Source organism: Ovis aries, chromosome 9 (genome assembly GCF_016772045.2).
Source record: "Ovis aries strain OAR_USU_Benz2616 breed Rambouillet chromosome 9, ARS-UI_Ramb_v3.0, whole genome shotgun sequence".
Classification (NCBI taxonomy): domain Eukaryota; kingdom Metazoa; phylum Chordata; class Mammalia; order Artiodactyla; family Bovidae; genus Ovis; species Ovis aries.
In genome coordinates this window covers 83,592,944-83,665,032 of record NC_056062.1, presented here as the reverse complement: position 1 = coordinate 83,665,032, position 72,089 = coordinate 83,592,944, and the positions used below count along the sequence as shown (strand labels likewise).

The 72,089-nt window shown below is 42.4% G+C and overlaps 1 protein-coding gene across 1 annotated transcript; it reads left to right on the top strand.

Moving 5' to 3' along the window:
• The first annotated feature begins 24,689 nt into the window (after window positions 1–24,689).
• LOC101112827 (peptidyl-prolyl cis-trans isomerase A-like) lies at window positions 24,690–25,314 on the top strand. Its single transcript, XM_042254492.2, has one exon. The coding sequence runs from the start codon at window positions 24,736–24,738 to the stop codon at window positions 25,228–25,230; it is 495 nt and encodes a 164-aa protein (XP_042110426.1). The 5' UTR covers window positions 24,690–24,735; the 3' UTR covers window positions 25,231–25,314.
• Window positions 25,315–72,089: the final 46,775 nt, after the last annotated feature.

Genomic DNA, 72,089 nt, shown 5'->3' with positions numbered 1-72,089 from the left:
TTACTATACACACACACACACACACACACACACACACACACACACACATACATACATGGACAGGGAAAATGGGTGCTTACAGGGAGGATCAGTTCAGCTCAGTACAGTCACTCAGTCATGTCTGACTTTCTGCAGCCCCATGGACTGCAGCACACCAGGCCTCCCTGTCCATCAACAGCTCCCGGAGTTTGCTCAAACTCATGTCCATCTCATCGGTGATGCCATCCAACCATCTCATCCTTTGCTGTTCCCTTCTCCTCCCACCTTCAATCTTTCCCAGCATCAGGGTCTTTTCCAGTGAGTCAGTTCTTCGCATCTGATGGCGAACGTATTGGAGCTTCAGCTTCAGCATCAGTCCTGGGAGGATAATAAAACGCTAAATGAAATAAGCTAGCAAGAATAGTTAGAAGAGAAGTTCTAGAACAAGGGGAAAGGAAGTCGTTTAGTCGTGTCCAACTCTTTGCAACCCCATGGGCTGTAGCCTACCAGGCTCCTCCATCCATGAAATTTTCCAGGCAAGAGTCTAAAACAAAGAGCTGGCAAATTAGAAAGAACAAGAAAAAGGGTAGACTGTCATAATATTATGCCTTAAAATAGTGTCAAATTCCTAACACTGGCAAGCCAAAGTACTTCTGTGCTCTGTATAAAGTATGCCACTCTATAATAATGTTGTTGTTGGTGGTGGTGGTGGTGTTCTGTCACTAAGCCATGTCCAGCTCTTTGCAACCCCATGGACCGCAGCATACCAAACTCCTCTGTCCTTCACTATCTTTCAGAGATTGCTCAAATTAATGTCCACTGAATCAGTGATGTTATCTAACTGTCTCATTCTCTGCCACCCTCTTCTCCTTTTGCCTTCAATCTTTCTTAGCATCAGGGTCTTTTTCAATGAGTTGGCTCTTGACATCAGGTGGCCAAAATACTGGAGCCTCAGTTTCAGCATCAGTCTTCCCAGTGAATATTCAGGACTGATTTGCTTTAGGATGGACTGGCTGGATCTCCTTGCAGTCCAAGGGACTCTCAAGAGTCTTCTCCAACACCACAGTTCAAAAACATCGATTCTTCGTTGTTCAGCCTTCTTTATGGTCCAACTCTCACATCCATACTTGACTATTGGAAAAAACCATAGCTTGGACATTTGTCAGCAAAGGGATATAGTTTTTAATAGGCTGGCAAGGTTCATCATAGCTTTCCTTTCAAGGAACAATCATCTTTTAATTTCATGGCTGCAGTTGCCATCCAGTGATTTGGGAGCCCAAGAAAATAAAATCTGTCACTGCTTCCTCTTTTCCCCATCTATTTGCCATGAACTGATGGGACTGGATGCCATGACCTTAATTTTTTTAATGTTGCGTTTCAAGCCAGCTTTTTAATTTTCCTCTTTTATCCTCATCAAGAGGCTCTTTAGTTCCTCTTCACTTTCTGCCGTTAGAGTGATATCATCGGCATATACATATATGGGAGTAAAACTGTGAGAAACGTAAAAAAGCAGAGACAACACTTTACCAACAAAGGTTCATGTAGTCAAAACTAGCTTCTCTAGTGGTCATATACGGATATAAGAGTTGGACTATAAAGGAGGCTGATCACTGAAGAACTGATGCTTTCAAACTGTGATGCTGGAGAAGACTCTTGAAAGTCCCTTGGACAGCAAGGAAATCAAACTAGTCAATCCTAAAAGAAATCAACACTGAATAGTCATTGGAAGAATTGATGCTGAAGCTGAAGCTCCAATCCTTTGGCTACCTGAAGAGCTGACTCATTGGAAAAGACCCTCATGTTGGGAAAGGTTAGAGGCAAAAGGAGAAAGGGGCAGCAGAGGATGAGATGGTTAGATAGCATCAGCGACTAAGTGGACATGAATCTGAGTGATCTCTGGGAGATAGTGAAGGACAGAGGACTGGTGTGCTGCCGTCTCTGGTGTCACAGAGAGTCTGACATGACTTAGTGCCTGAACAACAGCAGTCTGCACACCTGATGCTGTTGCTTTTTCTCTGGGAAATGTTGATTCCAGCTTGTGATTCGTCCAGCTGGGCATTACACATAGAGGCAGGTAAGGTGGTCTGGTATTCCCCTCTCTTTAAGAATTTTCCTCAATTTGTTGTCATCCACACAGTCAAAGGCTTTAGTGTAGTCAATGAAGCAGAAGGTGAAGGTGAAGTCACTCAGTCGTGTCCGACTCTTTGTGACCCTGTGGACTGTCCTCCATCCATGGGATTCTCCAGGCAAGAATACTGGAGTGGGTTGCCATTTCCTTCTCCAGGGGATCTTCCCGATCCAGGGATCGAACCCAGGTCTCCCACATTGGAGGCAGATGCTTTAACCTCTGAGCCACCAGGGAAGCTTAAAGTAGATGTTTTTCTGGAACTCTCTTGCCTTTTCTATATTCCAATGGATGTTGGCAATTTGATCCCCGGTTCCTCTGCCTTTTCTAAATCCAGCATGTACATCTGGAAATTCTCAGTTCACGTACTGTTGAAGCCTAGCTTGAAGGATTTGAAGAATTTGAAGAATTACCTTGCTAGCATGTGAAGTGAGCACAGTTATATAGCGGTTTGAACATTCTTTGTTATTACCCTTCTTTGGGATTATCATGCCTTTATAATCTTCTTAAATGTTAATAGTATCAGTGGCCCTATATCCAAAAGCCAAAACGTGAACATATTGTGAACATTTGTGGACAACCTCCTAAGAAAACCAGGCAATCCCTATGATGAGGTGATTAAAGGGAGAGAATAGTATTTTGACCCATAGTGGAAGTGAGGCAGGATGGGAGAGGTTTCGACTCTGCTAGGCTTCAAGTCACATGGATATACTTCATGTACTCAAGCATGAACAGGCCATGATTGGGCACAGCCAGGTGCAGGTTATCTGTTGCCATGGTAATAATATGTAACAAACCAAAAAACCTCGGTGGCATTTAACAATAAATGTTTATTGCTCACTGTCTGGAATGGTTAGCTAGATGGCTAGATGCCTTTGCTTGTCTTGGCTGGGCTCACTCATATGCCAGTGTGGGCTGGCTGAGAGCTCATATAGGATAGCCTCAGCTGGGACATGTGGAGCAATTCAGCTTTGATCACATCTCTGATCCAGGCCTTGTGTCTCCAGCAGAGAGTTGGGCATATTATAAACAAGACATCGGGCAAGAACAGACAAGCTCCAGTGTACATGCACTTTCCAAGCTTCTGAATGTATCATGTTTACTCAACTCCCATCATCTAAAACAAGTCACATGGCCTAGGCCATGTGTACCAAAATAGGTATACACTAGAAAGTTACACAGCAAGTGCATGGATATGAGGGTGCAGGGAGTAATGAATCGGAGCAAATCAGCAACCTACCACATCAGATTACCCAGCCTTATTTTAGTACCATTCTAGGCACTGTAGGAGGTCAAAAGATATAGTGCCCTGCATTTTAAATGTCTTGAAGAAACATTTCTTTCAAAATATGGGCCATGACTACTTCGTGGGTTATTAAATTGATTTAGTGGATTATGATCAGCATTTTAATAGGATGAAGTAGCATGGAATGGTAGAATAGAAAAGAAATAGAAAGTATCATAGTCTACCACCCATTAGGTAAATACTGTTTCATAAAACCTTTGACTAGAGTGTGTGCACACAAATGCTAGTTCCATTGAAAACTGTATTTCTTACTGTAAATTTCAGACAAAAATTTGAAAATCACTGTTTGAAAGCATCGTAAACCAAACTAAAATTCTAATTTTGCATGTTCTTCATCCTTCATTCTTACCACCATCAGTGTGAACCTGTCAATGATGAGTCCTCAGCCAAAGAGTGGAACCTAGATCTTCACAGACAGTGTCCAGTGAGCAAGAAGGCATTTGGCGGAGCAGGGAAAGCCTGCTTTGCTAGCGTAAGTCTCGGTCTCAGACTGCAAAGCAGCTTACCTGTTGCTACTAATAGCCTAAACTAACATGTAAGAAAATAGTCTAGAATCTCCCTAAGTTGAACCCAATACTGCGTTCTCACTCTTCTCTGCATGCTTTCCATGTGTGAAAATACATTTATGAAATGTTTTGTTTCATCGTCTTCTTTTTCAAGGTAATAGCACAATTTTGAAAGGTTAAATTGCTGTAAGAACTCAAATGAAAATACAAAACATTGGGACTTCCCTGGCAGTCCTGTGGTTAAGACTCTGTGCTTCCACTGCAGGGGGCGCAGGTTCCATCCCTGAGAAAGGAAATTCTACACACTGTGTGGTGTGGCCAAAAAAAAAAAGAGAGAGAGAAAGAGAAATACTTAGCATTGAATAGCAAATAAAATTTTCTCTGACTGTTCAATAAAATCTATAAGGAAATAAATATATTTTTTAAAGGTTAAGAGGTAAGTTTAGCCTCTTTACTTTTTTAAAGTACTACCTTAACTAGTTAATATATCATTTTCCTTACACAGGTCTTTATATCTCTGCAATATCACATTCTTTCAGATTCCTTTAAGAATATAATCATTCTCTTTAAAAAACCATCTGATACTGATTCTATCCATTTCAAATCAAATAACCTCATATTTAGAGAGAAGTGTTTCCTTTGGGTATAAGATTAATAATAACTCACATGAAGCTGGGTCCAAAATAAGGCAATCATTTTGGAAGTGCGAATGTATTTCTAAGGATTTTAGCATCCAAATGAATACTCAAGATAGGACTTCTTATCACACAGTAAGTGGTTCTGCTTCCTGATAAGACAGACCAAGCTTGCCTTAGATACATACATATATTATATCATAAACTCATTTATATGTATGAAATATATTGTCCCACTTGATATTATTTGCATTGAGCATATTTACTTTATCCTTTAAAGGACATAATATTACAAGAGACCTGAACACAAGAATGGCAAATGATTCTTCCACATGGAATGTATGGAAGACCACTATGGCCTTCCCTAGATCACTGGCTAGAAGATCACTGTGATTCTAGGGAAAGTTATGCAATTGAAAAGGCCAGCATTTAATCAAAATAATTTACAATTACAAATAATTTCGGTAGAACCTTCACTTTGGCAAACGTAACATTTACGGTTGTGAGCCCTTCAAAGTGATGCTAAAATTCCAAAACATGTCATCATTTGTAATGATGTTCGTATGTTAATTTGATCTGCACATGTTGTAAGACGGTCCTTCCTAAAGCAGAAACAGGAGAGAAGGGTGTGAGGACTTGGCAGAGAGAAGCTCTATGATGGAACATGAGGGTGGTGAGCTTGGCTTTGTTGTTCTTATCGCTGAATGTAAACAGATCATTTAATCTTGAGTTACACTTGATTACATTTCACAAGGGAACTTTCCAGAGGGGTAATAATGAGGCTATAACCCTTGAGAATGTCAACAATCTAGTCCACTGCAAAATATCAACCTGAGAATCTTCCCTTACATTTCTCATCAAGAGATTCCATCCTTGCAGAGTTTTGCCCCCAAGGAGGCACTTTAGCTGCACCTTCAACAGGTCAGTTCAACACTCGGTTACACTGACAGCTTCTAGGAGGTGCAGCATGAGATACCGCCAGTGAATTCCGTGCTACTAAGCCCACTCCCCCAGTTCTTTCACTGTACAAATGATATGGATGAGACATGACCAGATAGTGGTGCTGACTGAACTTCTGCAGGAAGGAAAGGTAAACTAAATTTAGAATACGTATTAGTTCTTATTACTGCAAAGCATTGGTGCTTCCAGAATAAAATGAGCCTGATGTAGTCAACTTGTCACCAAGTAGCTGGTTGATCTCAGCTACTTGTGGGAATAACATTCTGTCAAGGGCTCAGCCTTGAGTTGGCAACAGCAATTATTTTCCTTTGAAAGTGGGAATCTATGCTGTTAAATCCATGAGTAGCTTTAACCTCTGCCTCTGTGTCCCCTTCATTCATATACTTAGTGTGTAGTTCTGTGGTGGGAAAGACAAAAATGCTGGCTAACATCAACTGTCTGGCTTAAACTGTCTCCTAGATCATTTTAGTGCATAGAATGGTAAAGACTTTCTAGTAAGCACAAACTGATAAGTGATACAAAAGTCACACTTGCATATGCCAACTTCCATATGTCCATCCACCTACCTCTACCCTAGACTCTATCTCTGATCTTCCAGTCTCTGACCTTGACCAAACTGGCCAGGTCGTTCATCATGGCCCAGACAAATGGACCATTTCTTCTTGCTGGTGAAGTGGATGATGAGGTACACTGCTCAAAGCTCTACTGTGGGAAGATTTTTTTCTTCAGTGTTATCTTTCAAGGTCACGCTGCACGTGGCTATATTGCACCCGCCATCCATTTTTAGCTTGCACCCATGTATACTAAGTCAACCCATCCATAAATCAGCCTCAGGGTTATCCTCTCCTTTCAACTAGGTGTATGCACCTCCCTTCCCAGCTCAACCTCCTGATAGGTTTTGGCTGAAGTAGAGGTGCTGGTATAACCACTGTGGGTGATGTAGGGCGGGGGGAGGCGGAGCGGGGCATGTATTCATGGCCCTGGTGCTCAGTCTTGGGTATGCCATTTCTATGTTATGATGGGTTGCTGTGGGGTCTGCTCAACTTTATGACTTGACGTGCCCAGCAGAACCCAACTCATCAGAGGCAGCACTTGATGTAGTCGCTTGGAGCGTATGACCCAAGCAACAGAGCTGCGCCTCATGTTCCACCACAGTCTGAACCTACTGCAGAGCCTTTTTCTGTTTCAGGCTCCTCTCAAAACTGACAGCCTTTGGGGTCACATGATATGTGAGCTGGAGCAGTATTCCCACGTGTAGAACGTGTTCCTCTAGTACCTGAATAGGCCTGGTAGACACTGTGCTGACCTCTTTGCGATAAGGGATGAAGGTTGAGGCAAGTTGTCTTGTGTTTTGGAGATGTCTCAACACCCTCCTAGGACTACTGGACCCCTGAAAACTTTGCCCGAGTGGAAGGTCACAAAGTCTTTGTAGAATTTATCTTCCACCCTGTAGACCGAGGACCAAAATCTTCAGCATGCTAACTCCTCTTGCAAATCCTGTCTGATCAGCATCATATTAACAATGTGATAAATCGCTTGATATTCTACAGGATGTCCCAACAGTTTAGATGTTTTCAGAATACATTACAACAGAGATCTAAGACTTGATATGGTCTTGGGACAAAACTATAAATGTATATTTTTTCCCCTCCTTGTGAATGTGAACCTTTTCTAACCTCTTCCCTTATAGGGAAAGAAAAGAGCCCTATTACCAAATCAACAGCTGCAGATTGTGTAACAAGGCCGTGTTAATCTGCTCTCGCAAACAAAATGCTCTCTGCCAGTCTCTGCCACGGAGGCTACTACTTGAGCCTCAGTGGTCCCCAGTCATTCTCCAAGATCCATCCAGTTTTGGCAGGAGCCAGGTTGCTAATTTAAATGGTGATATGATGAGGATCTCCACCACTATATCCTTACGAACATCAGGAATGGCTCTAATCTTCACTCTCTCTCTTATATTGCTTTTTGTTTAATATCTTGGCTAGGGATGTGGGTAGGCAGTTTCAAAGATTTCCTCTTGGCCCTCTACACTATCATACCTCTTACTCTGCAGGCTAAGGATAAGCTTCCAAATTTTTCAGCTCCAGTTATATATTCAGGAACTAAGGGAAAGACCACCTGGTGAGTCCACAGACCCAGTGGATCCATGGCAAGCTGGACTTTAGCCAAGATTCTGTTTATTCTGTGCTCTTCCTATATCCCAGATCTAGCAGTGGGACCATAATGGTGCTGCAGGTCCCCAAGTATCAATGTCAGATCCTATGTCTAACAATCCCTGAAGTGTCCTAATATTTCCCTTTCCCTATTGTGCAATCACTCAAGTAAATACCCATAGGTCCCATTGCAGAGGGGCTGGAGGAACCATTACCACATTTAGTTGCCACGGTGATACAGAATCCTTTCCACTGGAACACAGCCACCTCTTCAGGCCCTGGATTCTGAGTCTGAAAACTGATTTGGGTCTGAACGCTGAGAAAGGAATTGTGACTTTCCCTTAGGGTGACCATTCTCAGTTTCCTGTTCTTTCATGACTGCTTTCTTTGATTAAATATGTGTATTGAGAATACCATCATTGACTCTTCTATTTCACCCCGAGCAATGTTATTTATCTTATGTTAACTATCTCTCTGCAGTTCTCTGTAGGTTAAGCCTCCTTGGCTGCCACTCAGTTCTGGCAGTTGTCCCAAAAATTGCAACCCCCCTGGCTTCTGGCAGTTAAGTGTAGCCACCCGGCCTCTACAACACTGAAGCTCCACAATCCTCAGAATCAATGAGCCAAGCTTGGTGACAGCCTCTCCTACCATCAGCTCTTACCTGCAGAAGTAAGCCATGTGGAAACAGATGAAGACCACCTGAATGAGAAGAAACAGCGACTGTTTATTCAGAGCTCGCTACAGCAAGGAAGTCAGCCACCATCACTCATGCTGGCAGAGACTCAAAGGCAGGCAGGGGAGTAGAAAAGCTTTACAGTGAAAAATAAAGGCAGACTTTAGGTATGTTCTGATTGCAGGTGGTTTGCACAAGGAAGCTGGAAGCAAGCTAGCCAGGAGGGCATCTTATGAGATTGGTATAAGGAGCATATTCGGCTTTTGGTGGTTGGTCCTGAGCCGGAAACAAGAAGAAATAATGAAACTGCCCATTATTGGCTAAGTCCTGACTCTGGGCCAATTGCAAGAGAGGTTGTGGATGTGACTATTTGTATATTCGGTCCCTCTGCCACCACTGAATTTCCTGGCAACGTTGGTGTCTCTCTGTCCTGGGCTTGGTGTAACTCCTGGCCTTTTCTGTGAAACATATTTTGAGAAGTTTCTGAGGATGTGTTTTCTGGCCTTGCTTAATTTATCTAGTCTAGAATACCCACCTCCCTTCATCCATTGTCTGCCAAAGTAATTCAAGCTTTTCAACCATGGGCCATTGTTCTCAGTGTGTTTTGGGGGTCTTTGCCAGGGTATTAAATCCTGCATTTTGAAAAAATTGTCCCCAAGTTCACAGACTCACTCTTATCCAGTCTTATGTTCCAAACCTTTTGATTAAGCAACCTCAAATCCTTCCCACTGGGAACTCCCAAGCTTAATGCTTAACTCTCAGTCAATGCTGGCTAATTCTTACAGCTCCATTTCCTCTCTTATCAGCATGTCCCTAATTGGGTTTTGCTGCATCTTAACCCAAATTATCAACCCAGTGGTCAGGAAAAGATGTAAGGGCAGATCCTGAGGGGGAGGTGTATTGCCTTGAAAAACAAGACATCACAGAGTCTTCCCACCAGGGGACAATGCTGTCTCTTAATGGAAGGACTGGGCCACCTCTGCAATTCTGAGGGCTCAGTGGAATATGGAGAGCCAAAATCTTTGGCAGCTTCAATTCTGATGTCATTGTTTGATGTGTTAGGGTTCCAAGTTTGCCCAACTGGAACCTTGGTTCTGGCATAACAGATCTTTTGTTTATAGCCAATCATCTTAGTAGCTTGGCAACTCCATTAAACCCTGAGTTTAGTCTTCAGCTTGATCTGCTCACACACTGTAGGAAATAAGGGACTCTGCAAACCATAGCCTTTCTGGCAATATTCTTTTGTTTCTTAACTGCACTCAACATGTCTTTATGCCTCCATAGGTCATCAGTACAACTTAGTAACAACCAGCTAATTCCACTAGTTTTAGCAGTTGGACTGCCACTTTGCACCAGAGTGTCTGTGCCCCAAGTCTCAGTGAATCCAGTCCCCAAAATACATCTCACCTCCTGCTTTGCCCACTCCTGCCAGCAACAGTGTTAAGTGGGTCTTGAAGCAGACACTCAGATGGAGGTAAGGAGGAAAGAAGCATCTGGGATAAACAGGGGAGGAAGAAAAAGTGGGCAAGAAGGACTGACTACGATGCAGACCTGACAAAGACTCAGCCAACCCAGGGAGGAGCTCCTGGGACAAGGAACATCCTGCATGGAGCAGACATGGTCGGTCACTGGCCAAGAGCGCTCTGCGAAGCTGAGGTGACTCTGAAGTTGCTAAGAGCTGGAGGACTGTCTGTAAACTGCCCCCCTTGCAGCTGCATAGCAAATTCTCTCTGGAAGGTGATCCAAGCAGATCTCCGTGATCTCCGTGCTCCCACATCATCCAAGTCCCAACATTTATGCTTCCTTTCTTTTTCTTGAAATTGTTGACTATAACTTCCATACGACTATTAGTGGCAAATGGCTTTCTCTTTTCTAATTTGATGGGAAAACCTCAAGTGTCTCCTCTACAGACATAATCTTGGCTATTGGTTTTGCAGATTCTTTATCCTATTAAGGAAGTGTCCTCTATAGCATAATTAGAGAGAGTTATTAGGAAGGAGTGCAAATATATGCTCGGCATCTGCTAAGATTGTCTCTTTTCAAGCTGTTGATATAATAATGCTAAATTTCTTAGCTATGTGGTTCTTGGTTCTTGCCTTTCAGTTTCCCTGACTTTACCCTTTTACCCTGAGCATTCTCTAAGAATCTTCTGTCTCTCTGGTCCTTTCTCTGCTCAAGTTCCTCTTCTGTAGCCCACAGCATACAGCTACCTGCTTGGCCGTACTCCTGTCGTTAAAGGAATTCAGTAATTGATGCTCTGTTTTTATTTTTAAAAGCTCTTACAGTTACTCCATGATTTAAGAGCCCTAGAACTATATCTCAAATCCCATCTCCCTATTCATTTATTCAAACAATGCCTTCATGTCAAACTCTGCAGCAGAAAATTTTCCTACCACAAATTCTATTCTACATGGTAGGTGCCAATCTATGGAAAACTGTTGACTTAATCCCTCAAGTATAATTTATATAAAATAGACTAAAAGTACAGTTTGCTATGAAGGAGAAAAAAAAAACCAGCCTTCTATCTTTTCTTACCACCAAACAATTTTTATAATAACCTTTCAAAAAAAACCAGCACCATCATGCTCTTCCACACTGTGTGTCTGGATGTCTCAATATAATACCCTATAGGAAGGGGCACAAAGGCTTAGAGAGAGTTTTTCTATCACTCACTCTTACTACACTCTAATTCTCTGTTAGAGAAAATGGTTAAAAATAATTTGAGACATGTGGCATTTATTTCTCTATTGTCGGCCTTAAATTTTATAGACAGAAACTATTTTGGGATCAGGTTACATGATCTTGATATTGATCCCTGGTTTTTAATGGTCCTTTAAAGCCTTTACTGTAATATCAAAAAGGATGGATCAAAAATTGATGGCAAATGGGTTCTTGACAGAACATACGCAGCCCTAAATGGCACAAATGTCCTAACCTACCCACTCTTTCATTTTCACCCAAACCATTTGATAGATTTTTTTTTTGATAACCCAAATACATGATCTCCTCTCATAGCCTCTTCCGTTATGCAATGACATAGTTCTGTTATTATTCTGAGAATGGTCTCAAAGAGCCACTAAGCTTTTGGGGCAATTACTACCATGAGGAACAGATCAATATCAATTAGACCAACGCTAGGACTGCTGCTTTTCATAAACACGCTTCAGCATTTTGATTCTAAATACAGAGCAACTCTATGAAAAGATTAACTCATTTCATTATTTAATGGAGAATTTTGCAATTAACTCGTCCAAACAGAGTCATTGGAATACAGCCCTACACAAAATCAAATATTCCATAAGTTACACTATGCCAGAAACAAATACCATCAAAACTGGAGTTTGGCACCAAGGCCAGACTAAGGAGGTTGCTGGTGATAGAACTATGCCAAAGATGATGTCATTGATCCACCTAGACCACCTCAGACCCCTCCTGCCATCCCTGAATGTCCCTGTACTGGGTTCCATGTGCTTTGGCTCCCAGCGACCAGCAATCATGTGTATTCTTTGGAGGAAAACCCTCATGGCGCTAGAGCAGCTTTGCCCTGAGTGGGCAGAGAGCTGTAAGGGTCTAGATGTTTACACAGCATCTCACAGCCCCACCGCAGGGAGTCATTCAATCAGTCTGAATAATGGGTGCAAGCCAAAAGCCCAACTCTTCTGCCTCGGGTAGGAAAATTCTGATGCATAGATTACAGCCCAGAGTTCTTTTGTGGCTCAGGCAATGCTATGTTAGTCAGAATTCTCCAGAGAAACAGAACTAGGGTACATAGATGAGAGATGATAGCTAGCCAGACAACGAGAACTTGGATCATTTGATTATGAAGGCTGAGAAGTACCCCAATCTACCCTCTACCCTAGGAGACCTAGGAAATCCAGCGGGACAATCCAATCTGCCGCTGAACACCTGAGAACCAGGGGGAATGGTGACGCAAATGCCACATGAGGGCAGAACAGATGAGATGAGATGCCCCTGATCGGGCAGTGATGCAGAGAGAAAGGAACAGATTCCTTCTCCTGCTGCCTGTGGCTCCGTTCAGGCCCTCAGGGGACTAGGCGATGCCCAAGCCACATGATCTTAGGGAGGGCAAGTCCTTTACTGAGTCCAGATGCTGACCTCATCCACAAACAACCCACAAGTATCAATACAATCAGAAATGAGGCTTAATCTGGGCCCACTGTGGCCAATCAAGTCACCACCTAAAATTAACCATCACACGACCTCCAAAGGACTCTAGCTGAGATCCCAGCCTTGCTTGGCTCCCCACTCTATCCTGCCCTGCCCCTCCTTCTCCCTTCTTCCAGAGACACCTCCTTAATGAAGCCCTCACTCACAGACCTGCATCTTACAGTCCGCTTCAAGAAAATCTGACTTAAGACCAGCTGTTAAGAGTTTTCCTTGTAGACCCACTTTGGCCCTGAGAAGGAACAGGCTGGGCCCACAAGTAAGGGTCTTGTAGCACCAGCTGTGGAGAGAGGGAGATGCTGGGAGCCCAGAGGAGCTTGATGTCTGATCAAAGGCCAAGAGGAGAGAGCTCGTATTGGAGAGGGACATGAACCTCACCTTCTGGATAGAAAGAATTCATACACTTAATTTTCTTATTTTCAAAGGCCCATGATCTCAAAATAAGGACTGTAAAAGGCCTTCCAGTTGACTGGCTAAACACATGCATTCACATCTCCTCTGTCACCATTTGGGTTCTCTGGGAAGCCAACTCAGATTTGGAGATTAGTGTGAACAAGGTCTATTAGGGAATACTCTTTGGGTCAACATCTGTGGAATGGAAGGGAAGGAAAAAAAAACTAGACAGAAAGAGAAGCTGGGCTGGATGGACTCTCCATGTAGGCCTCTGCTGACCCTACAGGAAGCTCTAAGGCCGGGTGGTCTTCTGAATTGTAGCAAGCTGGGTGAAAAGGTTGAGCCTCTAGTTGGTGAGTCACTGTTTGAAGGCTCTCCCAGGAATGGGGCCAGCCTTGGGCAGCTGGAGGAATAAGCCCTTCAGTCTTAAATAGGATCTTAACAGCACACCCAGCATCCTCTACATCTTTCCTCACAAAGTACTATTGAAGTAACAGGAAAAATAGAACAATTAAAATGAATTTGTAATGAATTCAAGTGAATCTGGAATATCAGGAGAGGTGTCTCTAGCGAAACTGAACAAGGAAGACTTTCTGGAAAAAGTTGGTGGAAAAGGATCGATAGAATTCCCCAGGAGAACAAAGGAACTGAAGTGATATTCAAGCTTCAGAGAAATACCCCAAACAAGTCCCAAAATATCTCAGGCGGTTCAGTCCAGTTCAGTCCCTCAGTCGTGTCCAACTCTTTGTGACCCTATGGACTGCAGCACACCACGCTTCCCTGTCCATCACCAACTCTCGGAGTTTACTCACACTCATGTCCATTGAGTCGGTGATGCCATCCAGCCATCTCATCCTCTGTCGTCCCCTTCTCCTCCTGCCCTCAATCTTCCTCAGCATCAGGGTCTTTCCAGTGAGTCGGATCTTCACATCAGGTGACCAAAGTATTGGAGTTTCAGCTTCAACATCAGTCCTTCCAGTGAATATTCAGGACTGATTTCCTTTAGGATGGACTGTTTGTATCTCCTTGCAGTCCAAGGGACTCTCAAGAGTCGGTAGATACAAAGACAGACTGCCAAATCTCAGGCAGAATGCCGAATAATCCCATACCAGAAATGAGGCCATGTGAGGAAGCGTGCCACAGGCATGCCTGACTGCAGAGTGAGACAAATGAGCCAGCCCCACACTCCCTGAGAACCCAGGACAACCAAGTGCAGAAGGTAGCTCCAAAAAGGAATGTGGGCCAGGAGGCAGCAGCAATGAGTCAACAATAAACTGAGTCAAATGCTGCTGGAGATTAAATAGGAATGGACATGAGTTTGGGCAAACTCAGGGAGACAGTGGAGGAAGGCCCAGTGTGCTGCAGTTCATTAAGTCGCAAAGAGTTGGACACGACTGAGCAACTCAACAACAATCACCACCCCATTTTACAGGTAAGGGAAATGAAACAAAAAGGAATTCAGTGACTTGGCCAAAGTTCACACAGCTTTACTGGAAAACATTTGACATTTTTTAAAATTCGTTATTTCCTGTGTATAATTAAATGATTTTTAGTAAGTTTACTGAATGGCTGCAACTATTACCATAAATTAGTTTAAGAACCCGTTTTTATCTCAGTTAGATCCCTCTCGCCCGTTTACAGTTAGTCCATTCCATCCCTAACCTCAAGCAACCGCTAACCTACTTTCTTCCTACAAAAACTTGCATTTTCTGGTTACTTCGTATAAATGGAATGATGCAATATGTGGCTGTGTTTGGCTTCCTTCACTTAACACGATGTGTTTGCTGTTCCGCCATGAAGTAGCGAGCATGTGTCAGTGGGTTTTTTCCATTTTATTGTTAAGCTGTATTCCCTGAAACGTCTACCAATTTTGTCTCTCCTCTCATCAGTCAATAGACATTTAGGCTGTTCCCAGTTTGGGCTATTATGAATAATACTGCTATGAACATTCACAAGTCATGTAGCCTCTAGCTGCATTATTGGAATACAAACCTAGACAGTGGGAAGAAAGTTCATAGCTCATCTGTATGCTGCTTGGAGTAAAACAGATTTCTCTGGTTTACGTTCACAAAGCTATCCTCCTATGTTTCAGTCTCCGGGCCATGGGGATTGCACCATGCTCAAACTCACCCCTGGCGGACCCAAACCACTAGGCTTCTATCCACAACAGGACATGAATGAACTCCAGGATAGTGCCACTTGGGTTTAAAACTAAAATCCCTGGAGGCAAGATGAGTGATATTAACTGAAGTAAAGTCCACATAAAAATACTTGGACTATGTGTGGTGATTGTTATTATGATTAGTATCCACAGAGTCATGGCTGACTTAGCTGTGTTTTATTTCTTGATATTATAGAAAATTACTTAATTTTATTCAGGTGAGAAAGATGTTTCTTACTTATGAAATTATAACCATTAATAATTAGCTCTAAGTCATAGTAAGTATGAAATCTATGCATTACCATTTTAACCTGCTATAAAAACTTCAGAATAAAATGTTGTTATAGTTATAGAGTGGTGAAAAATAAAACTGCTCAGCATCCTTCTTCTGAACCTTGTTCTCCTAAATCCTCTGTATCAACCGTTGGCATTCCCATCCACCCAACCACCAAGCTAGAAGTCTGAGATGTATCCTGTACGTTCTCCATCTTTCTCATCCACTCTGTGCAGCCAATCAGCCACCAGGTCGCCCCTCTCTTCCCTCCTTCCCACCCTACTGCACCTGCCCTGGCCATTCTCCTGGATTCCTGCAAAGAGCCAGGCTCATCAGGTGGTATTGTCTACACTGCAGTCACTGAAAGATCTGCCATGGTCTGGCCCTACCCCACTTGTCCAGGCTCATCTCCCACGGCTCCTTGCCTTGATGTTTCAGAAACACCAAAACACTTGTAATTCCTCACACACACGTTTTCACAGGTTATTCCTCTGTCTAGGATCTCCAACAGTCTCTCAATCTGCTTTTTCATATCCGCAGTTTAATGTGAAACTCTAGAACCACCATGTCCAAAATGCCTTTCTTGATCCCCAAAGCTGGATCAAATCCCTGTTGCCTGACTCCCTCAGCCCCCAGGCATGCCTCATCATTGCATTTATCATTTCAGCTGCAGCAACTTCTTCATGGGAAGATTCAGAATAAGACAATCCCAAATTCAAATCTGGCTCTGTCACTGACGAGTGCTGTCACTTACAAGCTTGTGATCTTGAGCAAGGTCCTTAGAGTCTCAGTTTTCTAATCTGAAAAATGGGTCATAAAGAAGATGAAATGCTCAGCTATTAAAAAGAATGCATTTGACTCAGTTCTCATGAGGTGGATAAAACTGGAGCCTATTATACAGAGTGAAATAAGTCAGAAAGAAAAACACCAATACAGTATATTAACACATATATATGAAATATAGAAAGATGGTAACGATGACCCTATATGCGAGACAGCAAAAGAGACACAGATGCAAAGAACAGACCTCTGGACTCTGTGGGAGAAGGCAAGGGTGGGATGATTTGAGAGACCAGCATTGAAACATGTATATTACCATATGTGAAATAGATCACCAGTCTAAGTTCAATGCATGAAACAGAGCACTCAGAGCCGGTGCACTGGGATGACTCTGAGGGATGGGATGGGGAGGGAGGTGGGAGGGCGGGTTCAGGATGGAGGACACACGTACACCCATGGCTGATTCATGTCAATGTATGGCAATAACCACCACAATATTGTAAAGTAATTAGCCTCCAATTAAAATTAATTAATTTTTTAAAAAACAATGATGCCTACAAAGTACTTTGCACGATGTTTGGCAAATTACAAACCTCAGAATCAAAGCTGGTGTTGCTGCGTCTCCCCTTGTGGATTTACTCCACTTTACTTGCAGGGTGACCATGCCTAACGCAGAGAAGGAAGGACTCATCGGTGCCTGAGGCTGCAGTGGACCCCTGGACAGAGGAGTGAGTGGGTGGGTGAATGGGAGCACCGGCCGCTCTTTCACTGATTGCAACGGAAATCCAGGGTGTCGTCTGAAGGTTTCAGGCTTAGCTCCTTGTTCCTTGGGCATATCAGACTCATCTTTCTGTGCCTCCCTGAGCTGTCACCATACCTTCCTGGTGCCCAGGTTGCAAGCATCCTTGACAGCCTCTCCAAACTCTGGGTAGGACTGGGGTGGTCTGCACTCAACTCCGTCCGTGCACGGTTTACTAAATGTAAGAAACTCCTTCAAGAAATAATCTTAGTGATTTGTGTCATCTTTTCTTTCTGAAACAGAAAACAGGAAATGCAGACAATAGAATTGGGGGAGGGAGAAACCATCTCTTTTCACACAGTTGAAAAGAACAAGTGGGGACTTCCTTAACAGTACCTGGATAAGAATCTGCCTGCCAGTGCAGGAGCCATGGGTTCGATCCCTGGTCCAGGAAGATTCCACGTGCCATGGAGCAGCTGAGCCCGTGGGCCACACCTACTGGAGCCTGCACGCCCTAGAGATGGTGCTCCACAGCAAGAGAAGTCCCTGCAGTGAGAAGTGCCTGCACCACGCAGCCACAAGTAAATAGATAAACAAAAGGGCAGTTCAGTCCCATGCAGTAGCTCAGTCGTGTCCGACTCTTTGAGACCCCATGGACTGCAGCGTGCCAGGTCTCCCTGTCCATTACCAACTCCCAGAGTTTACTCAAACTCATGTCCATTGAGTCGGTGATGCCATCCAACCATCTCATCCTCTGTCGTCCCCTTCTCCTCCTGCCTTCAATCTTTCCCAGCTTCAGGGTCTTTTCAAATGAGTCGACTCTTGGCATCAGGTGGCCAAAGTACTGGAGTTTCAGCTTCAGCATCAGTCCTTCCAATGAGCACTCAGGACTGATTTCCACAAGTGACCATAAAATGAGAACATTCGGCCCCCAGCTGAGAAATAAAGATAGTCAGAGGGCCATTGGGCCCAGAGTTGCCACCTATGTCCCCTCTCCAGCTGCTCGTGGGCAGATGGAGGCCCAGAGGGAACCGAATAGCTCTGCCCCCAGTAAGGAGGGCCCTTCTGCTGAGACATTCCACTGGCATGTCCCACTTTTCTCATTCATTTTGTCCCCTTCTGACAGTGGCCCAGCCACGAGCGAGAAGGACGCTCACACCGTACTAACACCACATATTCATTCATTCCTCCCAAGGGTTAGAAAAGAAAAGTAACAATTCTAAGAACTTTCCTTCCAATTGAAATTCTTAGCAAATACATTTTAATAAGATAATGCAAATCCTGCTAGGTACCGAATTGGTGTTTTCCTTCACCAGCCAGCCACCGGGCCCATTTCATACAAGGCACCAGAGACTCCATCTCCCAGTGTTTGGGGGACTCATGGTGAAGTCTAAGTGTATTAATAATATAAAATATTGCCACTAAAAATATATATACTGCTCTACAGAAATGGACAGATGTTTCCTAGTGAGTAATGAGTACCATTTTCCTCCAGCTTTCCTAACAGGCTGAAGCTAAAAACAAACACACATTTTTACATAAACTAGACCCATCTCAATATTAAGAATGTAACTGACAGTCCAGAAAATTTAGAGAAGGAAATGACAACCCACTCCAGTTTTCTTGCCTGGAGAATTTCATGGACAGAGGAGCCTGGTAGGCTACAGTCCATGGGATTGTGAAGAGTCGGACACAACTGAGTGACGACCACCACTGACAGTCCAAAAAATTTAGAAGTCAAAACCCAGATTTTTTTCTTTTTATTGTCACATGTATGTGTATGTATGTATATGTTTACACATACATATACATACACACACATAATGTTCTTGAGAAGAATCCATTCATTTCATTAATTAATCTGCTCAAGACAGGTAAATTGAAGGAAAGGGAGCAAGTTGGGACATTTTGATCCTGCCTGACATTCTTACTTCATGCTTGAAATGGGACCTCAAAGAAACATGGAGTGTTGGGGCCAGAAGTTCCTTCAAGATCAAAGGGCAAGCTCTTCTCACTACTGAGGAAACCGGGGCCCAGAAAAGTCTAGTGACTTCCCCAGAGCACACAGCCAGATGGCAGGAGAGCTGAAAAAACCTACATAGATTCTAATAAGACAACTCCTCGGAGAACTGTGTTATGAGATACGGGAGAGACACCAGCCAGCCTCTTGCCTGAAAGAAGTTCCTTCCTTAAAGTCTTCAAGACAGAAATTCCAAACTCAGTAGTCCTCGGACCTGATCATGACATAGCAAGGACATTCCAGAGGTAATGCAGGCAGGGGTCAATGAGCAGTGTGTGTGTGTGTGTGTGTGTGTGTTCGTGTCTGTGTGTGTGCGTGCGTACGTGTTCGTGTGTGTGCATGTGTGTGTGTGTTCGTGTGTGTGTTCATGTCTGTGTGTTCATGCCTGTGTGTGTTCATGTGTGTGTGTGCTCGTGTGTGTGTACGTGTTCATGTCTGTGTGTGTGTTCGTGTCTCTGTGTGTGCACGTGTGTGTGTTCATGTCTGTGTGTCCCTGTGTGTGTGTTTGTGTTTGTGTGTGTATTCATGCATGTGTGTGTGTTCATGTCTATGTGTATGTTCCTGTGTGTGTTCATGTTCGTGTGTGTGTGTGTCTGTGTGTGTGTCCATGTGTGTGGGTGTTCGTGTGTGTGTGTGTGTGTGTTTGTGTGTGTCTGTGTGCGCATGTTCGTGTCTTTGTGTGTGTAGGCACAGCTGGGAATGGGGAACTCGGCCCCACGAATGAGGTCTTGAAGGGCATGCCTTGCCCTGGCCTCCTCCTCTCCTCGCCCTCACCCTCCGCTGCCATTCTCCCCTCTTGCCTTCTCCTCCCAGGCACCTGAACCGCTCCTGCAGGCCTCCTGCCTGCACGTGGTCAGTCACAGTCCAGGGACTTCTGTGACTCCAACAACTAAATCATAGCAACAGTTCAGTGACATAATTGGCAGCACAATGGCCTAATGTTCGAAAGACCCCTTCAGTCTCAAAACAAGGTTGCGGAGGGCAGGGTCATTACGTCATATGATGTGATATTGTCCAGTTAATCAGCAATAATTTTTGAGAATCCGCTGTCGGAGGATGTCCTCATCAATTGTAGAGAACAGCAGTGGCGAAAGGCCACAGCAGGCACTGGGCTCCCCCGCGCTCCAAGGTCAAGTTCACACTCTGGAGCTCTCAGAGAGCAGAGAAGGGGCTGCAGGGGGAGGAAGGGAGGAGGAGAGGGCAGTCACTAAGGAGCTCCCCTGCACAGGTGACAAAGGGGGTGCTCCACGCGTGCAACCCCAACGACACTCTGAAGAAAAACCAGGAGTAAAACAACACAAATTCCTCCATCTCCTGAAAGCATTGCTTAGTACACACATGAAATGAACAAAATCATTTAAATGTACTTTTGTCCATAAATCACTGCAGATGGTGACTGCAGCCATGAAATTAAAAGACGCTTACTCCTTGGAAGAAAAGTTATCACCAACCTAGATAGCATATTCAAAAGCAGAGACATTGCTTTGCCGACTAAGGTCCGCCTAGTCAAGGCTATGGTTTTCCTGTGGTCATGTTTGGATGCGAGAGTTGGACTGTGAAGAAGGCTGAGCACCGAAGAATTGATGCTTTTGAGCTGTGGTGTTGGAGAAGACTCTTAAGAGTCCCTTGGACTGCAAGGAGATCCAACCAGTCCATTCTGAAGGAGCTCAACCCTGGGATTTCTTTGGAAGGAATGATGCTAAAGCTGAAACTCCAGTACTTTGGACACCTCATGCGAAGAGTTGACTCATTGGAAAAGACTCTGATGCTGGGAGGGATTGGGGGCAGGAGGTGAAGGGGATGACCGAGGATGAGATGGCTGGATGGCATCATGGACTCTATGGACGTGAGTCTGGGTGAACTCCGGGAGTTGATGATCGACAGGGAGACCTGGCGTGCTGAGATTCATGGGGTCACAAAGAGTCGGACATGACTGAGGGACTGAACTGATGGCTAAAGAATTTCAGTCACAAAATTTCAGGATTTTTTTCCATTCTATTACCCGACTTTTTAAAGTGGATTAAATAGGTTGCCGTTCCAAAAAAGGTTACATTCTCTCACTAGCCTACAAAAGTTTTCAGAGAAAAATGATGCCTCTGAAAACCAATCACATCTAGACTATACATTTATTTGTCAAATATGTGTGTTGTGAACATATACTCCTACATCAATATTTCCACACAATGTATTTTTCACAGAAATTGACAAAAGTTCATTAAATCCTACTTATAGCTTCCAGAAACGTTAGAGAGAGAGGGTAAGAATAGACACATAATCTTAGGTGTGCAGGAGAGACAAGGGGCAAGTTTTTATTAAATGAAAAGTGAACTAAGTGTTTTCATTTGAAAGAAAAACATATAATTAGCCAGATAGTAAAACACTTAGACTTCTGATCTAAATTATGTGTAACTATCTTGTGATAGAAGAAATTTTTGCATCCTGAGGTATGGAGATGTCATTCTGGCTTATATATGATGTGGCTTGAACATAGTGCTAACTGGAACAGCCTATCTCATGGCTTGTCTGACGTACATTATACAGCTGCTTTAATCATTAAAAAGAATGCATTTACCAGGTAGTATAGAATGCCCACTTTGAAGACAGTGATAAACGCCCCAGGGCACCAGGGCTGTCATTCCTTCAAAGACAAGGTTTCCTTCTCGGCCATCAGGGTCCTGCTGACGCGCCGTGTACATGCTCTCTGCCTCTGTGGAAACCTTGTAGGAGTTTGATGTTCGTTCTTTGTTCTGACAGATGGTTCCGGCATCCAAGATGGAGCTGAGTGGCCTTTGTAGATACAGTTTCAAACTCATTCCTTCATCACCCGGAACTTGAATTTTCTGAATTGTATCGAACTCAAAAGTCACTACCAGCCATTTTCAAAACAGTATCAGCTGGCAGATGCCACTGTAAACGTATGCAAAATGCAACCATTTTGGACCCCAATCAACCCTTGCTTAACAAGTACCCTCACTCCTTGCCAGCTCAAATCCTAAGTCTTGACAAACAGCTTATATAATTTTGTGCTATTAGTCTATACAAGTGTTGCTAGTTACTCAGTTATGTCTGACTCTTTGCAACCCCGTAGACTGTAGCCCACCAGGCTCCTCTGTCCATGGAATGCTCCAGGGAAGAACACGGCAGTTGGTAGTCTTCTCCAGGGGATCTCCCCAACCCAGGGATCAAACCCAGGTCTCCTGCATTGCAGGCAGATTCTTTACTGTCTAAGCCACCAGGGAAGCCCCCCCGCCTACAACTTTGGAGACAAGCCTCCCCCATTTTGTAGACTGCTGGAACACAGTTCAAGTGCTTCTTGAATTTGTCTTCCAGGCTGGAGTTCTGTTTGACTGGAATGAAATTCTTTTCTATTCCCATTATAAGTTGTCTGTTGATTATTTCCATGGATATTCATAAACAAAGGTATTGGGACTATTGTTCCCTTAAAGTTCTATAATCCTAAGAAATAATTTCAAATAAACTTTAGATAATGAATATTTTATTTTTCTACTTTATACTGAAGAGGAGAAAGGAAAAGAAGGTTAACCTTTATGGACAGTTATCTGATATCTAGTGTTGGATACTTCACAACCATTATTTATGTTATTTTAAAGAGGTTTCTACTGAAATCAAAATTATGATCATTTCCAATATCTCCATATCACTTTTCAAATTATAGCAAACATTCGAATTAGAAACCCAGTTTCATTTTTATTATAAATGTTGCCCCCAAAAATGTATATTTTGTTCACCAACATAGTACCCTTTACGTCTTTTGTATCACTAGAAAACACCAGAATATTTGAAGATTTTGATAAACATATCAAATTACAAGCAACCCATTGCACCAAAAACAAAGGCTGAATTTTCTTGCTGTGGAGGGGGAAGAAACTGACTTTTCCCTCCTTCTATTAAGTTTTTGAAGTAATAAAGGCCTATTAATACAAAACGACACATTTCAACGTGAAAAATGCAGGCTATGCAAAGTGTGAGGTTCTCACTGTACTAACAACAGACCCACGTTACACAGATGGAGCTCCTTTCCTTATTCGCCTCATAAATGTTAAGAGCAGCACACACAGCTTTTTCACTGTAGATGAACACTTGGTAAACACTATCAAGGAGACCTTTCACTTGTGTGTTTCCCTAGGCTTAGTGTAACTAAGTCTGTAGCCTCGATGTAACAAGAGTAAAAGATTTTTCTTTGAATACATATATCCCCATAACTGTAGCGCATCTCAGCAGTTGTTCTCAGCACATGGTTAGTTGTTAGTTTTTGTCTCTTTTTTTTTTTTCTTTTTTGTTTTAATTTCAGGAAAAACTAATGAGTTTCCAGAAGCAGTGTGAGTGCTTTGGGGCCAAATGTGATTTAAAACCGGCAGTAAAAGAAAAAGAAGGCAGGGAAGGTAGCTGGTTAATTGACCTTTATTGTGCCTTCTGGTTCATTTAGAAATGGAAATTAAATTAACATGATAATTCAGTCCTACTGTGTTAAGGCTGCTATAAACCCATTAAATTTTATGGCCATTGATTTAGCATTTTTTTCTATTAACTGGGTTTAATTTTCAAAATTGTCATGCAGGTTCTGAAAAGTGCTTCATCCACTCTGGTTCCTCCAAGTTACTAATGTGTAGCTTTTCCTCTAATAGTACTCACTTAATTATTCAAGCGCAGAGGGCCCAACTGCCCTCAAATGCCTGAATTAATTTAGAAACGAGCGCCATTGAAAGTCTTCTTAAGAACCAAGGAATGTTCAGAGATAGTAAAAGTCAGTGAAATATCCTAAAGCATATATCTAGCTTTTTTAAAAATTGTACCTTAAAACTAATCCAGATAAATGAAGGGCCAGGAAAAGGTTTTGTGTTGGTGTTTTTCAGCTTCTTGATAACATGAAAATCTTTTTAAAATGCAATCATTCCTTTAGGTGTTCAAACATCTTTTTAGCTACTAATTTAGAATCATGACCAGTCAAAATTGCTATTTTTGAACTTCTAAATTATATCAATTTTTACTTAAGTTAAAACTACTTTCTTGATTCTCTCTTATGCAGATGTAGGTCCTAAGAATGGGCTTCCAAGGTGGTGCAGTTGGTAAAGAATCCATCTTCTAATGCAAGAGACACAGGTTCAATCCTTGGGTCAGGAAGATCCCCTAGAGAAGGAAATGGCAACCCACTCCAGTATTCTCGCCTGGAGAATCCCATGGACAGAGGAGCCTGGCAGGATACAGTCCATGGGCTCGCAAAGAGTCAGACACGACTGAGGATGCACACAGTAGGTCCTAAGATTATAGTTCACAGAGTGCATTTTTAGTTACTAACTCAAATATTAGTTTGAGTTTTATTTTGAAACCTATTGACACTTGAGGTGTCAGAGAGTTTGAAAAGGATTCTCTATCTTAACCTCATAGTATTCCTGAAAAGTAAAAATGTGATAATTTTACCTTTCTGATTCTTTACCACCAAAGAAAAAGAGGTAACTGATGGGCCTACAGGCCTACAGCTAGAACACTAGGTCTGTAAACAGTGCTGGGCTTTCAACCCCAGTTTATAAATTCAAAGAACTGATGAGTGGCCACTTTTTTTTTTTACTAAACTATCAGCATTTTTTCATTATTTTCAAGTGGTATGATCAATTAAAATAGCTCAATTTTTTAAAATGCTACATTATGGTGATCTGTTTATAGTTTATAGACAACTGTTTACAGCTGTCTTTATGTGTGCTTTTGATAGTTAACAATTGAAAATCATAATTAAAGACCCTCAGAGCATCTGAAGATATTGTTGTTAGAAAATGGCAAATAAGGCCTTGCAGACGCCGCCACCCCAGAGCCTCCTTTGCTGTCTAGCCATGGTCAACCCCACCGTGTTCTTCGACATCGCTGTTGATGGCGAGCCCTTGGGCCGCGTCTCTTTTGAGCTGTTTGCTGACAAAGTTCCAAAGACAGCAGAAAACTTTCGTGCTCTGAGCACTGGAGAGAAAGGATTTGGTTATAAAGGTTCCTGCTTTCACAGAATAATTCCAGGATTTTTGTGCCAGGGTGGTGACTTCACACGCCATAATGGTACTGGTGGCAAGTCCATCTATGGCGAGAAATTTGATGATGAGAATTTCATTCTGAAGCATACAGGTCCTGGCATCTTGTCCATGGCAAATGCTGGCCCCAACACAAACGGTTCCCAGGTTTTCATCTGCACTGCCAAGACTGAGTGGTTGGATGGCAAGCATGTGGCCTTTGGCAAAGTGAAAGAGGGCATGCATATCGTGGCAGCCATGGAGCGCTTTGGGTCCAGGAACGGCAAGACCAGCAAGAAGATCACCATTGCTGACTGTGGACAGATCTAATAAATTTGACTCGTGTTTTACTTAACCACCAGACCATTCCTTCTGTAGCCCAGGAGAGCACCCCTTCACCCCATTTGCTCGAAATATCCTATGATCTTTGTGCTCTCACTACAGTTCTTTGGGTTCCATGTTTTCCTTATCCCCCCCCAAGTTTAGCTGGATTGCAAAGTTAAATTTATGATTGTGAAATAAAAACTAAACAATTATCTGTCTTTGTTTGCATTAAAAAAAAAAAAAGAAAATGGCATATAAATATTTCATTCCCTTCTGGGCAAAGTAAACCAGGTTCTTCATTATCCAAGCTATCTAACTATCTCATCCTCTGTCACCCACTTCTCCTCCTGCCTTCAATCTTTCCCAGCATCACAGTCTTCCCCAATGAGTCAGTTCTTCGCATCAGGTGGCCAGAGTATCGGAGTTTCAGCTTCAGCTTCAGCATCAGCCCTTCCAGTAAATATTCAGGGTTGATTTCCTTTAGGATGGACTGGTTGGATCTCCTTGCAGTCAAGGGACTCTCAAGAGTCTTCTCTAGCACCACAGTTTGAAAGCATCAATTCTTCGGTGTTCAGCCTTCTTTAGGTCCAGCTCTCACATCTGCACATGACTACTGGGGAAAACCATAGTTTGGACTATACAGACCTTTGTCAGCAATGTGATGTCTCTGCTTTTTAATAAGTTGTCTAGGTTTGTCATAGCTTGTTTGTGCGCTCAGTTATATCAGACTCTTTGTGACCCCCTGAACTGTAGCCAGCCAGGCTCCTCTGTCCATGGAATTTTCCAGGCAAGATTACTGGAGTGGGTTTCCATTTCTTACTCCAGGAAATTTTGCTGATCCAGGAATCAAACCCGTGAGTCTCCTGCATTGGTAGGCAGGTTCCTTACCATCGGTGCCACCTGGGAAACCCTACAAGTATAGAGAATATTCCGAGCATTTTGAGCTGTGTCTAAGAGATATTGAAAACCCCCGCCAGATGATGTTAACTACTGATCTCCTTGACTTTGCCTAATCAAAGACTAAACTACAATTGTTTGGTCTCATTTGACTGTTTTCCTTTGTTTCTGAGGTTTCTCATTTATCTGATTAAACATATTGTTTGGCTAAAGTTCGCGTCAGGCTGAGGACAGGAGGGGAACAGAGGAGTTAAGCAGCTTGTTCAGGGATATGAACCTGTGCCAGCTGGCTATTACCACCTGTGTTGAATGACTGCCATACTCTTGTTTCTGTCAATGTCATTCATTCTTACTCTCCAGGCCTGATAATTTGGATCATTTGGGATTCATTCCTTATCATTCTTCTCCTTCCTGCATGCCTCCTTCCTACCCTCATCCCTCACACCCTCCTCATCTTAAATCTTAGAGTCCTGATCAGTTTTTTGCTCCACGATCATGAACTCTAAGGACATTCCCTTGAGAAGGATGGATGTATAAAGTGCTCAATGGTGTTAATATTTCTAAACTTGAAGCTCATGACCTCTGATCTGAGGGTAAGAAGCAGAATGAGTGTGGAGTGGGGGAGGATGAGAGTGAGTGCAAGGGGGAGAGAGAACACTCCAGCATCCTTGTCCTGTGTTTTATGGCTTTGGGTTTATATGATCTGCTGGAGTAGCTTTTGGCTTCTTTCTCAAGCACTGTGCCTGCAATGGGGGAGCTGTCAATAGAAAGGGTTCATCTTTCCCCTTTCCCCAAACTGTTCACATAGTCACCTCTATCATAGCACCTATAACACCTTATTCCTTCCATAGTGGTCTCCTTTAGATTCCCAAAATTTGGATTAAAGAGTAGTTAAGAAGGACCATAAGTGACTTCAAACTATATCCTCAAAAACTTGAATAATGTCTGGCTCATTCATGTTCAATAAGTGACTGACGACTAAGTGAGTTAACAAATGCCTGAAATAAACCAGCCTTTACCAAGAAGCATAAATGAGAGCAGGTAATATGTTCTAGTTATATTTTTTCTAAGGAAAAAAAAAATGTTGGAGGAATGTAACAATATCAATACAAATAAATACTAATGTTTACTAATTCTGTACTTATTTTAAGAAGTAAATTGTTATTATTCTTTAAGTGGGTAAATTTAAGGGAATAATTTGTTCACTAAATACATTACTGAGCATGACTTGGCCTAGTTCAAGCTGTAGATTCCAGACACATATAGCAAATATAACCTGAGTCTTTTCTCCAAGCAGAGCCCTTCTGTGACATATGCTCTATTGATGCCTAACTCTGGGGACCTGAGCCTATGTTCAGTCTTAAAACCGTTGCTTTCAGCTTACAAGAATATGGGCATTCATTTCCCTCCTTCCTTCTTCAAGGGTTTCCCTTCTATCCAGTTTCTCAGGAAACAAACTTCACTTTCTTCCTCACACATTGTTTACTATGGTTCAGTGTTTTATATTCCCCTTAAGTCTTTCATAAATCCTTTCACCCTACTCCCAGCAGACAACAAAAAGAAAATGGGAGTAAAAGGAAGGAAGAAAAAAAAAGAGGTAAACCCTAAATTTACATAGCATTGTATGTCAAATCCATTCAACTAAGAAAAGGAAATAAAAAACATCATCAGAAAATTTCTTATATCTGCTTCTAACCCTGAGGTGATTTCATTATACATGTCTTCAGAAAGCTTATCCTCCTTTCCAATAGCACTATAATTTTCAGAAAATGCTTTATCCTTGCAGTGGCAGAATTCTAGAAATTTTTATAACCTGATCCAACTTTCTGAAACAAAGCATTTACTTTATTACTTTGTTGCATGTTGAAAATGGATATTCAGACAGAACATATATTTTTTCAGAGTCATAAAATTACATTATAAGCTCTTCAAAGCAGATTCCTGAAAGCAAACCTTGTCTGTTTGTCCTATAACCTTTGGGTATCACCAGTAAGTCCTGGGCAGAACATGTAGTCTGCAAGAACAGAGCAGCTATGTCAAGAGATGGGTAAAGCTGAGCACATTATTTCTCACATTATAGGAAAAATTTTAATAAAAGGATAACCAAGAAATAGAGCCTAATTTGGAAGCCAGGAGAAAACAGATTATGAATCAAACTGGAGGACAAGGTGAAGTCATGCACCAATGAAAAGAGGAAAAATCAATAACGAAACTAAAAGGAAGCAGTGAAATGAACATACATGCCTATACCCATCGAGAGGGCCTAGAGGTACTGATGCCCAGCATCCATGAGCACAACCAGCTCCAAGACCCTGGCTTCTAATACCATTCTCCAATGAAAGAAACCAGGGATCCTTTGAGAAATGGATGATTCTAGAACTGGGGCAGAATATACAAATTGGGAACGGAGTCTCTTGTAAAACCAGAAAGTAGAGACGTGCTTAAGAAACAAAAGGATGGGAGCATAGGAAAGGGACAGAGGAAAACTGAGAGACCCCAGTTGCTGAAGTTGGAACAGTTTAAAGAACAAAATAACGTAGTATTGGCTCATTATCCAAAGAATAAAATAAATGTCCAAAGGTTCATATTAACACTAAAATAAGTAAATGGAGCAGAGACAAATCTCCCACACGGAGAACTCCAAAAAATTTATGTAAGTACTCCTCCCCTCAGAAAAGTCAATTTACCGCCCAACTTGTGCTGCCTGCGCTTAGTGACATGCTTCCAAAATAGCAGAGTATAAGAGGAGAGAGAAAAAGAACTTTACAGTGGAGAAACTGGAAAATACGACCTCAGCCAGGTGATTGAGATTAATATCCACAGTGATGAATCATGTTGAGAGTATGTACCTTTGACATTATGAGAGTGGCACCTTAACTCTGAGGTCTTCCTCCCAGAAACGTATTACCATGGTCTAACCATGATATAAGTATCAGACAACCCCAAAATGAGGCACATTTTACAAAATACCTGGCCAGTTCTCCTCAAAACTGTCAAGGTCATCAAAAAGAAGGAAAGCTTAAAAAGCTATCAAAGGAGGGGGCTGGGAAGATATGATGACTAAATATAATGTGGAACCTTGAATGATGTCCTAGAACAGAAAAAGTATATTAAGGAAAATTAGTAAGGTCAGGAGAAGGAAATGGCAACCCACTCCAGTATTCTTCCCTGGAGAGTCCGTGGACAGGGGAGCCTGCTGGGCTGCTGCCCGTGGGGTCGCACAGAGTCGGACACAACTGAAGCAACTTAGTATGCATGTATGCATTGGGGAGGGACATGGCAACCCACTCCAGTGTTCTTGCCTGGAGAATTCCAGGGACGGAGGAGCCTGGTGGGCTGCTGTCTATGGGGTCACACAGAGTCGGACACGACTGAAGTGCCGTAGCAGCAGTGAAGGTCAAAGAAACTCTGATTAATTAATACTAACTTGCTGATCTGGTTCTTTAGCTGTGATAAATGTACCATAGTAACATAAGATATGAACAGTAAAGAAAACTCAGTGATAGAATAGATGAGAATTCCCCATACTATCTGTGCAGCTTGTTTGTAAATCAAAAATTATCCCAAAATAAAAAGGTTTTTTTCAAAAGCAATAAATAAAAGGGTGTTGTAAGAAGCAAGGTACAGGCATAGAATTATACGCTTAAGTCCAGCCCCTAAATACTGGAAAGCTGAACATCCTTCGGGCATTTCTTTTATGTTAGTCTTGGGACATCTCAGCGGGCCTAGAAAAGATGCATGAAGTAGTTAAATTTGTCTGGACCCATGGAGACTTCTCAAAATACGTATTGATTGATCATATTGCAAAATCAACAGTGCATAGATGCCTGTTATATTTTTTACTTCCTGTATCACTTCTTTTTGCAAGGAGTCCCACCTTCCACAGGTGTTTGTATATGACCTAAGCATAGGACCACCCAGAATGCCCCATCACCCCAAGTACAGTGGCTTCATAGCAGAGAAGAAAAACCTGCATGTTGGATCTCTTCCTTTAGTTCTAACCTTTGCACTCTGTTCCCTGAGGTTAGTCATGCTGGCTCTGCACCTCCATAAAAGAAATGTTGCCTAGAGCCTGAAATATACATAATAGCCCTTTCTGAAGGCTCCGCTTCCCAGGTTTGACCTTTAAAAGTATAACACTTTTCCTGCATACAGAGATAAAAAGTTGCAGAACAGAGAGTGACATTTGCCTTGTTGGAGGTTTACAAGAATATCACGATCAGACCTATGGAGACAACCATGAGAACAAAGGATTATCACATCCCCTTCAGGGTCAGGCTGGCACCAAGGAGTTTGCAGCAACCAGCCACCTGCCTCCCCCTCTTGGTATAAAAGAAGCCTGAATTCTTCTTTGGGACACTAGTCCACAATCTTCTCCCACTGCTTGTCCTTATACCTCATCTCTTGACTTACTGCCCTGTGGTGAGCGGGAAGAACTTAGACTTGGTAATATTTGGTCCAAGGGTGAGTGTGGAACCCAAAGAGCCAAGCGTAATCATTTTTGGTGGATCGGTATAAATACTCAGTGTGCTTCTGAAACTGCGAACTGTATTAAGCTATGTGAGCCTGGAACTATGAGGACCATCTTTTCCAATGGAGAGAGCTTCCTGGATAAACACCCCAGAAAAAAAAGAGAGAGAGAGAAATAGATATGGAAAGAGAGAAATTTCTAATGGTGTCATCTGGGACCTTAAGCCGATAGCACCCCTTTGGGGAAACTCAGTTATTTGAGCTGGTTAATTCCTGGTTTTTCTTAAGTGACTTTGATTTGTGTCACTTATGTCATTTTGTGTCCAAAACCCTGATTAACAAAAGCACTCCGAGATTGAACAGATGAATGCTCAACTGATAAATCATTTGTTTATTCATAGCTGTTTGTATATTGGAATACTCAACATTAATGAGTGAAAGTGAGAGTCGCTCAGTCGTGTCTGACTCTTTGCGACCCCATGGACCTTCCAGTCCAGCCTTTCCCTTCTCCAGGAGATCTTCCCAACCCCAGGATTGAACCCATGTTTCCTATATCGCAGGCGGATTCTTAACCAGCTGAGCCACAAGGGAAGGCCAAGCATACTAGAGTGGATAGCCTATCTCTTCTCCAGCGGATCTTCACAACTCAAGAATCGATCCGGGGTCTCCTGCATTGCAGGCGGATTCTTTACCAACGAGCTATGAGGGAAGCCCCAACATCAATGAGCACCTACTATTTGCCGAGGCTGCGTTAGGTCCTGGAAAGAAGAACAGTCTCTTCCTCAAGAACACACAGTCTTCAGGAGAGACAGACAGGCAGTGCAGTAGACCCTGATAAAGGTTTTACTGCACACAGTCAGCCTTGAAAGATGGGCACTCAATGGAGGCTAAGGTGACATCCTGAGGAAAAGATGCCAGAACTGGGTTTAGAAGGAGTTAGAGGAGAAAACAGTCTGAGTCAAGGGTGGAGGGAAATGTCAGGATGGGGAGAGGCAGCTGTCAAGCTAATAGGGCATCTGTGCGGCACAGAGGTGTCAGGAGCCTGACTGCCTTGAGGATCTGCAAGTACATCAGCAAGACTGATCTGTGGGGTGAAGAAAAGAAGAGGCAAGAGGTGAGGCAGTTTCCTGAGTCTGAACTGTTAGCCTAAAGAATAATCAAGGGCTACAGATAGTGGTTGGGATTCCCTGGTGGCTCAGATGGTAAAGCGTCTGCTAGCAATGAGGGAGACCTGGGTTCGATCCCTGGGTTGCAAAGATCCCCTGGAGGAGGAAATGGCAACCCACTCCAATGCTCTTGCCTGGAAAATCCCATGGACGGAGGAGCCTGGTAGGCTACAGTCCGTGGGGTTGCAGAGAGTTGGAGATGACTGAGCGACTTCACTTTCACTTTTCACAGATAATGGTTACATTCTGACAATTATCTCAATCAATGTGGGTAAATCCTTCACATGGTTGTATGTTTGACGGCTTTCTCTCTCTCTCTCCCTCATGCACACATACACACATACATTTATAATGGCAGCTCACTCAGCCATATACTTTTTTCTAAGTCCAGTCTCAGTTAGCCACAGTTCAGCTCTCAAGTTGATTGCCCAGAACTCAGCAAGGTATCAAGGCAAGCGTGGTTCCTGTTTGAGCAGATAAATTGTTAATGGATAACTCGGAGCTGATATTCCTTCTTGCGCACTTGATCAACACAGATCAGTTCTGCGATCAGCACACACTTCTTATTCCCAATAACAATTTTTATAAAAGGTTTCCTTGGACTAAATAAGATCTGCACCCATCATTGACTTTTCTACTTTGGAAAATGTTCACTAGCTTAGCAAAGGCTCACTACATAAGAGCACTGAGAATATGTTACCACTGGCTCATGAAATTCAATGAGATTTACTAACAAGAATTGTGGTATCTGAGGACCAATTTGAAAAATATAGATCTTGTTCAATCCAACAAATACTCATTAAGTTCCCACCCTGCAAAAGCCACTATTCTGGAGGCTCTGTGGGGTACAAACTGAATGTCCCATGCAAAAACAAATTTTCTCAATCATGCTATGAAGGGCTCTTTACATATCAAAGTTGGCAGGAAAGAGAGAACTAAAATTGTTTCAAACTGTTGTTGGCAGTAAGCTTCTGTCTGTGTTAATTACACTCTATGTTTGATGCTCATCATTCAGTTAACAGTCAACGCATTGTAGACTTTCTGTGATTCACTAAATACCAAATTACTGTGTGTAGCTTTTTGGATTTCTGAGTATATCAAATTTATATCATTCCCAGACTTGATGATTTAATAGTTGGGAGTGTTTCCAGCCCTAACTCCTTTGAGAAATAACTAATCATTGAAAATCTTGGGCACAAACATAGACACACTCATGAAGAAGGACTTAAAAGCTTATAACCCTTTAAAATGCATATTTTTTTTAAGGAAGCTCTTTTAACTTTAAATTTGAAAGGGTAGATGACTTGGGAAGAAAAATGCACAAAATATTTTAGTATTTTCTACTCATACATTGTTATAATGCATGAGGAAGAAAATTTAGTCGCTCAGTCGTGTCCAACTCTTTGCAACCCTATGGACTGTAGCCTCCCAGGCTCCTCTGTCCATGGAATTCTCCAGGCAAGAATACTGGAGTGGGTTGCCATTTCCTTCTCCAGAGGATCTTCCCAATCTAGGGATTGAACCCAGGTCTCCCACATTGTAGGCAGATGCTTTACCTTCTGAGCCACCAGGGAAGTCCATTATAATGCATAGACATCATCAAAAAATTTAACAGAATTTGGGTGTGTGCATATACTATGTTTGGTATGAGGGTGAGGGAGAGAACTATTAAGAATAATTTAAGGTTAAGAGCATAATGAACAGAAAACAAAGAGAAAACACATGCTTCATGTAGGTTAGTTTTAAGCTTAGAATTCAGTTCTCAAAGTACATAATAGGTAGAGCATAGTTAGCACTCTACAGACTGCCCATACTCAGAGAGGCGCTGGAGTCAGCTTGTGCTAGCCTGCAACAGCAAATTTTGTGCATCTTTTCTCACCTCCGCATTCAGCAACTTACTATGGGTAACTTGAAACTGGCCGTTAATGTGAAGTTATACCACAGAAACTGGCAAATCCTATAAATCAGAGCTTATTTTTTCCCCAGAAGAGCTGATTGATAAACATTTACAAGAACATAACTCTGTGTGTGTGTATGTGTGTGTATATGTGTATAGATGTGCAAACACACACAGATACAAAATACATGTTAGGGAATAAGAGGCTACATAAAACTATAATATAGGGATTTTTTTGTATCTTCATATTGGACATTGAATACCCTTTCTCTTTGGTGGTTATAGATACATAGATTGATGGTAAATAGATAAGTAGGGAAAATTATTGAATAATTAAATTATTACTGTAACAAAAAATAAAATTGGAATAAAGATATGGCTAATAAATGTAGAAAAATTATAACAGCTTTACTAAAAAGAAAAAATTCTCAAGCATTTTATAACCTTGTTTGAGCTAGGAAGATATTAGTCTACATTGAACTCAACTACCCGTTTCATGTATAAGGAGACTGAGGCACAGAACTTTTAAGTGACATAGCTATAGCTATAAAACTAGGCAAGTGATCAAGCAAGAATGAGATATATAATTTTCTCACTCAGATTTCTAACGGGTCCATTATACCTACTGGGATCCTTTTCACGGTATCTTAGGCTGAAATTCCCCAAACAAGCAACAATTTTTCCAGCAAATGTTTTTCATTATTAAAATAAAATACTGGTTGTATCAACCCTCCTAAGAGAGCAGAAATATATTACAGATGTATATTTAAAGCAGACCTCCCACAGATCGTTCCAAGGCTTGACTAAAATCACCAATATCTTCTAGATGGAAAGATTAGACCCCAAAATTTGAGCTGCCATGATGATTTAACATGATTTTCTTTTATAAAATTTCTCCTGAATGGATCATATTTACCATTTCCCCACATCATTTAAGGCAAAACTAAACAGACATGGTTTTCCTCTTCTCAGAGTGTTAAGCTAATTTTAAACCTTTAAGGAGATGATAAGTAGCTGAGTACTATTTTAAGATATCAAATGGTTAAGATACTAATGAAATTATCTGCCAGATTTACAACAAATACATGAATTTCTTGATGTTCTCTAAAATACCCTGTTCAAAGGGAATGCTTACGCATGGGATAGTTTGCAGTTTATAAACTATTAGATTGCTAGAAACTTTGTCCTAGGAACAGAAGGAAGCCAATTTCCATCTCTCTCCCACTTGAAGATACCTCTTATCAGGCATTGCTGAGGGCGTTCACTGTATCTTTTCCATTCATTTCATAAAAATAAATTGAGGCAATACTGCAAAAAGAATAGACTTCAGAGCCAGACACTCAGGTTCAAATCCACTCGACTACTTTCAAGTGGAGAAGGAAATGGCAACCCACTCCAGTACTCTTGCCTGGAAAATTCCATGGACGGAGGAGCCTGGTAGGCTGCAGTCAGTCTATGGGGTCGCAAAGAGTTGGACACGACTGAGCAGTTTCACTCACTCACTTCACTCACTTTTAAGAGCACAACCTTGAAGAGTCACTTAACCACTCTGAGCCTCAATTTCCCCGTCTGTAAATGCCTAGAGTTAACTTGATTTAAGGTTAAAGACAGAGTATTTCTAAAGTATTTGATAAAGTATTTCTAAAGTATTTGATAGAGTAGCCAGTTCCTAGTAGATGCTCAACAAAACTTAGTTTCTTCTTCTTTTCCAGCCCACGCTCTCCACTGGCTAGACATCAGAGATACAAAAATTAATAAATCATCGTCCTTGCACTCTAGGTATTTATAGTGCTGGAGGAGAAAAGATTTCTAAATGACTCACTTCCACACAGTATAACTTGGTGAATCAGACTTTCATCAGAAAATAGATGGTGCCTCAAATTGGATAATTTGAGGAGCATCTAATAAAGGCACTATTTGCTAAGGTATGGCTATGGTGAGAAAACCACAGGAGATAGTACAGTGTCCCAGGGCTAAGAAACTGTGAGATGCAGCCCGCGGCAGGCTGGAGGAGCACACTCAGCTTCCTGGAAGGAAAGAATGCAACCGCGGGGTGCACGTTCCGGTCCACGTACAATGACTGTACATTTCTTTCCAACTCGAGGATAAAAAAAAAAAAGTGGATGCAAAGGTGAAAACAGAAGCGTACAGAATGTATAACGGAGAAGGGATACAGATCCACGGCAGAGTCAAGGAGGAAATAATCACATTCCTAGAGAAGTCAGGGGAGATGCAGAGGTGGGGGGGGGTCTTGAAGGACGAGTATGAGCTTACCTAACAGAGAAGAAGTCAAAAGACAAAGGATGTGACAGATGGGAAAAAAGTCTAGGTGCCTAGCCCTGCTGAAAAGCTGATACATATTTTTTTAAGCTCTTTATTAGGGTGCAATTTTAGATTTACAAAAAAATTGCAGGGAGTGCAGAGAGTTCCCACGCACCCTTGATCCAGCTTTCCCGGATGTTACCATCTCGCATGATCTTTGACCTTCGGCGATAGGTTTGTGTGTACATATGCAGGTGGACATGTGCACACACACACACACACACACACACGAACATGAGACAGGCTAGAACTGACATGCTTAAAGACAAGTAGGATGCAACACAGTGTTTAGGGAGAGGCCTGGGGATTACAGAGGATGAGGACGGACAAAAATTCTGAGATCACGTTGAAAAGCATCTTAAAATGTGTTTACTTCTTTCCATCCTCAACGTCACTATTGCCATTGAGGCCACCAGCATCTCTCACCTGGGTGACCACCACGGCCCCTTCCAATCCACTCTACAGCCAAGGTGATATTCCTAAAAGACAAATCTCATCCTGTCTCTCCTGTAACTGGGCTCCTCCAGGGGCTCAGCGGTAAAGAATTTGCACGCAGTGCAAGAGATGCAGGAGACGTGGGTCTGATCCCTGGGTCGGGAGGATCCCCTGGAAGGTGGCATGGCAGTCCACTCCAGTATTCTTGCCTGGAGAATCCCATAGATGGGGAGCCTGGCGGGCTATATAGTCCATAGGATTTCAAAGAGTCAGACACGACCAAACCAATTGAACACACACTCACTCCTCTACCAAACAGCGGTGAGCAGCTCCTTATTGCCCTTAAAAGAGAGTTCAGCTCCCCTGTTTGGCTTTAACACCTTCCTTGCCCTCTCCAGCATCTCCTAGACTCTCCTGCCCCTTCTGAAGCTCTCCTCCCCATTCTTTCAGCTCCTCAATCTCCAGAAGCAAAAAATAGCTTCTCAGTTCCTGAAAGAGGGCAGGTTTTTCTCTCACCTTTCCTCCTCTTCACCAGCCAACTCCATCTTCAGCCCTGACATAACTCACACCTTGTCCATCCCGCACTCCCCCTGTCTCCCCCAAGATCTGTTTCCTCTCAAGATGCTCTGGGCATAGTCCTGCCCCAGTTTTGATCGTCCTGAACTACAGTTACCAGCCCCCTTGTCTACCTCCTGCTCTAAACTCTAGGATCCTTGAAAACAGAGATCATGTTTAGTCAACATTATATCTCTCATAAATAGCACAGCATATAGAGGGCGCTCAAAAAAAATCTTGATTGTTTGGATAAATCTCTAATGTTGAAATATCAGACATGGAGACAGGCATCCAGTGAGATGCTTTTGCTGAAATATTCTCTTAGCTAATCAGGAAAGGGACCTCCCGTTCTGTCTCTTGATCCAGCATGGGCTGGTTAAATCCATAAAATAGGTTGGCCACTGATCTTACTCTGTGTGTACTGGGCACAAGTCAGCATAAGTCACCAGTAACGACACACAGAATAAGCCTAAGATGAGATTCACTGAGAAAAGCATACAAGCAGAGCAGCGATGGCGTGCTGATAATTCCCTGAAATCCCAGAGAGTGTAGTCAGCCCCGAACAGTGGATGCACCGGGGACAGTGCTCCAAAGAGGGGTATGAACTCCAGTGCTGCTGGAAGTATTTACCTAGAAGCTGGGAGGAGAGCAGAGAACACCACCGACCACCTAACAAGGGAACCCCTAGGGTAGTGTTAGTCACTCAGTCCTGTCCGACTCTTTGTGACCCATGGACTGTAGCCTGCCAGGCTCCTCTGTTCATGAGATTTTTTCAGGCAAGAATACTAGAGTGGGTTGCCATTTCCTTCACCAGGGGATCTTCCCAACCCAGGAATTGAACCTGGATTTCCTGCACTGCAGGCAGAGTCTTTACCATCTGAGCCACCAAGGGCTGGGGATCAGGGCAGCTATATCTGGTGACCTTGTCTCCTTCTGATGAGCGAGCTCCCTGCCAAGCCACCTAATGGAAGCAGGAGACAGCCACCAGGTAATCAACTCACAAATGTGTCTCCTCACCTGTGACACTCCAAGATGCTGAAAGTTCAGAAAGAAACACAATTCAAGCGCCCTAAATTGTCTCAGCCACGCGCTTTTTAGAGTTGCCTCAACTCATCCTCAAACATGGCAGTCTGGGAGTGAAGCCAAAGCTCCAGTGCTTCAGCCTCCTGATGCAAAGAGCCAGCTAATTGGAAAAGGCCCTGATGCTGGGAAAGATTAGGGGCAGGAGGAGAAGGGGACGGCAGAGGATGAGATGGTTGGGTGGCATCACCGACTCAATGGACATGAGTTCAAGCAAATTCCGGGAGATGGTGAAGGACAGGGAAGCCTGGCGTGCTGCAGTCCATGGGGTTGCAAAGAGTCAACGTGACTGAGCAACTGAACAGCAAAAACTGAGAGTGTACAGGACTCCCTTTCCCACACAAACCAGGGATCAGAACACTACAGGGCCCTCCTCATGCACACAGCCACACTCTCAAGTGGTGTGAATTGAAGGACGCAGTTCCAGTTACCAATTGCAGCATGAAAAGTTGTCCCAAAGCTTAGTGGCTAAAACAGCAACCATCATTTTACTATCCCTGGTCATCCCTCAGGAAGGCCTTCTCTGGCTGATGCTGGCTCTAAGTCGCTCAGGCGGCTACAGTCACGTGATGGCTGGCAACGGAACAGCTGGTGGCCAGCCAGGCACCTCTGTCCTCAGTCGTATCCAGGCTTCTCCCTGTGGTCTCTCCCCGTGAGTTCCTTTGCCCTTCCTCACAGCACAATGGCCTCAAGTCATTTTGAGTGTTTACCCAGAGGCTAAGTGTTCAGAGCAATGATTTCAGTGACCTATGCACAAGGAGCTTCACCTTTTATGACTTAGCAGTGGAAGCTCCATAATGTCACAATAACCAAAGCCATGAGCTCACCCACATTCAAGAGAAGGGAACGTAGATCCAACCTCTCAGTGTCACACTGCAAGAGGACCATGTGAGACAGAGATATTGTTGTGGCCATCTTTGGAACATACAGTCCTTTGAAGGCACCAAGAAGGTGCTGGTCCAAAGAAAGCTCTCCCCCAAGCCATCCATGGCACAAACCCTCCACCATTAATTTTCCATCAGTTACTATTCCTACATAGGCAAGGCCCTATGGAAGAGGGGTACAGAATATGGGCTCAAAATGAAAGCAAGAAGCCAGGAAGAGAGGAAAAGATTTTGATTCCTTGAGCAACACAGTAAGATTTTTATTTTAGAACTATCTAGTTGTGTTGTGGAAAGTGAACTGGAGAAAGCAAAACTAAGGTAGGAAAATCAGGGGGGATGCTGTTTGTCATCTTTGCCTCTAATCTCTGCGTGTGCATCTCAGTTCTCTTGTTTTTTAAAGTGAGAAGAACAGCAGCACTCACCTCAAGGACAAATTGTGAGAAATACTAATAAATGTAAGTTGGCCTTCCGAGGTGGTGCCAGTGATAAAGAATTCATTTGCCAAGTTCTTGGGTCAGGAAGATCCTCTGGAGAAGGAAATGGCAACCCACTCCAGTACTCTTGCCTGGAGAATCCCATGGACAGAGGAGCCTGGCGGGCTGCAGTTCATGGGCTCACAAAGAGTTGGACATGATTAAGCAATTGAGCAACAGCAATAAATATAAGTTAATACAAGAGGGTGCTAGGTATAATGCTTGGTGTATAGTGTTTCGTACACATACACACGCATCTACTTGCTACTACCCATACTCCTACTCTCCATGTGAGAGATGATAGCAGCCTAAATTAAGGAAATGGATACCTTTTAAATATTTATCGCTTGGAGGGTGAGGCTGGCTCTTGGGGGGACGGAATCAAGAATGACAACTATGTTTTGACTTTGAGCAAATAATTGAGTAATAATGGATGAGAAATACTGAGAGAGACAGCTCTCTCATACACAGACGCAAGCCTAAACATTCCTCAGGGCTTGTTTGCAAAGTGCTCTCCTTGGTTGTAAAAACTTCTAGAAGCTGACAAGCTTCTCAGCTGCTCTAAGCATCATTTTTTCATCTGTGAAAAAGAAATAACAATAAAGTGTAAATGTGCACTTGATGTGAATTTAACTCTATGATCTCAGCAAAAGAGAGAGAATAAGCCTGAGCACAAGAGAAAAAATAAATTATGTCCCCATGATTCAAACCATTCCACTCAGTGAGTGCAAAGCTCTAAAACAAACATGACGTGGGAGAGAAGAATCTGCTATTACCCCAGTTGGTTGGTTCCCGCTTCTCTTCTACACTTCTTGATTATAATAGTTAAATGTAGATTTTCATATGACATGACCTCAAATAAAATCCAGGACCCATCTTTAGTTACTTGGTTCATTACTCCATTAAAGCAAAGACTCATAACAAAATAAAACGTACATAACTTGAATCATTTATTTTAACTTAAAGTATTAGTTGCTCAGTCGTGTCCAACTCTTTGCAATCCCATGGACTGTAGCCTGCCCGATTCATCTGTTGACAGGATTCTCCAGGGAAGAATACTGGACTGGGTAGCCATTCCCTTCTCCAGGAGTATCTTCTGACTCAGGGATTGAACCTGGGTCTCCTGCCTTGCAGACAGATTCTTTACCATCTGAGCCGCAAGGGAAGCCCATTTTAACCTAAACAAGTATAAATTTATCATCTTATCTTTTGCTATACAGTCAAGGCTTAAGAAAATTTTTTAATTTATTTTTTCTTAATATAGGTTCGTTGACTGGAGTTTCCCACTGTATTTCTTGAGTAAAGTTTAATACTTTCCTGTTTACAGTAACGATACACATTTAGAATCAAAAATAACAAGGTCATAACCTAGGAAATGAATGAGGTAGTATCATAGCTCAGATCTGTGTGAATTTCAGAGACATTGTCTGACCCAGTTATCATCTATGGCCTTTCTCTTGGGGGTGACATCACACATTTCTTAAAATGTGTTTCGTGCCTGCATACCCCACAGGCTGGTTCCAGTCCTGACTGAGACTCTCCCTTGGTTCAAACACTCTGGATTAAATTAACTGCTGACTTGATACCATGCCATCATATACTTCTCCACTTCCTCTCCTCTGGGTTTTACTCATAACTTAGACATCCAAATAAGCAATAAAATCACAGGAAGTGCCTCCCCAAAAATGCGTTGGAATAAAAGGACTTCATTTCAAATTATCGAACTAATAGACATCTCAGGACATCGCTGAGGACACCCAGCCGGGTGTCTTCTTGCCCTCAGCAGAGAGTCAGTGGAACCACCCAAGCTAAACTGTCCCTTTCCACAAACCTCCTCGACACACCCCCTCCACCTCTCCTCGTCACCCCCTCTTTCAGAATGGACTCTGTTTCCCCATTCTGGTGTTAAGGACAAGAAGGAAACCTATGTATTATCCGTGACCTCATGCCCAAGTTATCCCAGAGGGTCCCTGCCACCCTGGGGTCCTGGGGTCTGTGCCACCTGCCTGCCTCTCCTCCCGATTCCCCACCTGGGCGTCCAGGTCTTTGCCAGCCTGGCACCTCCCTAGTTGCCTTCTCTGCACACTCACAACAGCCTCCTGAGGCCAAGTCCCAGCATCTTAAGCAACAGCCTCCTGAGCGGGCTCCCAGCTGCCCATTCTTTTCCCTGTATCATCACGTGCATTGAATTTCTCTCTCATCTTCTCAGTCCCTTTCTCCAAAAGCTTCAGCTATTCCATGGCTTGGGTTAAAGCCCCAGTGTCTCCAATAAGACACAGCAGGCCTTTCCCAGGTCACGTGACCCAGGTCATATGTCCAGCCGTGCCTGCAGCCTCTCCACCTCCCCAGGGCTGCTCATCCAAGCCTAAATGATGCACCAGTGTCCCCTGGCCCTTGTTCCAGATCATTCTTTCTGGGAAGCCCTTCTTTCCTATTCTATGATGAAATGCTGCTCATCCATCCAGATCCGAGTTAAAAGACACCTTTTCCGGGATGCATTCATTCACTCATACACTCCTTCACTAAGCCCCAGTCACATGTCTGGCCCTGGTGTTACCATCATCAGCAGAACTGGGACTCATACTTCACAACACCGTGAGAGACACAGGCATCAGACAGTAATCACACAAGCGAGTGTAAGACCGAAACCATGGCAAGTCTGAAAAAAATCACTGCTTCCGGCATAGCAAACACAATGTGCAAAGGGCTTTGGGAGAGGCATGCCCCACAAACAGCAGAGAGCAAGAAAACACCAGGCTGGGAGAAGACAGCACAATGGTGAGGGGGTGTGAGCGAGCCACTGAAGCCCAGATCACAAGAGGCCTCGGTAGCCATGAAAAAAAAAAGGAAATATATTCCTAATTTTAAGACCAGCGGGAAGAAATAGCAGAGCTTCCAGTGGAAGGATGACTGGATCAGTTTCGCTTTCTGGAAAGATTACTCTGTCTGCCACCAGAATGGATGCAGAGCGATTGGAGAAGGAATTGAGTATAACTCCTTCCCATCCAGTAAGAATATGGACAAGAGGCCCAGAAAACAGTCTTGGAGTTCCATGCTTGCCGTGAGAAATCTGCAAGATAGACAAGCCACGTACAGGAAGGGTGACTCTGCCTTGTCTCCACCGGACCCTGAGGACCACATCTCCACCCTGGCATGCCTGTACGTGCCCTCCCCAGCTCCAGCATCATCTGGCCTCGTATTAGAGAAGGGTTATCATCTCGCTTCCACGTCCTCTGAAACAAGGAAATAGAGTCACGTACTTCTCTACCTTTAATCGTTTCATTTCTGCTTTGATTGAGCCTCGAATATTTTCTTCTAGGAACAAAGATATTATGTTAGTTCTTTCTTATATATGGTTCTCATAGTTAATAGTCCTAAATATATGTTCATTTGTCATTTTAATATCACAATTTTTTACTTGAGAATTTTATTTGTATGAATAGATTATGTTTATATGAATAAAATTTGGATGTGTGAGTATGTGTGTGTGTTTGCATGGGTATTTTGAGAACTAATAGTTGCCAAAATACACACGCAAATATACACACTCACACACACACACACACACATATATAGCAGGGGAAAATATGAAGTGCTTGTGGCATCAAGCAGAATGTAGGATGTATGCAGCAGCAGCATCGGCATACGGACCAGGAGCCGCTGGGTCACCGTTTGCCATGGGGAAGTTGTCGTTCCCATCATCAACCCAACATCAATCCAAAAGTTGTGAAATTTGACTGTTTTATTCTAAATCTGAAAATACATATAGTTGATATATATGGGAGGCAGTAAAAAGAATTTCCCAAGTCTTGTCCTTGAGATAAAAGACCTCTGGTGTAAGAATGGCAATATGGGTACACATTTTGCAAAGCAGGGGAGCCGGTCTTCACCTGACCTCCCCACCCCCAACACCACCACCTATTTCACTCTGCCATTCCTAAACGGCTTGAGCTCATGAAAAAAGGAGAGATGGAGGAATCCAATCAAGATTAAAAACAGAAAGAATGGGCAGTGGGGAATTTGTTACTCTCTTCCACCTCTGACCAAACTAGGGGCTTGAGCGGTACCAGGGCCTTCTCCTGTGATGTTCAGAGTGTCTGGGAAAAAACAAAACTGCTGACACATTTTCCAGGTACAGTTGGAGAGTGACAGTCTTTGATACTTGAAGGAAAACATGCTGGCCTGTGCACACAGACATGAGCGAGACAGGGCCCCACCAGCATCAGCAATGAGGAACTAACTCCAAGAGCCCATCCGGGCAGAACTTCAACAGGAGGGAAAGGAGAATGCAGCCACCTGTAGGGTGGGAGGAGGGACGGTTGCTCTTGTGTGCTTCCTCCAGGTGTCCGCCAGAGGAGGAAAACAGACCACAGGAACACTGCTGATGTTGTTGCTGTTCAGTCACTCAGTCGTGTCTGACTCTTTGCCACCCCATGGACACGCCAGGCCTCCCTGTCCTTCACCATCTCCCAGAGTTTGCCCAGACTCATATCCATTGAGTTGGTGATGCCATCCAACTATCTCATCCTCTGTCGTCCCCTTCTCCTCCCGCCTTCAATCTTTTCCAGCATCAGGGTCTTTTCCAGTGAGCCAGTTCTTCGCATCAAGTGGCCAAAGTATTTCAGCTTCAGCTTCAGCATCAGTCCTTCCAATGAATATTCAGGACTGATTTCCTTTAGGATGGACTGGTTGGATCTCCTTGTAGTCCAAGGGACTCTCAAGAGTCTTCTCCAACACCACAGTTCAAAAGCATCAGTTCTTTGGTGCTCAGCCTTCTATATGGTCCAACTCTCACATCCATGCATGACTACTGGAAAAACAATAGCTTTGACTAAATAGACCTTTGTCAGCAGAGTAATATCTCTACTTTTTATTATGCTGTCTAGGTTTGTCATTGCTATTCTTCCAAGGAGCAAGAGTCTTTTAATTTCATGGCTTCAGTCACCATCTTCAATGATTTTGGAGCCCAAGAAAATAAAGTCTGTCACTGCTTCCATTGTTTCCCATCTATTTGCTATGAGGTGATGGGACCAGATGCCATGATCTTTGTTTTTTGAATGTTGTGTTTTAAGCCAGCTTTTTCACTCTCCTCTTTCACCTTCATCAAGAGGCTCTTTAGTTCCTCTTGACATAGACTTCCCTGGTGGCTCAGACGGTAAAGCGTCTGCCTACAATGCAGGAGACCTGGGTTCGATCCCTGGGTCAGGAAGATCCTCTGGAGAAGGAATGGCAACCCACTCCAGTACTCCTGCCTGGAAAATCCCATGGAGGGAGGAGCGTTGTAGGCTACAGTCCATGGGGTTGCAAAGAGTCAGACACGACTAAGCGACTTCACTCTCACTTTCTGCCATAAGAGTGGTGTCATCTGCATATCAGATGTTATTGATATTTCTCCTGGCAATCTTGATTCCAGCTTGTGCTTCATCCAGCCTAGAACAATAGCAGACCAGAAAATGCATGAGGACTTCCCAGCCTTCAACATCACAAGAGTGACTTATCCTTCCCTCAGAGTATTTGGAAGTTAGATCAGGAGAAATGGAGAGGAAGAAATTTTGCACAGAGAAAACAATCTTGATACAGCTGAACACTGAACTAATTAAAGCATGGCCGTTTTGTAGATCTTGATCAAGAAATTCCTGCATTGGCAAGGTTTTATTTGAAAACAAGCTCAAGACTCAGAGGCAGAAATTAAAATCAGTTTAGAGATAAAGTTACTCTTTGAAATAAAAATGTTTGACCATAGAGTCAATACCAATTACATTTATACATCTATCACACAGCACAGGATAGTGTAGCAATTTCCTAGACAAAAATGTTGGCCTGACTGCTTTGGAAGTGAGTGAACGAGACATGAGCGTGATAAAAAGGAATGTTTAAAAGGATTATTTAATGGAGAATATAAACACTGTTTAATGATGGCATTTGGCTTGCCCAGAAAGGCCAGGAGGCACAGGACTGAGCCAGGTGACTCAACACCTGTTTGAAGTGTCAGCCTGCTAAAGAACAACCCTCCTCACACAACAGCAACTCAAGTGGGAGGAATTAAAAGTGGCTTTGCTATTCTAAACCTGAGAACAAATAGAGATGATTTATGGGCATAAGGCCTCTCCCTCTCGACTGAGTCCTAGCGCCTCCATAAGATCCACTTCACTTGCTGGCAAAAGAGCCGCTGGAGAGAATTACGGTAATCGAATCTGGCTGTAGCCAAAGCAGGCAACTTCGCTTCCAGATCATCGGAGCCGACCAGGATGTCTTTCCTTGTAGATTCTGAAGATGACAACATGCATGTTAACGATATTTAAGCTATTCTTTCCTGAGCTAACAAAAGAAAGCTGCAAGCCCTGCCCACTTCCCCCCTCTTAAGGAAACCAAAGACCAAAGACCCTTTGGCAAAAACCTGTGAAAGTGAGGCTTTGGTTAGTCATTTCTCCTGCCAAAAAGCAAATAACTGTCCCCTCCCACCTGTTTGCCTCCTCCTGTTCTGGCTTCTCTCCCCTGGCAATCACCCAGGATTCACACGTGGGCACCAACAGGGTGGGGAGAGGAGGGTTTTGCAGTGGGGAGGGAAGAGAGGAAGAAGGCTGCCTGGCCGGGGTTAGAATCGGAACATCCATAAAGGTAAGCATCCTCTGCCAGCTCAAGTGCGACTGCTCGGCAACGGCTCCTAAGAACAGAGCAGAAACAGCAAACCACAAAGAAGCAGAGAGACAGGCACCTCCAACATCAAGGTGAAATCAGTCACTCGGATATTCCTTAATGAAAGCTAACGGAGTGGGGAGAGGGGGAGGGCGGGGCGTGCAGCTCTCAAAGTAAGAAATAGTCCTGGATTGTTGTTATTTATCTGGGACCCCAGGTGTACACTGAGCTCTGTAACAGGTAGCGTGTGCCAAAGCAGAAAGCAGAGCCCTTGCCCCCAAGAGTTTGCCGTCTAAAGGCACACTTGGGCCCAGTTATTCTCCAAGAATCAGCAAAGCGAAAAATAAACACAGCAGACAGAAACACCAAGGAACAGATCTTTGCTGAATGTGTCAAAGCTTTTGAAAACAGGAGGGATTTTGTTTCACATTGCACTGGATTGGAAAAGAGAGAAAAGAGAAGAATCTGCTATTATCAGAAGGATTTAAAGAGATCTCACAGGCTAGAACCATGGGCTAACTACAAAGAGACGGCTTTGAATAAGAGCTGCAAGATAATGATCTCATTTGGGTACAAAATAAAAGGAAGTTTAGGAGCTGCCTACACATTAACGCCATCAATGCCTCCTTGAGGTTGAACTCCCCAAACAGAAGCTGATCTAAAAGGAACCTGTAAAGTACCATCTAGGATGACCCCTGAGCGGGGCTGACCCTGACGTGACGCCCAGATGAGGTCACTGGGACGTCATGTGGCACAGTAGTCAAGAGACCAGGCTCTGGACACAAAGCAGCAGATCATAGATCAGTTCTCTGCCCGCCACTGGCTTGAGAATGTTAGTTTATTTCTCTGCTACAGTTCCCTCATTTGTCATTAAAAAAAGTGGGGGGGGGAGGGAGGGAGAGAGGAAGGAAGGTGAAGGGGAGGGAAGAAAGAAAAAGAACAGGAAAGAAGCTGCTAATAACACCTAAGTTTATGGGAAACTCTAGACTTAGCACAACCATAGAGTGAGCTGTTATTACAAGGGAACCTCAACACCCTCCCAGCCTCTCTGTCCCCCCATTATTGGAGGTCTGCTTCTGTACCTGGGTCTCCCCCAGCCCTGCTCCCGAGGCCCGGGTCTGGGAGCCTGCCTCGGTGGTCTTCAGAGTGGGAAGCAAGCCTGATTAGCAGAGTCGTGCGCTCCACAAAACCCTCACCGGATCCGCTTTAGTCTTCACTTTCCTGTTGGCGGAAATGCTCCCATATTTACATCTCTGCAGGAAGAAAATAGGACCAGGATTCACAGTTCCCAATTTGCAGTGCTGATTCCATGTGCTAGGATGGTTCATGATTAGCTTTCAATAGTTTTTAAAAGGCTTCCTTCTCTATGACTTTGAGACAGTGGGAGTGGGCACACGGCCGTGTGATAACTTTCTCACATGGGAGGCCTTGAATCCACCCCTTGGCCCTTCCTCCGAGGGCATCCTGCCTGGTCCCGGCCACTCTGCCCTCCAGGGCCTGAGCCTTGGCCCTCTGTTGGCAGGACCCCCAGGATGCGGCCCCAGCTCCAGGCCACACTCACCTGTCTGGGCACTCTGCATTTCTTGGGATCCCACTTGAGGGGCACCTGCAATCTCTGCTGTCCCTTAGGCAGGGGCCTTCCCTGTGAGCTGAGCCTGCAGGGGGACCCGGTCTGCCAGGATTTCATGCCAGCCCGGACCTGCTACTGGTCACCTGCTCCACCAGTCCCCCAGGCACCCATCCTCAGCTCATCTGGGTCAGACCACCCCTGCCTGCCTCAGTGGACACATGTCTGATTTAAGCAGGGAGCATGCCCCAGCAAGACATCTTATTTCTCAAACCCTGGATCACATATTACCTCCAAGTTCCTTATCCTGATGACTCACTACCACAAGAGGAATGCTGTATCAACAGAAGACGAGCTCCAGCTCTGTTTTCTCGTGGAACACCACCCATGACTCCAGTGTTATTAAAGTCACTGATGTTGACTGGGGAGCCCTGCGATAGTAGTCTCTGATGCTGCTTGCTATTTCTCCCCATGATTGTGCCCTTCCAGCCTGCCTAGCATCCCAGAAACACACCCTCCTCATGCCTGCTACATGCTGTCTTCTTCCTTCCTTGTTATTGGATGACTTTTCACTTGGCCTTTTCTGCAGATCAGCCCCTCAGAATGCCATCTGGAAGAATGGAGAGTGGAAAACACACTGCTTTAGATTAAAAAGCAAAAAAAAAAAAAAAAAAAAGTAAAGAGAGAGAAAGAGATTTTTCATCACCCTGAATTAGACCCAATTTCCCACTCTGTCACCACTCTCCTGGGGGCTGGCACCTTCTTGAGAAGCTGTCCCTATTTCTTCTGACTGTGACAGAGGGGGGCAGGGAGAGAGAGGGGGGGGAAGTCATCCAATGCCTTGGATAGATTTGACTGGATTGATGTCATTGCTCATTAAGGAAACAGGCAATCTGCTTCTCATTCTCATTGGAGAAAATAAATCTGCACAGAACCCAGCCAAATAATGTGTAGCAAATGATCAATGTTATCTGAGGGAGAAGATGATTGATCCTTTATTTCTTACACCCTCTCATGCATAATGCATCAACTCCACGATGTCCTCGGCTTGCCTCAGGACCTAGTTGTGATGTACCGTATTACCATGCACGACACTCACTCTGAATTCCTACTGACAGTCTCCATATCCCTGAGCTAGTGGTAGCCAGGAAGCCTTCAAAATTCAAGTGTCCCTGATCGTGGCATGTCGGATTTTCACATCCCTTCCAGGCCTTTTTACAAACACATGCGTGACTCATGGAAAGTCACGGGGACTTCACGTCTCCACAACCTCTAATACAAAACAAAATAGGAAACGTTAGCTTCTTTCAGAATATCAGAAGAAAAGATCAGAAAAGAACGAATCTTTTGAGGAACCGGAAATGAAAGAGATGGCTAACAAGCAAACTGAATCATGTTTACTTTGCACAGTGATGATTAAGTTTCAGAGGATCAAGGTATTTGTGATTTCGGTGAAAGCTGGCGCCTTAAATGTTGCATTTTAGGTTGATATTGTTTTGCAACCATTTCTCCTCACTCATTAAAATAATGATAGTGACAATGATGATAACAATGGAACTAGTATGTAGACATGTGTTTGACAGGCTTTGAGTCCAGCACTAAACATGTGTTATCTCATGTTATGAAAATTGAGCCTCAGAGAATGTAATTAACATGCCCATAGTTCACAGCTAAAAACCAAGAGATTCCAGAGGCAACACTACAAATCTGCACATGTGAATGCTACCAGAGCGGGACTGGGGCCAAAATGGAAAAATCAAAATAGATTATCCGAGTGTAATTGCCATCTTCAATAACTAAGCTGGCAGAAGGCTTGGTATATCTAGCAAAATGCAGAGAGCTGCTGAGCTCTTACTGTGAGCCAGTCATCATACTAGATTCTTTACATAAATTTCAATAGTAATAATAATGTTAAAATAAATAAGCAGTCAATGGGGTATAATGTCATCCTTCTACTGGTTATTAAGTAATTGCTTCTCAGTTTCAAATCACCCATCTCTGTTCCACTCTCCATGCTGGGTCTGAGACTCATTTCCGAGGACCTCTTTTCTGCTTTGCCAGCTGCTCCCTGTTAGGCTCTGCCCATAGCGGGCACCAGCGACTTGCAAGGCTGCAGGAGGAAGGGGACATGGCAAGCTTCTGGTTTTCTTTCCTGTGCTTGTCAGCATCAGCTCAGCAACACTTCCTAGCACTGGCGGCGGCAGCTCCTTCCAGCTTGCGGTGGAGGTCTCCATCCCAGCAGCAACAGTGAGTCAACCGCGTCGTTTTTCTAACCCTACAGAACCAGGCGCGTGAGGCGGCCCTCCTTCAGCGCCCCGCCGAGCCAGCCCGCGCAGCCTCCAGGGAGGCCCACACCCAAGCTCCGCAGGACCCTCCTCCAGTCTTCTGAGTTTTAAGAAGTCCAGCTTGTTCCTTTGGCTTCCCCAGCCCAGGGGTGGCAGCTGCTTCCTGCATCATCACCTCCGTGATTTCTAGATCCTCATTTTTAACCTTGTCATTTGTCCAATCCCAGATTACCAACTCTTCTATTAAACTCTCTCTGTTTATACAACTGATACAGCTGCCGCCTCCTGACTGGAACCTGAGTGACACAACCCTCAGTTCAGAGAAGAGAGTAAGTTGCTCACATTCAGTGCTGAGTTGATTAGAGGAGTTGAGGTGAAATCGAACTCGGGCTGTCTAGTTCTCCAGTTCCCCAAAATGCTTCCCCAAACAAGGCAATGGTATCTATTTTTGCCTATGTTGAGTAAAAAGATATACATGGAAAGCATATAACACCATGAAAATTAAAGCCTAGCAAACATCTGGATTCTGTGTAAAATGATGGCATTGCATGCATTTCAGTCTCTTATCAATATTTGTATGAATAAAAATAATGACTATCCTGTCTACAAAGTGGACTCCATCACACTGAAATGCCTCGTGCAGTGAGTCTGCTTCTGTGTTTAATACAACTCCCTCTCAAGGTCAAGAAAATGCCATGCAACCCTCTACCTGTGTGCCCAGTGATCACAACCCCTGCTCAGTTCTAGCTCTGAAATGAAAATCTGGGCAGAGAACAAGAAATGAGCTGTAACCCAAGCCATCATAATTCTCAAAGTGAAAAAGACCTCCAAAAGTTCAAAAAGATCTTGGTAGACTTGTCACTTCTATCTAGCAGGACCCCATGGTGTAATGACAGGTACCCCAGAGACCAAGACAGCGTAGGGTTCAAGGGCCTGCCACATGCGCCGGAATGGAAAGCGACCCCAGAGCCACCAGAGGAGCAGGGAGACTGTTACAGCCCCGTCTGCTCTCTGAGACCTACTATGGTTGATGGATGCAAAGGCTAAGAATACTGGGAGTTCAAAATCTATACGATCAGAAGCCAAGGATCAGAAATGGTTCCCAAAAGAGAGCACTCAGGCCTCTCCTGGACATGATATGTACTAAGGTGAGCTCTGCTTATTTAGGCAAATAAGCCTAGAAATATTTACAAGTCTCATGTTAACCCAGGTCCACAGCATACATGTTAAAATGAAAGCAGAAGTTTTTATGCCACTTGAGATTGAGATACACTCACAGACACACACACACACACAATTTCTCCTCTCAGAAAATTTTGCTGTTTTCCAAATCACAGGTGCATAATATTAGTTGTTTGGTTTTTGGGTTTTTTTTTTTTTTTTGCTTACTATGTGTTAAAGTGTAAATATAATGAGAGAGACTATCTTTTCTCTCTATATTTGCAAATTCACCCAAAGGTCATATTGCAGTGAGCCCATTTAAAATATATGACAAGCACATTTCTAGGAAATCCTAACAGAGCCCATGGGATATAATGAGTAATTTGACCAACCTGGCGGCCTAAACCACAGTGAAAGGTAGAGTGGTGGCCTACAGAGAAAAATTGTCACTCTCCTCCGATGCAATGCTTCATTCTAAATAAGTGCCCTTGGCAGCAACTACCACAGCATCACACATCCAGTGGATACCTCATAAATACTGGTTGCCTCTGATAACGCTGACAGACCACAAAGGCATTATAATGAATAGTGGGTGGTAAAAATATATATGGGTAATGATTTCGTAGTGGTTGTCTCTTTCAGCAGCAGTTTAGAACAATCCCGCTATTATGGTATAGAGAGATAACACGAGGCGTGAAAACCGAAACTCCCTCATCTTGTGTCACCTAAGGAAAAAGGAACAAAGATCAGGCCATAAGTTCCCTTTTAGCAACATCAAAGAAATGTCAAAGAATTCACTGCTCATCTGAAGGCTGTTCCCAAGAATCCACACCCTTTAAATTCAGAGGCAGTCGGGAAATAACCACCCGTTGTAACTGAGAATGGTAAAAGTCAATATATAAGAGATACTTAATGGTCAACATAATTAGTGGTCCTAAGAGTCCATGTTGTAAATGTGCTGCTGCATGGACTTAGGAATTCACCAAGCCCAACAGCTAAGGGATAGAATGTAGGGAATTGAAGTCAGAATGTAACCCAATCTTATTTATCTCATATGTAAAGAAGAGGAGTATCAACAGAAGAAGATATGTAGTCAAGGAAAAGGAAAGGCCAGAAATAAACATGACTTGAAAAGATATATGCACCCCAATGTATATTGCAGCAGGATTCATTTATAATAGCCAGGACATGGAAGCGACCTAAAGGTCCATCAGTGGAGGATTGGATAAAGATGTGGTACAGACATACACGGAATATTACTCAGCCACAAAAAAGAGTGAAACAATGCCATTTGCACTGACACAGACGGACCTAGAGATTGTCCTACTGAGTGAAGTAAGTCAGACGGAGGAAGGAAAATGTCATGCAATATAGCTTAAGTGTAGAGTCTAAAAAATATAGTACAAATGAACTTATTTACAAAACAGAAATAGAGTCACAGAAAGCAAACTTACAGTTATTAAGGGGATAAGTAGGGAGGAGGGATAATTTGGAAGATTGGGATTGATATATATACACTACTACACATGAAGTAGACAACTATTAGATAACTAATAAGAAGCTACCGCATAGCGCAGGGCGCTCTACTCAATGCTCTGTAATGACCTATATGAAGAGAACCTAAAAAAAAGGGTGGAGATATAGATGTATATGGGCTTCCCAGCTGGCACTAGGGGTAAAGAGCCTGCCTGCCAGTGCAGGAGATGTAGGAGATGCCAGTCCAATCCCTGGATCAGGAAGATCCCCGAAAGGAGGAAACGGCAACCCACTCCAGTACTCCTTCCTGGAGAATCCCATGGACAGAGGAGCCTGGTGGACTGCAGTCCATAGAATCGCATAGAGTCAGACATGACTGACAACTTAGCACGCACACACACACACATATGTATATACCTGATTTATTTTGCTGTACAGAAGAAACTTACACAACATTGTAAATCAGCTATATTCCAATAAAATTAACTTTAAAAAGAGGAAAAGGAAAGCAAGAGAATACAATTCGTAGTGTTTATCCAATAGCAAAGTGAGGTGAAGTCGCTCAGCGTGTCCGACCTTTGTGACCCCATGGACTGTAGCCCATCAGGCCCCTCAGTCCATGGAATTTTCCAGGCAAGAGTACTGGAGTGGGTTGCCATTTCCTTCTCCAGGGGATTTTCCCAACCCAGGAACCGAACCCAGGTCTCCCGCATTGCAGGCAGACGCTTTACCATCTGAGCCACCAGGGAAGACCTCTTTAGTGCCAGCTGGGAAGTCTATATATATATATATATATATATATATATCTCCACTCTTTTTTAGGTTCTTTTTTTAATTTAAATTTATTTATTTTAATTGGAGGTTAATTACTTCACAATACTGTATTGGTTTTGCCATACATCAACATGAATCTGCCACGGATGTACACGGATGTTCCCGGGTGTTCCCCATCCTGAACCCTCCTCCCACCTCCCTCCCCATACCACCCCTCTGGATCATCCCAGTGCACCAGCCCCAAGCATCCTGTATCCTGCATAGAACCTAGACTGGCAATTTGTTTCTTACATGATAGTATACATGTTTCAATGCCATTCTCCCAAATCATCCCACCCTCTCCCTCTCCCACAGAGTCCAAAAGACTGTTCTATACAAAGACTGTTCTATACATCTGTGTCTTTTTTGCTGTCTCGCATACAGGGTTATCGTTACCATCTTTCTAAATTCCATATATATGTGTTAGTATACTGTATTGGTGTTTTTCTTTCTGACTTACTTCACTCTGTATAATCGGCTCCAGTTTCATCCACCTCATTAGAACTGATTCAAATATATTCTTTTTAATGGCTGAGTAATACTCCATTGTGTATTTCTTATCCATTCATCTGCTGATGGGCATCAAGGTTGCTTGATGTCCTGGCTATTATAAACAGTGCTGCAATGAACATTGGGGTACACATGTCTCTTTCAATTCTGGTTTCCTTGGTGTACATTCCCAGCAGTGGGATTGCTAGGTCATAAGGCAGTTCTATTTCCAGTTTTTTTAAGGAATCTCCACACTGTTCTCCATAGTGGCTGTACTAGTTTGCATTCCCACCAACAGTGTAAGAGGGTTCCCTTTTCTCCACACCCTCTCCAGCATTTATTGCCTGTAGACTTTTGGATCGCAGCCATTCTGACTGGCATGAAATGGTTCCTCATTGTGGTTTTGATTTGCATTTCTCTGATAATGAGTGATGTTGAGCATCTTTTCATGTGCTTGTTAGCCATCTGTATGTCATATAGGTCATTAGAGAATTGAGTAGAGTGCCCTGTGCTACATGGTAGGATCTTATTAGTTATCCAATAGTTATCTATTTTATGTATAGTAGTGTATATATTGCAGAAGGCAATGGCAACCCACTCCAGTGTTCTTGCCTGGAGAATCCCAGGGGTGGGGGAGCCTGGTGGGCTGCCGTCTATGGGGTCGCACAGAGTCGGACACGATTGAAGCGACTTAGCAGCAGCAGCAGCAGTGTATATATATCAATCCCAATCTCCCAATTTATCCATTAGTGAACAAGAGATAAACATTGTATTAAGAAAACCTATTCTTACTGAACGGAGAAGGCAAAGGCATCCCACTCCAGTACTCTTGCCTGGAAAATCCCATGGACAGAGGAGCCTGGTAGGCTGCAGTCCATGGGGTCAGTAAGAGTCAGACATGACTGAGCGACTTCTCTTTCACTTTTCACTTTCATGCATTGGAGAAGGAAATGGCAACCCACTCCAGTGTTCTTGACTGGAGAATCACACGGACGGGGGAGCCTGGTGGGCTGCAGTCTGTGGGGTCGCACAGAGTCAGACATGACTGAAGCGACTTAGCCGCAGTCTTACTGAAAGTTCTGTTTTAGGGTGCAGATTAATTAGTCTAGCTATAAGAGGCTGCTGTAGGAAATAGGTGGTTAAGGAATAGAAAATGAGTCTAAGAAATTAACATAAGTCACATCAAGTTGTTTAATTGTCACAAACGGCTTTCTAGGTGACTCACTGGTAAAGAATCTGTCTGCCTATGCAGGAGACACAGGTTCAATCCCTGGGCGGGGGGATGATCCCCTGGAGGAGAAAATGGCAACACACTCCAGTATTCTTGCCTGAAAAATCCCATGGGTTGCAGTCTATAGGACAGCAAAGACTCAGACAAGATTGAGTGAGCACAGGACTTCCCCTGGTGTCTCAGCAGTAAAGAATCCTCCTGCAACGCAGGAGCTATAAGAGACATGGGTTAATCCCTGGGTCAGAAAAATCCCTTAGAGAAGGGCGTGGCAACCCACTCCAGTATTCTTGCCTAGAGAATTCCATGAACAGAGGAACCTCATGGGCTATAGTCAGTAGAGTCTCAAAGAGTCAAACGTGACTGGAGCAACTTGGCACGCATGCGCAAGTGACTAAGCACACAGCATAAGGTATTAAAGACAGGCCGTACAGTCAGGAAATCCGTGTTCATAGATGATTTAGGGGCCTCAGACTCCATGAAGGAGAGGGCATCTGGGTAACAACTGCATCTAGGTACTTGCAGTGCATACCACCCATCTGATTTGGGAAACCTGGGATGATTATACCACCCTTATGGCAGAGAGTGAAGAAGAACTAAAGAGCCTCTTATTGAAAGTGAAAGAGGAGAGTGAAAAAATTGGCTTAAAACTCCACATTCAGAAAACTAAGATCATGGCATCTGGTCCCATCACTTCATGGCAAATAGATGGGGAAACAGTGGAAACAGTGAGAGGCTTTATTTCAGGGGGCTCCAAAATCACTGCAGATGGTGATTGCAGCCATGAAATTAAAAGACACTTACTGCTTGGAAGAAAAGCTATGAACAATCTAAACTGGTATTAAAAAGCAAAGACATTACTTTGCCAACAAAGGTCCATCTAGTCAAGGCTATGGTTTTTCCAGTAGTCATATATGGAAGTGAGAGTTGGACTGTGAAGAAAGCTGAGCGCCGAAGAATTGATGCTTTTGAACTGTGATGTTAGAGAAGACTCTTGAGAGTCCCTTGGACTGCAAGGAGATCCAGCCAGTCCATCCTAAAGGAGATCAGTCCTGAATATTCATTGGAAAAACTGATGCTGAAGCTGAAGCTCCAATACTTTGGCCACCTGATGCAAACAACTGACTCATTTGAAAAGACCCTGATGCTGGAAATGATTGAAGACAGGAGCAGAAGTGGGCAACAGAGGATGAGATGGTTGGATGGCATCACCAACTCAATGGACATGAGTTTGAGTAAGCTCTGGGAGTTGGTGATGGACAGGGAGGCCTGGCATGCTGCAGTCCTTGGGGATCTCAAAGAGTCGGATACAACTGAGCAACTGAACTGAACCGAATGCAGCTATAAGAATAGATGGATTAACAGAAGAGTAAATTCAGAAATAGACCCAGCATGTATCGGAATTTATAATCTGATAAAGCACCTCAAAACAATAATAAATAACAGAATATTTAGTAATGACGGAGACTCTGGCTAACCATTTAGGGAAAAATTTAAGCGTCTAACCCATACTGTATACTGGAATGTATAAAAACATTCCAGTTTGATTAAAGATTCAAATAGGAACAGTTAAGTAATAAAAGCAGTGATGGTGGTTTAGTCACTAAGTCATGTCCAGCTCTTTGCAACTCCTTGGCTGTAGCCCATTAGTCTCCTCTGTCCACGAGATTCTCCAGGCAAGAGTACTGGAGTGGGTTGCCATTTCCTTCTCCAGGGAATCTTCCTGATCCAGGGATCAAACCCAGGTCTCCTGCATTACAGGCAGACTCTTTACCGACTGAGCCACCAGGGAAGTCCAATAAAAGTACTAGAAGAAAATATAAATGAGATTAATCAATTCTTGGGCTAGGAATTACACCAAAGATAGAAATCATGAAGGAAAGGAATGGATAGATTTGATAATAATCATTTTGTAAGTTTACGTTTGACACAAAGAACCATAACAAAGTTCTTAAAAATTCAGTTGACAAATTCAAGGTTAGGGGAGAAATTTATGATGAAATAATTTATATGCTTATAAAATAAGGGATTTTAAAAACCAATAAGGAAAATATAAACAACTCAAAGGAAAAAATGAGCAAATTTTATGAAGAGGAAGATTATAAAAAAGGAATACAAATGACATTCATGTGCATAAAACATCTGTCCTATTAGTAAGAAAATAAATGCAAAGCAGGACAATGAACTGATAATATATTTAATTTAATAGAATAATATATATATATATATTTAAAAACACAGAATGTAATATTGGCAAGAGTTTGAGAGGACATAGGCATTTTCATACACTATTGGCAGGAACATAAGTTGATTTAACATCCTTAGGTGACAATCTGGCTGTGTGCTCAGATGCTCAGTCGTGTCCAACTCTTTGTTACTCCATGGACTTTAACCCACCAGGCACCTCTCTCCCTGGAACTCTCCAGGCAAGAATACTGAAGTGGGTTGCCATTTCCTCCTCCAGGGGATAGTCCCCACCCAGGGATCAAACCTGGGTCTCTTATGCACCCTGCATTGGTAAGTGGATTCTTTACCGCTCACACCACCTGGGGAGCCCTATAGCTATTGGCATTTCTTCCCAGAAATTCTATTTCCTAATGCAACTTCTCAAATGTGGTGGGAAAAAGGTTTGCAAGGATATCCAGCATAGAGTGTGTAGCAGAATAGAGGAAACAAGCTAAATGTCTATCTGTAAGGAATCAGCTTAATAACTAATGATAAATCCATGCAATTGATTACAATGTGGTTATTTAAAATTGTGACATAGGCTTATTGTATGGACACAAAATAATGACCATAGTAGTATCACGTGAAAGCAGTAGGTTATGAAATGATGTGTGTGATGGTCCCACTGTTATGTAAAAAGCTGAACTGTAAGTGTGATGGGGTTATACACGCATAAGAAACAGTATGAAAAACACACAGCAAAACACTGACAATAATTACCTTTGGGTGATGATATTATAATTCAAAGATACTTTATTTCTCGTATATTTTTTCAACTTTTTCTTTTTTTAATGAGCATATTTTACTTTTGCAATTAAAAGACAAAAGTGATAGTACTTTACAAAAGTGAAGCTTTGTCATTCTCTGAGATTCTTCTTCTTGAGAGCTTTTATGACACTCGTTTGTGATTTGCTTGCTTACCAAAGTGAGCAAGTAAGTGCCTGTCACTGGAAAGGATCAAGCCTGGCGCTTCCGTGTCCAGGAACCAAAAGCGGGAGCAGGCTCCTGTGGACGCATTCATTGTTAGCAGCAGTTTTGGACGCTATGCTGAGAGGTCATCTGAGTGAACGCTCCCTGGTCCTTTGCTCACGAAAGCTCCATAATGAATAAGGCATTTGATTCATCCTCATGTATTTTCTGTTTGCCTCCAAGTTGTTAACTGGTGGGTGGATTAGCAATGAGCTTTGAATTGTTCAAGAAGAGTAAAAGACAGAAGAACTCTCAGGGTTATTCTTATTCTATAAGTGTCTCAAATTTAGAAAACAAAGGAAACGTTCATGAAATATTTTGTGACTCTCAAATCTGCCACCTGCCACCATCCCTGTTTACCCATACACCCATCAGTATATATCCACGAACATCATTACGTTTACCCATACACCCATCAGCAATACCCACGAACATCATTATGTCCACTTCTTGAAAGGCTCAGGCAGGAAAAGCCAAAGAAGTCAGCGAAAATCCTCTCTGGGAACAGCATGTGTGTTTGAGCAATTCCAGCCTTGGGTAAGTCTAGCCTGGACAGGCTGACCTGGTCCCTTAAGTTTTCCTCACTCTCCTGCTGTGTATCTTCGAGGATACCCCACATGTATCCTCACGCAGCCTGACAACAGCTGTTTCATCCTTCCTTCTACAATCTCTGAGAACACCAAGGAAAAACTACTGACTGTGAAGCCCGGATGATTGGAAACACCCTGAGTGCTGGATGGAAAAGAAAATTGCACCAAAACTCAGAGAGATTTTTTTCTATGCTTCACACTGAGGCCCCCACCATCACTGACCCCTAGATTAAATTGTTAGCGCCTAGTGAAGTATTGCCGTGTTCCTACGGAAAACAACAACTTCGGACTTTTCTGTTTGTTTTTTGCTAAAAGCTCTGTGTACTAGCTGGCAATTTTTCTATCAAAACCAATTTTAAAAAAGAACACGTTTTTCATATAAAAACATACCCTCACCCTGATCACTACATTCTTCAGGCATTACTTCACTCAGATTCCAGACAAGTAACGTTACGTTTCACCCTCCTATCAGCTATTGTTGCATCAAAAAGAAAGACAGACATAACTAAGTGAACTGCACAGAGAAAGCCACGTGGATAGGAAGGGACTGCTTTCATTTGCACATTTCTAGCTCAAGAGTCTACTAAAGGGGTATAAGACACAAAGGATGAAAACTTGTTTACCCATTTTTTTCATGTTAGAAAACTTTCATTTAAAAAAAAAAGATAAAGCATAAATCGCTGAGTGGAGAAGACACTATGGTGAATTATTCATTTTAGTGGGCCATTCCAGGTCACAAGACAGGAGACTTCTTATCATCTTACACATAATAGAGATTCAGGATGACAGAAGCTCTGTTAAATCAACCCGCCCTGCATTCAGTTCTTCAGAACGCCGCGCTGATAAGGCATCGGCAGACCCAGGAGAGACGCATCTGAGACGAATTGTCAGGTATCAGAGAAAAGCAGGTCAGAATGGAAGCCTGTCCTTTAAAGCAATTTGTCCAGAAAGCCAGACAAAGGGAAAATACTGTAGAAGACTCATGACTCCATGCCTCCATTATTAAGATGACTGAAATAATGGGCCAAATATTATATTTTTAGGGTAGAAGGGAAAGGGGAAAATCAAGCCCATGATTGGTTTTTTAGAACATTTTAAATGACTACAAAAATATTATGTGTGTGTAGAGTCAATTTCGAAAAATATAGAAAAGCAAAATGAAGATCTCTCCTCTTACCACACAAAATAAAAACAATCACTAACACTTGGTATAAATTATCTCGGTCTGTTTTATGTGGAGATAAATGTATTTGGTAGTGATGATAATCTAAAACATACAAACTCTGTGTGTGTGTGTGTGTGTGTGTGTGTGTGTGTGTGTGTGTGAGGCACTCAGTTGTGTCTGACACTTTGCAATCCCATAGTCTGCCCTTGGAATTCTAAAGGCAAGAATCCTGGAGTGGGTTGCCATTCCCTTCTCCAGATAAATATATATTTACACATACATATATATACACCCATATACATATATAATTCTTTCTCAAATTGCATTTATATTACATGAAGCATTTATAACCTGCTTTTTTTCACTGAACATCCTTGAGCATTTGAATTATAATGTTACAGTGTTTTAGATTTAGTTACAGTCACCATCAAAAATGGTTTTTGGCACACATTTGATCCTTGGTGGGGTAACTAAGATCCTGCATGCCGTGTGGCACAGCCCAAAATAAATAAATAAAATAAAAATTCAATGGGAATATACCCAAACAATTCAATTCCAAAAATAAATAAATAAAATTTTGAAAATGATTTTTGACACCAATATAAAGTTTAAAACAATCTTGACACAGGATCAAGCAGTTCCCTGACATATAAGACATGTATACCCTAGCTTTGCTCTATCCCATGGGATATCATGGGATATCAGTCCTGAATATTCATTGGAAGGACTGATACTGAAGCTAAAACTCCAACACTTTGGCCATCTGATGCGAAGAACTGTCTCATTGGAAAGACCCTGATGCTGGGAAAGATTGAAGGCAGGAGATGGGGACAACAGAGGATGAGATGGTTGGATGGCATCTCCGACTCAATGGACATGAATTTGAGCAAGCTCCAGGAGTTGGTGATGGACAGGGAAGCCTGGCATGCTGCGGTCCATGGAGTCACAAAGAGTCGGACACTACTGAGAGAGTGAACTGATGGGATATCATGAATTGTCTGGGAAAAGAAGACAAGTTAAATAACTTATCTAAGCTTCAGTTTCCACACCTATAAATGCCACAGTTGTTTCGGGCTCCTTATTCTGCATCGTTCACTCCTGGAATTAGTTACACAAGCAAAATGTCAGTTAAAAGAGGAGTGCTACAGTGATACAAATAAACCTGAATTATTTTACAATACCTTAAAACACACAAAGAAATATTCACCAAACTTATGAAATAGTCCCAAGGCCTTTATTTTCCTCCTTGTGTAAATCACACAGACAATGTTTCTATAACTTCCAGTTTTACTTTCTTTATAAAGAAACAAAACAGATACTTGTAAAGCAATCTAAATGCAAAACCCTTCTAGATTTTCTCCTCACATTGAATTTAACAGCAACTTGTTTAGTCACTAAATCGTGTGGGACTCTTTACGACCCCATGGACTGTAGCACGCCAGGCTTCTCTGTCCATCACCATCTCCCAGAGTTTGCTCAAATTCATGTCCTTTGAGTCGGTGATGCCATCCAGCCATCCCATCAGCATCAACTCATCTCATCAACAGCGACTTCATACTGACTTATTAAGACTTTGTACACGTTCGACTTCATCTTCATTTTAGAAAGTCTTTCCCATCTATATATCATTTTATATAGTATTTAATCAATGAGTATAACTCCAATAAGACAAACACCGGAAAAACAGGTTTGAGAACAAGTTCAACCGACCCACTGGAGCCTACTCCTTCACTGAGGACAGCTGAAGGACTCAACCCTCCAGAGAATAATTCAGTGGCCTTGAGCACTCCAAGTGCTATGAAACCATTCAACATGAGTTAGAAGAAGGGAAAATTTCAGATACAATAATCATGGGCTAAGTGCCCAAGGTTACTGTAAATATTAAATGAGGCAATGCACAAAAAACATTTAGCACAATGCTTGGCACTTAATTAGCCCTTAGCTACAAAAGAGAGAGAGAGAATTTATTTAAATAGCAAAACCCTTTCTACTGTTTGTTCACAACCACTGGAATGTAGTCAAGTTTCAACCAAGAGCCAGCAAAGAGAGCCTAAATGTTGAGAATCTGATGTCATGTCATCAGATCTTAAAGGATCTGGTAATAATCAGATGCAGCAAACTTAAAGTCCTTTCTAGAATGCAAGTTTTCTGGCTCTGATGACAAGTTATCATTGAACCCTTGGATCCTGGAGTCAGATAAAACAGTATAGACTTAGAAGCTGAGAAAATGTTGGATCAAAATGGCTAATAATCAGGAAAAAAGAAAGTAACTGGGAACATTAAATGTTGGCCGCTCTCTTGGACCCAAAGTATCTGCTTCATTATCTTTGGAATTTTTTTATGTTTATAAATGACTGTTTAGTGTGCTTATTTTTTGCTTCAAGCCAAGTGCCTGTAAAGGAAGTGCCAGTGAAGATTTAGCTTAAAAGAAATTATAAACCCGCATCAAACTAGCTCTATGTGGGTGTGTCATCATCCTCTCTGTCCCAGAAAATTCATCTCTCATCACCAGCTTAAGCAGAACTGTTTTCTTTCAAGTTTTCCCTGCAGCAAAAAGGATGATGGCTAACACAGGGTTTCAGTGAGCTATGCTTTGAAAACATGGGGACTACAGTACATAAGCAAGTAGGAAGACCTCAACTTTGTATACAGCACAGAATTAACAGAGCAGACACTAGCCATCAGTAGGTGCAAAGTCAACAATGTAGATAAATAAGGATGGTGTGAGGAACGCAAAATCCTTGAGAACAAGAGTTATTGCTGATTTCTCTTACAAATGTTTAAAAGACTGTAGATGAATAGGAGTTAGGCGAGTCCTAGGATCAGGACTGTGAATGATGAGGAAATGTCATCGAAGAACCGTTGCTGAAGTTTTAGTGTGAAATGCCCATTAGTGGTAGAAGAAAGAATGAGAAAAGAGAAGTTTCCCTGTTTGACAATTTGGAGCAATTTGTAACTGGGTCACAGGCCAAACTTGGGTCATGTCAATTTGGTTCGATCTTCTTAGAATCATAGCTCTCTTTGACACTCTGTAGGAAAGCTGTGGACCTCAAAAGAATTTCCCAGTGTCTTATAAAACAACGCACACTTGACACATGAGCCAACAATTGTATTGATGGAAACTTATCCCAAAGAAATGAAAACCTTTGCCCATGCTAAAATCTGTACACCAGTGTTCATAGCAGCTGTATCCATAATAGCCAAAAAATGGAAACAATTTAGATATTTTTCAATAGGCAAATGGCTTTTAAAAAAATTATGATACATTTCCACATACTGCTTAGCAATAAAAAGGAGTGAACTATTGATACATTCAAAATTATGGATGAATCTCCAGGGTTTTATGCTGAGTGGTGGGGGGGGGGGAGAGAACCCCAAAAGACTACAGGTAGTCTAATTCCATTTATATACCATTCTCGAAATGACAAAATTACAAAGCTGAAAAGCAGGGTAGTGGTGGCCAGAGACTGGAAATAATAGGGAGAGAGGTGGATGCGGCTTCGAAAGGGGTGGCAGGAGGGGCCCTTGGATTATGGACAGTTCTGCATGTTGATTGTGGTAGTAGCCACGTGAATCTGCGCATGTTACAACCGCATAGAACTATACTCACACACAACACACAGGTACATGTAAAATTGATGAGCTGGCACTAAGCTCTCTGGTCAGTTATCAGCAACAGCTTGCTGGGTGTGATATTGTCGTGTCTGACTCTTTGCAGCCCCATGGACTGCAGCGCCAGGCTTCCCTGTCCTTCACAATCTCCTGGAGTTTGCATAAACTCATGTCCATTGAGTAGGTAAGGCCATTCAGCTACCTCATCCTCTGTTGCCCCCTTCTCCTCTTGCCCTCAATATTTCCCAGCATCAAGGTCTTTTCCAATGAAGTGGCCCTTTGCATCAAGTGGCCAAAATATTGAAGCTTCAGCATTAGTCCTTCCAAAGAATATTCAGGCCTGATTTCCTTTAGGATGGACTGGCTGGATCTCCTTGTTGTTCAAGGGACTCTCAGGAGTCTTCTCCAACAGCACAGTTCAAAAGCATCAATTTTTCGGCGCTCAGCCTCCTTTATAGTCCAACTCTCACATACATACATGACTACTGGAAAAACCATAGCTTTGACTATGCCAACCTTTGTCAGCAAAGTACTGTCTCTGCTTTTTAATACACTGTCTAGGTTTGTCATAACTTTTCTTCCAAGGATCAAGCATCTTTTAATTTCACGGCTGCAGTCACTGTCTGCAGTGATTTTCAAGCCCAATAAAATAAAATCTGCCACTGTTTCCATTGTTTCCCCATCTATTTGCCATGAAGTGGCAGGACCGGATGCTATGATCTTCATTTTTTAAATGTTGAGTTTTAAGCCAACTTTGTCACTCTCCTCTTTCACCTTCATCAAGAGACTTGACTGCAATTATGAAATATGATGCCACTGGCCCTTAAACACAGGACTCTTCTAATATATTTTTTAACTTGCTATAAATCTATAATTATTTCAAAATAAATATTCTTGAAAGGCAGGTCTTTATATACTGATAAGGTAATATGACTATGTTATTAAAGTCAGGTATTAAATAGAATGATGATACGATCCACTTATAAGACTGAGAGTGTAAAGAGTGAAAAGTGGAAAAAAATGAATTCTAACTTTTTACCTGATATGCTTCTGTGCTGGTTGACTTCTTTACTTGATATTCCTCTGTACTGTTTGAATGTTTTGCAGGCTAAACATATTACTGTTATCATTTAAAAGGCAAATAAGAATAATATCATAAGATAAGCTATTTTTAAAGAATCTATAGATCCTCTGCCTGAAACAATTGTATACAATTATGTATACAATTTTAGCAATCTCATGGGGACCCAAAAATATATCTGTGAATTTTCTAAAGAAAGATATATCCCCTGGACTAGGCACTCCTGCTTCAGAAAATGAAGGCCTAAATGAGTGAAAAGAAGTAGGGTCAGAGGAAGTATTAAAAGTATTCTGTAGTCACCTGGGTTCTATCTGCTATGACACCCAACCGCCTTCAAGTAGGACATAAAGATTAATTTTTTTGTTTCTTTGAAAGTGACTAGATGTGAAATTCTGAATCACAACTTTAGGAACCACACCAAGGGTGATCATAACAAACGTGAAGGAATAAATTAACATATAAATAACTTATTACTAAGAGTACTTAGACTGACATGAGAAAATAGAATGGTTCTTTGTGCATTTGTTTCCTAGCCATATTCCAGATGATATGCTAGGCACTGGATAAAGCAGGGAGTAAAACAGGCTTGGTTTCCACCTAGGAACTGCTGAATGCCTGGAGGCAGAGGACTGCTCTTGGTCTGCTTAGTGCAAGACAGTCCATCTTCTTGAGAATCTTCAGTATATGAACATGTATAAATGATATAAAAGAAGATAGAGCAGGGTGACATCCTGGAATGTGAAGTCAAGTGGGCCTTAGGAAGCATCACTATGAACAAAGCTAGTCGAGGTGATGGAATTCCAGTTGAGCTATTTCAAATCCTGAAAGATGATGCTGTGAAAGGGCTGCACTCAATATGCCAGCAAATTTGGACAACTCAGCAGTGGCCACAGGACTGGAAAGGGTCAGCTTTCATTCCAATCCCAAAGAAAGGCAATGCCAAAGAATGCTCAAACTACCACACAATTGCACTCATCTCACACACTAGTAAAGTAATGCTCAAAATTCTCCAAGCCAGGCTTCAACAGTATGTAAATTGTGAATTTCCAGATGTTCAAGCTGGATTTAGAAAAGGCAGAGGAACCAGAGAACAAATTGCCAACACTCGTTGGATCATCAAAAAAGTGAAAGAGTTCCAGAAAAATATGTACTTCTGTTTTAATGACTATGTCAAAGCTTTTGACTTTGTAGATCACAGCAAACTGTGGAAGATTCTGAAAGAGATAGGAATACCAGACCACCTGACCTGCCTCCTGAAAAATCTAGGCAGGTCAGGAAGCAACAGTTAGAAATGGACATGGAACAACAGACTGGTTCCAAATAGGGAAAAGACTACATCAAGGCTGTATATTATCACCCTGCTTATTTAACTTATATGCAGAGTACATCATGAGAAATGCTGGGCTGGATGAAGCACAAGCTGGAATCAAGTTTGCCGGGAGAAATATCAACAACCTCAGATATGCAGATGACACCACCCTTATGGCAAAAGTGAAGAACTAAAGAGCCTCTTGATGAAAGTGAAAGAGGAGAGTGAAAAAGTTGGCTTAAAACTCCATATTCAGAAAATTAAGATCAAGGCATCCAGTCCCATCACTTCATAGCAAATAGATGGGGAAAACAATGGAAACTGTAAGAGACTTTATGTTTTGGGGCTCCAAAATCACTGTGGATGGTGACTACAGCCATGAAATTAAAAGATGCTTGCTCCTTGGAAGAAAAGTTATGTCCAACCTAGATAGCATATTAAAAACAGAGACATTACTTCACCAAAAAAGATCTGTCTAGTCAAAGCTACGGTTTTTCCAGTAGTCATGCATGGATGTGAGAGTTGGACTGTGAAGAAGGCTAACCACCAAAGTATTGATGCTTTTGAACTGTGGTGTTGGAGAAGACTGTTGAGAATCCCTTGGACTGCAAGGAGATCCAACCAGTCCACCCTAAAGGAAATCAGTCCTGAATATTCATTGGAAAGACTGATGCTGAAGCTGAAATTCCAATACTTTGGCCACCTGCTGCGAAGAACTGACTCATTTGAAAAGACCCTGATGCTGGGGAAAGATTGAAGCTGGGAGGAGAAGGGGACGACAGAGGACGAGATGGTTAGATGGCATCACTGACTCAATGGACATGAGTTTGAGTAAACTCTGAGAGTTGGTGATAGACAGGGAGGCCTGGCTTGCTGCAGTCCATGGGGTTGCAAAGAGTTGGACATGACTGAGCGACTGAACTCAACTTAGAGCATGGTGAAAATACTTCATGTCAGTCCCTAAATGAAATGTGTAAATATGTAGAGGAATATCTAATATGTACATACAATGACAGAGCATGTCCACCATCACGTGGCTAATCTCATCTAGAATCTTGTCAGACAACCACTGGTTTCAATCTTTGAAAGATTTCAAACTTGGAAGTAAAGGCTAAAAGATTCAATAATCCAGACAAATGGTCTCGATTTTTTTGATGGAAGACTTGGTAGAGAACTACAATAGTACATTAATAGGAATAAGACTGTTAAAAAAAACTCATGACATATTTAAAATTTTGAAATTGAAAAGCAGCATGGCGTAGAACACATGTGGTCAATAATACACATCCTGCCAGACCACCTGAATTGGATTCCCAAATCTTCTACTTAACAGCTCTGTGATCAAGGGAGTTACCTAACTCTCCACACTTCAGTTTCTTCATCTTCAGAATGGGCACATGATACAAGCCATAAAGAAGGTTAAATAAATAAGAGTTCCATAAATGTGTTAGTCAAATACACTTTTCAGCAACATGAAACCAACTGCTATGGCTAATCAGAGGAAAAGATTCCTGAGAGAGGACTTATCTGATGGGTAGAAATCCACCAAGAGATAATGTGGGTAGGTCCACTTCCAGAAGGAATCCAGGCCAAGCCAAGGCAGGGAAGGGAGAGCAAGTTTTGGGGAAAGGCAGTCCTGGAGATGGGCCACCAAAAGACAGAGACTGGCCTGGAGGGCTGATTAAAGGTTCATCAAAAAAAGAAAAAAATACGGCCTGCTTGCCAATAAATGTCTTAGGTTTTACTTGATATGTAATGCTAGCCCTTTAAGGATCTTGAACAAAGGCTAAATCTGGTCAGTGCTGTGCTTTAGGAAAATCAACTTGTCCCATGGTTCAGATGAGGAGATAAGGAAACCAGTTAGGAAATCATTGTATAATAAATGGTTATACACCAGGAGACGTGTAATCAAGGCCAAAGCAAAAAGATGACAGTGAAGAAAAATAACAGACAAGAGACAGAGAGATTGATAAAATAGCCGGGCTGGTAAAAGAAACAGAGAACTGTAAAAACAGACCTGAGAAATTACTATGTGCTAGACATGCCGTGCAATTTCCCACAAATTCTCACATGTAACAAACCAAGCAATTATACGAAAATAGCTGCAGAAATTGGCAAAACTATCCCCTAGTTTACTCATGAGAAACTGAGGTTCAGAGAAGTTCAATTATTTGTCTGGGTCATGTGGCCAGTGAGAGGCAGAATCAGATTTCGAACTCAAAGCTTCTTGACCCTGCATCAGGCTCCATGCTCCCTCCACTACTCCGTGTATTGAAGGAGAAGATGTCAGCTCCATTTGCGGACATGTGGCTGGACCTCCAGATGAATTTTTTGAACGGGCAGTTAGAAAGGCATGACGAAGTCAGGAGGAAATCAGAGCTGGAGAATGGAATTCAGAAGCTTCATGGAGGTTTTGGAAGGATTAGTGAAGTCACTGAAGTGAATAATCAATAACAGATCATTTATAATTATTAACTTGCACATTCATGGGCTGGGATGTAATCATGTTTGTCTGAAGAGCCAACACAGCAGTTTTAAAGGGATTCGCAAACAGAAGAAAGCTGCTGTTCTCTCCAGTAAGCAATATTTTAGTGGCAAAACACCCTGTGAATGGTTTGTGAGTACAAAGCAGCAAGCCTGTGAATAGCTTTTTACAATGTCACGTTCTCTCTTTCCACTTGGGAAGGAAGCACAATGCCACCATAAGCAGATACTAACAGCACAGATGCTGGCGCTGATGTGAGCATAAATGCTGTCCTGCACTGACAAAAAAATTCCCAAAGTACCATGCCTGCATAAATCTTATATTTTTATGAATCACTGCCATTACGGCAACCACACACTGAAAATTTGTGTCTTAGGATGTGAATGGATCTTTCTAGATAGTTTAGCTTATCTCAGACTCCTCATAATTTATACTTGTCCCTGTATCATATCCAAACAGGGCTTTGCTTCCCTAGATTGCTCAAGTGGCAGCTTGCACCTTATATGGTTGAAGTTCAAAAATACAGTTTAATTGTAATAAGAGGAGCAAAATCTTTCTGATGCCTCTGTGGCTATGTTGTAAACATCCAACTCCAGCTTCAATATTCATTCTTCATTTCTTATCAACAGTTGTTTTTCAGAGCCCACAAATATATTCTACCATACAATTTTATGCTTTGTAAAAGGTGACCTATACTTTCTTTTCAAATGCAGTTTCTTTAATGAAAATATTGTAATGTCAGTCCATGCAAAGCAAATGCATATTAATATGCGTTTACATCTGTCTCATATTAATATTCATGCCTGAATCCACATCCCTACACAAAGCCAATTTTCTGACCATCTGTGTGATGGCTGGTGGATGCAATGAATAAATTTTATTTGTGAGGGGAGTGATAAATCATGTATCTTCAGTTTTTCACCCACAATCTTTCCTCTTAGGTGCAAAAATGTTTTCATCGTGGTTTGGAATATTTAAGTAAACGAAACAGATTAACCCTTTAATATTCCTACAAATAAAGGCACTTTATGCAATTTCAACACCTCTAACCAAAACTAAGAAGGAATGATGGATTTGCTCGGTTGAATCTGACATCTCTGTTCCTATGTGAGTTCCAGTCTTTTATAGTAATTTTCTATATTGTTTAAAATGTACAGTAGCTGTTTCTGAAAAGAAATTTTGAAAAGCTTCTAGTGAGAAATAAGGCCTCCAGTGTATATTCCCAAAGAAAGTCCTTACACCCATCAAATACCTTAAAAGTTGTATCAAGTATAACCTTGCACAATGGAAAGATTTCAAACAGGAAAAGTTATCGGTATTTAGATAATGATCTCCATACTTTCAGTTTTACCCAAGTGAAATATCAAGATTTCAGCAGTAACAATGCATTTGTAAACTTGGGAATCTTACAGGGAATATTGCATCCAAATGTTAGAAACAATTGCCTTTCAGGGTATGAGACAAATACAGTTAATCAACCAGGTAAATAGAACCCAAAAGGAAGGATGAAACTGAAAATCATGTCATGGGAGGGAGGATCTGAAAAGTATTGCACACTGAAGGAAGAAGTTATAATGTGATGATCTGAATAACGAAAACCATGTCAGGTGGTCTAAGACGCTTCCTTTGCCTCTTCCAGGGATGCTTTCTGTGAATTCTAATGGCTGGGCTAGTAGGTTGAATCCAAACCCAAGGTTTCCATCTGGTTGAATTTACCTTATCTGAGTTAACAGGGCTTCCCTAAGGTCCCTAAGAATGTCACAAATAGCACAAACCACAACTTCAGGTCAAAGCACAAATTAGGCTGCTGAAACTCTCTAATTCTGCTGTAACGGCCCTGAAGAGAGCGACAAAGTAAATCGGGAATCAATCTCCTATAGATACAGCCCCTGTTAGCACATGAATTTTCAAACCACAAATAGAGCAGAGTCAGAGAAACTTCATCTCAAAGCAATAGTTACTGACTGAACACCTGTTCCTTGCAAGGGCACCATACCAAGAGGGAGCTTCTGGTATTCCGCTGTCCTCAGAAAGCTTACCACCTGCTGGTAATGAAAACACGTTCTCCCACAAGAAGATTCTCAATCACCCGTTAAGTGGTATATGATGAACACGAAGTGAATGCTGCAAAAGGAATTTAAAAGAGGCTGAGGTTTCCATAAACCCAGGAAATCAAGGAGCCTCACCCAGAGGTACTGAGAGTCAGTCTCAAAGGCTGAAAAGATTCAGACGGTCAGAGAAGTCATATCAGATGAAAGAAGCTTTACACTGTCTCAGAGCAGGAAGTATTTAGCTGGAGGATTTAGAAGTAATGGGGGAAATTGTGGGTAGGCCACTCTCATTACTTCTGAGAATTAATGTTCAAAATTAGGGGAGTTTAGGGAAATTATTTAAAGTAGTACATATCTAGGCATTAAATAACATTAAATTACAAAGTCAGAAAACTAATCCCTTAGTAACTCTGTTAATTCTCCTAACTACCTCAGGAAAAGAGTCTCAGTTTGGTGCCAATCTATCTTTCACACCACTCCAGTACTTGCTAAATCTCTCTTTTTAACAAAGAGAGAGCAAGCCTCAGGCTCCAAGGATAAAGACTAGAATTTAATAAGTTAGTTTGGTTTCATGGTGTTCATTTTTTGTAATACTTTATTTTACACCAAGTAGAACTGATTGGTCTTCCATTTGCAGTGCTAAGATAACATTTATTTTTAAAGAAAACGTATTTAGGATTTTTAATTAATTATTTTTAAAGATAAATAATAAATTAATTAATGGGATGGAAAAAAATGATCAAAGTTTGGAAAGAATTAATCTAGCATAGTGATTGACAAGAAGGAAAGAAGGGTCAGACTCAGTTCAGTAACGCATCAATATAGAAGCTGACTGGATGAAATTACAGCCTTTGATTTCAGTTGTATTTGTAATTCTAAGTGTCTCTGTTTCCCTTACATATGGGCATTGATGAAGTCATGTTTGTAAAATTTCCTTAAGACCTAGAATTTTTTCAAAATATCTCATTTCTTTTCATATAAATGCAAAAGGAAGGTTATTTAAGGAGAGGTGGCGAAAAAACAGAATGGGTCACCAAGCTCGATCACTTGGAGATTTAACATAAGAGATATAAACATAAAATACTTCAGCTGCAGCAAAAGGATATTGCCTTTCATTGGATCACTTAGGATTTCACACCATATACTTAAGTATGATTTAGCATAATATTGACTCTTGTTTATATTTACCACCTACCTATTTCACAATGATACTATAAGGATTAGTGATATAATATTTCTTAAGCCTTTTCAGCTCTTAAAAGAAAATTTATACTATAAAATCAAGGTAATAGTAATAATAGTCATCATCATAATAGCACTAACTGCTCATGCATTTTCAAACCTAGGCTCTTGTTTGTTGGAAAAGGAAATTGGGCTGTAAGATAAGTATGTAGGCTTATCAGCTGGCTAGAACACAAAGACCTAGGATAACAGTGATGCCGTCAACAGTTTATCAAGGTCTAGAGTGGGGTCTGAGATTCTGCGTTTACAGCTGTTCCCAGGTAGCTGATGCTGCTGGTCTAACGTCGCTCTTAGGGAGTAA

Bases quoted from the DNA above. Each gene is read 5' to 3' on its own strand.
- LOC101112827 (XM_042254492.2), top strand. From the start codon at position 24,736: ATGGTCAACCCCACCGTGTTCTTCGACATCGCTGTTGATGGCGAGCCC.